At 39.0% G+C, this 62,423-nt stretch overlaps 1 protein-coding gene across 3 annotated transcripts; it reads right to left on the reverse strand.

The window, feature by feature from the left end:
• Positions 1-14,127: 14,127 nt before the first annotated feature.
• ACTN2 (actinin, alpha 2) lies at positions 14,128-58,650 on the reverse strand. 3 transcript variants are annotated; one of them, XM_009575091.1, is made up of 21 exons: positions 58,542-58,650; positions 57,122-57,241; positions 50,946-51,032; positions 49,769-49,856; positions 47,614-47,692; positions 43,932-44,013; positions 41,684-41,769; positions 38,371-38,463; positions 37,118-37,348; positions 35,800-35,947; positions 34,095-34,245; positions 28,310-28,418; positions 27,335-27,475; positions 26,759-26,941; positions 25,467-25,601; positions 24,800-24,979; positions 24,288-24,434; positions 18,117-18,194; positions 16,911-16,976; positions 15,869-16,027; positions 14,128-14,521 (listed from the first exon to the last, which is right to left on the reverse strand). In XM_009575091.1, the coding sequence occupies exons 1-21, from the start codon at positions 58,564-58,566 to the stop codon at positions 14,363-14,365; spliced, it is 2,547 nt and encodes an 848-aa protein (XP_009573386.1). In that variant the 5' UTR covers positions 58,567-58,650; the 3' UTR covers positions 14,128-14,362. The 3 variants fall into 3 exon arrangements, with proteins under 3 accessions (XP_009573386.1, XP_009573388.1, XP_009573387.1); XM_009575093.1 differs by lacking the exon at positions 18,117-18,194; XM_009575092.1 differs by lacking the exon at positions 16,911-16,976.
• Between the last annotated feature and the right edge of the window lie 3,773 nt (positions 58,651-62,423).

A 62,423-nucleotide genomic window follows, 5' to 3' on the forward strand; every position in this document is an offset into this window, starting at 1 on the left:
GCCGGTTTGCTTTTCTTTTGCGGCCTGAGGACGGCAGCTCTTAAACTTACGGTCGGATGGGGAAAGCAAAGCCTGGTCTAACTAACTCCCCTAACGTTAAATGCCGATAGCTTTAGATGCCCTTGTAGTTACTGGGGGGTAGTTTTGCTGCCAGGCAGGGCTAAACAAAATGAGTTGTCCCCTCATTGGGGGAAGACGAGGGGGAAAGTAAGTCTTTCAAATGCCAAAAACACTTGTATTGCAATTAAAGACTAACTTAGTGTTGAGAGGAAACATATGCAAATAACGCCTTACATAAACTGGAAATTAGACTTGCCAGTGATGTATGGATCCATGTTACTGGCATGTAAACCTGGAAACAAGTTTATACTAAAGGAATCAAGCAAATTAAGGCAGAGTTTGCTTGACAGTCAAACAAAACAAATAAAATGTGTCTTATTTTGACACAAGAGTTTCACTTCTCTTCCATGGTCCACGATGATGCATCCTTTCAACTTAGCTAAGGACTCACATTTTAAAAGAAAGAAATACCTGCCTGTTACAGCTGCAGAGCAGCCTCGCAAACATTACTCCGTGTGTAGCAAATGCTTGCTTGCCAAGAGTCAGGATAGCTCAAGGGAATGATGTCTGCACTCTGAAGTGTTGGTAATTCAAATGCCAGTAACAAACATGAACAGCATTGTCATTTAAACTAGTTCAGTGTTCAAAATACGAAAAGAAGAAGGAACTCTGTAAAATGGATTACGGACCAGCCTTTCCTGTTTTCCATGGCTGGTTCAATATAAGCAAAGCAAATACTGCAGGTGAAGATGCAGAGGCTGCTGGTTCTGTGTTACGGGAATGAACTGTGTTTGCTCCCCTCCTTCAGGCACCTGGGCCTCAGCTCTATGCAGCAACGGTGAACCCTTTTGTCAGCTAAGAGTATGTGTTGCTACATGTACTGTACTTAATAACGGCTTCTGCATTTTCCCTGGAGAATTTTTAGGAGACTCAAAATGAGTTAAAAGCCATTAGTGTAGATGATTCCTGGAGGCTAAATGTTTACTCTTGAATTTTGTTTTGAGACACAAAACCAGTTGGTTGCAAACCCTTTGAGTCTAAGGCAACCTAGGAACTTTTATAATCAACTGTCATTTCAGTCAGTGGTGATGCAAGTACATATAAAAAATGTAGCTTTATGTTCAAATAATACATATGTCTAATTCAGCTTCAGAAGAAATACAGGCAGCTTACAAATCAACTAGATAGTAGTCCAACTTCCGCTATAGAGGCGATGCCAGGAGACATGGCTGGAGAGCGGACCTTGCCTCTCAGCAAACCATTCCAGTGGTCAGCCCAAGCTCCCACTGCAAAAATGTGTCCCAAAATTCCAGTGTAAGATGCGACGGTCTGGAAACCCATAAACTTTAGAAGTTCTGCCTAACAACAGAAGTGGAATACACTAAACAGAAGCAAAAGTCAGTTACTCCTAGAGACTGCTTAATTTTATCACTTTTACACATAATTTGCATATATTATAGAGATGGGCAATGCTTTGAGAACCGTTCACCTCTTTCTCATGCCACATAACACTATAAAAGTTTTCTCTGTCAGCAATTCAGGTTAAAAAGCTCACTGAATTCAGGTTAAAAAGCTCACTGTCTCCACAGTTGCTTTGTGGCGACAGATCTCAGTACCACAGCTCAGCATGTCCTTCTGTGTGCTGGTGCAGCTGTTTGTGTAACTGCTGCAAAGTAGGTCAGTGGAAAAAAAAACCAAACTGAAAATTTGAAGGTGCTTTTGAAAAGGATCTTTTCATGTATCCCATTTACTCTGCAGTTTCACAACCAGTTTGAGCCAGTTTGACTGTGTGGTGCTGTGAAAAAGCAGTCCCAAATTCCCAAATTCCACCCTACCCCATCCTCGTATTTCCACAGTGTTCCTAGTGTGGGTGCTAGCCCTTGAACACAGTTCCTCCTTAAAGGTCAATTTTCAGTGAGAACAGCTCTCTGATCCAATTCGTCTGCAGCTGAACGGTCTCCAGAGCTGACGCCAGAGCAGCAGCCGCCCAGCCTCAGACTGTGTTTAACCTGCTCACAAAACTGGAGTTGTACAGACAACTGAATGAGCACAGCTGAGGCAAGATACACTCCAGAGGGTGCAGGGAAGAGGAACGAGTGTTTAAGGGTAGCGATTATCAAACCAGATCGTTCAACAAAGGAGTATCAACACAGAACTTCAGCCCTAATATGTTTTGCAACGTTAGAGGGTCTCAGGTCCCTTTTCTTGGTTTGGTTTCACTGATGACAGTACTGCACAGTGCTTAGAGTCCAGGTGCGTGTCCCTGTCCCGAGGCTGCCACACACCTGCAGTTACCAAGATTTTTGAACTATTTCTTTGAGAAGCTCTAGTACATGGTGTGTTTGCAGGAAACTTCCAAGGATTTGGAGTAAGCATGCCCTTAAGCTTGCAAAGTGCTTTTTCCTTGTCTTTCGGAGTGTTGTTCTTATTTTACTAAATTAGACTGTTCCGTTTCATGCATTTAGAGTAACACCAGAGCAGCTTAGAGTTGCTGGAGCAATGGAATAAAGGAAGGGAGAACACAAAGGTGCCGTCGTTCCAACATCTGAGAAACCTGACCTTAACACTGTTGGGAATTAGACCTACTTAAACATCAGTTTAAACATCATTTCATTCATGCAAACATCTATCATCATGCTGAGAATCCTGGTTTCTGAAGGTGGTTATAAGTGGTGCCTCAGCGAAGCTAACATCTTCCTAACTGCAACAGGAATAAACAAAAAATACAAATTAATATCCTTAGCAAAAAAAAAATTATTTAAGTCAGATCAAGTTCTGGTATTTCAAGTACATTTGAAGGTATTTTCAAACTACTGCTTTCCCCAGCCCCTCCCCGACACAGCTAAACTCTCACAGATCTTTTGAAACCAGGTAATGTTTGAAGCAAACAAAGCCATCTTTGTATTTTGGTTTTTTTTTTTCCCCAGTGCCAAGGATATGGTTCACCAGTTTGTTACTCTGCTTGCACACCCGTGTATTCAAATGACATACTCACCTTATGTGTGTGTAAGATCAAACACAGGGGTTTAGCACACTCTTTTAGCTTCTACGTATGTGTTTTAGATACCTCCATAATATTCATCACAAAAGTATGCCTTTCATTCCCATATTATCTGCCTTTATTCCTGAGGATGCAGTTCCAATGGGCTATTCACGTAAGTAATCCTTACTCGAACAAGAACAGTGGGATTATTCATGTTACTAAAGAACAGTCGTATTTCAGAGGATTATATCCGAGTGAAGCATTCAAAGCACCACGCAGAAATCTGAAAGAGAAAACAGATTAATCTGATTTCAGAGCACAGCTCTCGGCACTCTGTTCTGTAAGGTTACTTACCACTTGTGCTATTTTGCTGCAGCTGGATTCTTGCTCTATTTCAGATAACTAAGTTACGCTACTTGGTTTTTATTTTCAGAATTCCCTCTGTGCTTAAGAATTACAATTTCTATTTAACAATTACTTTTCTAGCCCCATAACTTAGAGGGTGATTTTTTTGTGATCCAAATACAAATTATTTGTTCCATTGAAGTCAAATTATGATGTTAACATTTCTATTCCAGGATCAAAATATTACCAGAAACCAAAAGAAAGCTGATTGTTTCAAGATCAATTCCAAGCACGCTCCAATTGCCAAAATAGCCCATTAAATGTACACAGCTTAGAGGAATATCAACAAATTTATTCTACTTACCACAGAACAGATTTTGAACTTCACTACTTTAAAAAAAGCCCAAAGTCTCCATCACAGTGAAAACAAACACACTAAAGTGACCTAAATATAACCTTTTGCATCTCTTTAGAGAATCTGTGTTGATCGAAAAGTGTGTAAATGCCCAGAGGGCCTGAAACGCAGGCATGAAGAGGAGTGGGAATTCAATAGGGGGCGTAGTCTTACAGTTTATTTGTACCGCAAACTCTCTCATCTGCTTTCAATTTACTACAGGCTTCATACAATTACGAAATTTTGCAGCATTTTTAAAACCTTCGGTATGCACCTTTCAGGCATCCACATCAAATTCATAGATAAGAGAGGAAGAACCACTGCAGGCTTGCCAGCTGCCCCTTGACAGCATGGGAAATGGGGAAAAAAGGCCAGGTCACATGCACTAAATGTGTGCACCGAAGAAAACCTGCTCAACATTGAGCTCAGAGAGTTAGAAAACATTTTGCCATGGATGTGCATGAGATTCTCAGCTTCTTAGCACAGCCGAGTGAAGTCTGAGCTGCACTGCCCCTGCCCAGGGCTGGACAACATCTGCCCTGGATCAGTCGGGACTGGTTATGGAAACGGGTTTCTGAAGGTACCTTCTGGTCTCTTACTTGCTGGCAGAGCTTCTTGCCCTTGTTGCCAGATGTCCACAAGCTGAGGGGCTACAGCAAGACATTTATGAAGTTCTCCATTCAACAGACAGTACCTCAAAAATCAGTTGAGGCTGCAGGGCTCACCCTGTGAAGGAGAACTGGAAGGTCTCCTTCAGGGAGACAGCGCGAAGGTGACAGCATGGCAGGCAGGAGCAGTAACCTCACAGGCAAGGAGGCAGTCCCGCAGTACCCAAACAAGAAGAGCAGGTCCGGTGATGCTACTAGGTTCAGCCCACAGCCCAGTGATCACTAGACAACCCATAGCCATGAGACAGGGCCAAGGTCAAGCCAGGAAGTCTCGTAGACTAGGCAAGACATAGTATACATACAGCGTAGCTCAAGCAAGGAGCAAGGATGAGGGCCTGAGTTAAATGCATCTGCGTGGCTAATGGGTGGGAGGTGCAGGGGTGGAGGTCTGGTATGTAGCTGTTCAGGGCAATTGGAGCCTGCTGGTGTTCTTAGGGCCTTACCAGTAGATAGACTAGCTCGGAGATACAGACACAAGAAGTTGAGGGGGACTATCAGAGCACAAGCCCTTGGCATACTTTTGCTGCCTGCACACCATAAATGGGATCACACTCCACCTGGCAAGTACATCAGTTTCTGTTCAACACAGCTTGAGATCTATGAAAATGTGTCTAATAAGGAGGATTGTAGAAAGGTTTGGCCAACTTGGAAAGGTGGACAACATGAGACGTACAGACATAGCCAAGTAATGCAGCCATCTGCATCCTGGTAGTGCAGACGTAGCACAACGGGGCAGAGAAGAGGGACATGCGCAGGTCATACAACGTGTGAGTGGCATTGGAGAGCTTCAAGCAATGCTCCCAGCTGTCAGTCATGACTCCATTCCAGGGAGTAAACAGCCTCTATTAATATAGCTTTCTTTCATTGAACAGCGAACCTTTTAAGATTTTCTGCGAGGGCAGAGGGAATCCTTTTGTGTAATACACCTTGAAAGACCAGCGCCCTACTTGGCTTTCTCTGACTTACACATACAAACAATCCCGTATGTTATTAACTATCTGTTAGAAAAGCATGTTTTATAGACAATTCTCTTTCTTTTAAAGGACTTTGAAACTGCACGGTTCATTTAATTTGTTTTAAAGTCTAACCCGCTAGGTTTCAACCCTTTGTGAAAACTGCTTATGATCGCAGACATAGCAGTGACATTTTCTCTACCCTTTCTACAGGCAGTCACAACCTCCTCTTTCTTCGAAGTGGTTTGAGCAACGCTATCCCCTGTCATGTGCTCAATTCATTCTAGGTAGAAGAGCAGAAACAGACAGGGGAGAAGGAAGCTGATGAGGTCAGGAGCAAGGAGGCAGGGGACAAGGATTTGAGTCCCAGACATGAGCTAGAAAACAAATATAAGGAACCATTTCCAGAAATATGAACTCTTCTAGAGAACTGCTTTTGCTGGAAATATTAACTGTGAATAAAGAAAACAGTTTTCAAATCAAAATATTAAATGAAAGAAATACACAAGTGGTGTAACGATATAAACTTACCAGACAGAAAAGAACCTTAATGCTGAAAGTCTTGTATGTCTTAAGATATGAAGAAATTCACAGGTGGTTTTCATTCTAAATCTTGCCCAAGCTTCAGAAATTAAATTGTGAGGAAGAAGCAGCCTCTTGCATCTGCAAGCAGTAACCACAGCATGGACAAGAGACATTGACAGGGAACACGGCTCTAGGGCAGAGCCCTTCTTTTGTTATCAGTAATACAAATTTACATTAAAACAAACATGCCTAGAGTGTCCTTTGTCACCCTAAAGGCCTAATATTTCCACCCTGTGGTTACTTGCACCTGTCAGGTCTTATTCTTTGGCTAGTTTTCAACATGGAAGTGAAAAGTTTTTTCTGTAGCACATAGTCTACAATAATTCCCTTTGCTTTGTTTTTTTCTTAACATCTCTGTCTTGTCAAACTAAAAGACTTACTTTGGGGCCTTAACACTTGTAAAGCCTAAAATGTATTGAGCAGTCTAAGATCTGCTGACAAGTCCTCAGAAGTCTCTATTAGCGTTACTATATGCCATCTAGCATTTTCTGAGTACATTTCCCAACTGTTCCTGTGGTTAGGGGCCATCTTTATACACTGTACAGCCCCTCGTCTAACAGAGTCTCTGTCAATGACTTAAGCTCCTGGGTACCATTGGAGGGCTGCAAGAGAAAGTAGATCTGAGAGTGCCCATAGCCTCCATGTATATTCTGCCACATGAAAATACTCTGTATTCCCCTCAGCTTTCCTTTTCTCCTATCTGCACTTCTATGTGCAGGCAGGGCAGGTACCTTGGGAGCTGGCAAAGCTACCAGGAGGGTATGAAGAGGGTACGAGCTGGGGGGTAGGTTAAACAGGCTTAACTCTCCTCTCCCCTCTTTGCTCTGTAGAGCTAAACTCACTGCAGGCACATGGATTTTGATGCCAGAAAGTGCTGGTGAAATAATCTGTGGTTTATATCTTCATTTTCCATGTAGTTTACCAATGTCTTTCCATATACAGCTGGCGGCTGGAGAGGCATACTATCATTCCTGTCTATCGAAAGTCTTGAAGGGTCTAATAAGTACTCTAGGAGTAGCAGGTAAAGCTAAATATGTTAAATAAAAACAAAGGGAATAATACTTTTTTTATTGCCTTAGTACAAATCAAGAATAATTGCATTCTGATCAAGTAGAAATAAAGTGTTTCCCTTCAAAATCCGATTCAAGGGAGCCTTGAGATCATTAAACTAGATTTAAGTTAACATCTCCAGTCAGGAACATTTAAGCTCTGAAAGACAGCTGTTAGGAGTGGGAAAAGGGCAGTCACAGAAAGAGGTTGGTGACTGTGTTGAAGGGAAAGTGGTCTGAAAAGAGACAGTAATGCTTGCAGGAAGGGAGATGCCTCCTCGGAAAAGGCAATTAAGTCGCCACTGCTAAAGACAATCCTGTCTGCAGAGTAACACTTCAGTTAAATGCCACCATTGTAAAAAGGGTAATGACTCTGAGCTAGGTGTTGCCATAAGGAGCTATTCCAAAAGGACTTTGGCAGAATATTTTTTCCCCTATAGCTATTCCAGTCAATTGTCCTCCGCAAATAAGGCCAACTGGGCCTCTGTGTTCTTGGTGTGGTTTGAACAAGCAATGGGTCTCACAAGAAATCTGCCCAAGCTCCCAGAAGAGGGAGAGTGGCAGGGCGGTCAGCGGGTGTCAATCATAAATGAATGTTTTTGGGTTTTCTTGCTGAAATAAAATGAAAAAGCCAGTTACTCATTTTTGATGGAAGGAAGGGTTTTGCACACGCATAATCAAAATATTTAATTTTGATTGTGTATTGGGGCCAGTCTTCTTAAGTGGCTGATGGAAATGTATTGGTTGTTAAGAAGAAGGAAAAGTATTAAAAAATATGTTGTCTTTTTTTTAAAAAAGTTTACATTTGTGTTTTTGCCACAAGCATCATTTCAGCTTCTTGCACGTGCATATGCAACTATATTGAAATGAAAAATGGGAAAAAATGAAATAGAATACAATGGCTGAAGAATGTAATGATACTTGTACATTTTTATTTACATAGCAAAATATTAACATTTCAGCCCCTTTTTCCACAAGTCACTTCAGATAATGACAGTTATTATTTCTGAGTGGCAGAAGTGTTTGCTGGACAGCACGGTTGCTTGCCAGCTTGCTGTGGCAAATCAGGCTTTGTCACCTTCGCTTAGCAAATAACAAAGCTAAAAGTTAGAAGTGTCATGGAGTGTTGTCCCTAGATGATGCACAGGTAACAGCAAGACTGTTATTGAACGTGCTGCACAATATTAAATTCCATGTCGTTGGTTTAATCGCAACGTCAGTAGATAGGACCTCAAGGGATGTAGTGTCCGACAGTGTTATATCTGCCATACATATTCATCATGCTCACCCAGGCATCCACCAAACATTACTGGGTGTCTGATTTTCATTTGAATAATCAGGTTTGCTAAAGAGTTAGAACTGTGGCTGGGTTTTTTTGTTTTTTATCTCCCAGGAGGTAGGATTTCCTTGGATTGCCTGCATTTTGCAAGCATCCTTCAGAAAGCTGGGATCATGCCCATATAAGGAAAATAGGATTATAAATTCAGGAAGGTTAAGTGTAAACAAATAATAAGGGGAAACCAAAAAGACCTTGAGGAACAGTTTGCAAAAGATAAAAGAACAAACAGCAGATCTTTTTTTCAAGCATATCCAATAGCGTGCTGGAGAATTTATAGGAACAGTAGGTCCCACTGAGAGGAATACAAAAAGAGCTCCCAGAGAAGATATTGCTTTATCAGAAAAACAGACTAAATTTCTGGCATTGGTGCGCAGTGTTCCATAAGTTCCTAACCCACAAATTACTGGCGGCTCGGAGACTCTTCTGGGCACACACGACCATATGCTGCCTCGCTTTTACACTTTCCCATTGTGCCTGCTATTGGTAACTCTCAGAGCCAGGATGCAAGTCTGAACAAGATGTTAGATACAGCCATTCTATGTTCTTCTGTGGTCGTTTTTTTTTTTAAATTATATTAATTTGGTGTGCCTATATTGACAGTTGAGCCCCAATCAAGGCATGACTTGCCATCAATTTATGCAAACATTTCTGTTCCTTCTCTCTTGACAGCAGACTAGCTAAGCCTGAAACAGGACACTGTGCTTGTGGTCTGCCACTAGAGCTCTTCTGTATCTGAGCTTCTCACACAAGTAGCTGGAAGGCTCCAGCTCAGGAGAGCACATGTCATAACCACTCCTCCTGAGGACCGCGCTCGAGGGCATTTTTCACTTAAAGCATTAACAGGTATCTTGAAGGGAAGAAAGTTTTCATGAATTGGGGCCAAATAAACCAGCCAGGTTTTGAAACAGAACAGCAAGGAGCAAGTAGATCAGGGATGAGTGGGTGTTATAATAGCCTCAGGACATTTATCCCCTCAGGACATTGATCCAATATATTTGTTTTCCAAGTAATTAAAGCAATATGCTGATAATCAAATTTGTGCAATGCAGTATTTATGCAATGCTAATGAAACCTAGCAAATGGGCAGAGGAATTTCTTTTGAAGCTTAGAATATGAAATCCTAGTCAAGCTCACACACGGAAAAGACTGGGCTTGTCATTTAGTGTAGCGCTCTTCCTTTATGAGGGAAATAAGTGGTATTCCTAGTACTAGCTTGAGGTTTGTTGTCTACACAGAAATGTTCTTTTGTTGTGAATAATAAAGGACTTCTAGTGAAAGCGCGTGGTTGGGTCCCTAATTCCACAGCTATGCAATCCCTTTAAGGTAATGGAAATACAGGCTGCTGTTGGAGGGGATAATCTACCATTCTTAGTACCCTGGATATGTATTTCCAGCCAGCATGGTAACCAGACCAGGGAACTGTTCTATTTATAAATAAACGGGATTATGGAAAAAGTAGAGATAGACTTGTCCTTTGTGGTGGCAGCCCACACCTTGGCTTAAAATTAGAAAGGAATCACAGATTTCAAGAAGAAACTAATACAAAATAAAATCCAGTTTAGAACAGTCAGTTTTCCTATATAAAAATGTTTGGTCTGAAACAAGTAGAATCCCAGCAGAACATATTAAGAGCTGTCTGTAGCGCAGGCTTTACCCTGGTGAAGCAGCTCCTTAGATAAAACACCCTCTAAACACAACCAGAAGGTAGACTGATGCACAAGCAAATAAGCGCACAGGTTGTTAACCATAAAACTTGGGAAAGAGGGACATGGGGAATGAACAGGTATTTCAGTTATTCAGAAACCTTGTTAATATTTACCAAGAGAGAAAAACCTTAGTGACCAGTGAGGTTGAAGCAACACTAGCAATTGTCACACTGTATATTATAGCAGGTATTGCATATTTGATATCTGAGCATTTTTGGCATCTCAGTGGATGTTGGGATGTTTCTCTGATTCTGAAAAGAGCGTTTGGGGTGCTTTTTGTGTAATGCAGTCAAATGTTCCCGCCACAACAGCACCACCTCCTCTAGTGCTCTGTCTCCAGAAGTAGGGAAGATTTTTCAGATGTAAATCCTGACATAATACAATAATTCAAAGACCACTGAGCAGTTTTCCCTGGTAAGAAATAAGCTAGTCAGGAATCCAAAGCATGGGTATATTGTGCTAAACTTTCACTGTGCTGAAAGCTGCTTTCATGTCATTTTCTAGTGTAACACAAGCGGAGAGCCAGATCTAATAATTTTTACTTTGTGCATAAGATACGGAAATGATGCGCATGCTTTCTTGTTTGACTGAGCTGATCCTTCTTTATAAGTAATTTTCATCAGATTATTCCTTGCTTTCTTTGTTTATCTCAGACTTTCACTGACTTTGTTCCTATTTCTGTTGAAGAATGACCTCAGGCTTGATCCTCTCTTAAAAGTCCAGAACACCAAGAGGCACAGTCCCACTGAAGAAGATGAGGACCAAGGACTTGGATTTGGCAAAATTAAGTGATGAACTTTCCTCAAAGAAGTGTCACCTCTTATCTAAGTATTATCTTCTCATCTAAATATTACTGGAACTGTTTGTAAAAGCACACCAAAAAATACTGACACCATTGCCAATGCTGGAGGCATGCTCCTAAGGGCCTGTTCATACACTAGCAACGATCAAACAATTACTTCCTTACAGAATTACTCTCAACCACAAGCCATTTAAATCAAAAAAGGAAACTGCTAACCCTCCAAATCCAGCTGCTAACAGGAACTATTCTCCTCCTTCATTGAAACCACTTGTGTCTGGGATAACCTCTACAGACACCAGGAACTACCTGAATAAAAGAACATGGTCTCCTCTAATAAGAGGGCAAACTGAACAACAGGATGTTCTGATGAAAATACAAGCTGCTAGGTGCAACTCTGATCCAAGCCTTTTGTGGCCAGTAGGTAAGAAAAGGGCTGGAAACTCTATGTATCAAGAAAGGAGATATGAAGGTGGCACAGAGCTGACAACACCGTTTACTACCTGCATCAGCACCTTTCTGAAGATCAGTGACTGAAAATAATTACTACAAAATTAAGATTATCTTGGCAGGAGGTTTTTCAAAGAATTGTTGTATCCATGTACAGTCACAGAAGACACCTGCGTTACTTAAAACCTTACTGACTTTTTTGAATTTTAATTTATTCTATAACCTTCATTCACATGATCATCAAAATAATGCTGTGCCTTCACCTGTTGAACCTTGATTTGGCCCCTGTGATTGGTACATTCATTACCTTGGGCTCAGTTACTGTGCTTTTTTAATGGTAAAACTAGTTTGCTGCCAGAATTGCTGAGATAGAAAATGCCACTGAAGCCACCGATTCCCAGTGTGAACAGAGTGATTCTACAGAAAAATACAAATGCCACCTACTAAAAATGGAGCCTTAGAGGAAAAGAAAATCTCTCTGTTAAACCCATTGCCCTTGAACTTGACCACAGAATGTTTTAAAAACCTTGAATTTTACCTACTTCAGAGTAAAATAACACAGCTTGCTTCTTTAAGTGCTGGGAGAAATAACTTTATGATACATCTGGTTTTTTACGTAAGACATATTGAAAGACATAAATACAGTATAACATTTTTAGGCAAGTATGGATGGGTAATTAATCCCTGCAGCTCTCTGCCACTGATTCTGTTCACTCTGCTTTAGAAATTAGAAACCTGATATGGGAACGAAAAAATTGCTTGGCAAAAGGCTTTTTCTCTTGCTGCTGATAACGTTATCTCTCACATGCTTTGATCAACAAAACACTTGGCTAAAGGAGGAGTTTAGAAGTCTCTTCCATACATTAAAAATAGGAAGAATAACACAATATAAAAATTAGCAGGTAGAGAACATGAATGACACCCAATAGAAAGTGTCAGATATAAACTGTCTCTGTGCCAATTTTTAGCATAATCCTGCCTGTGGCTCTGAGATTTTTTTTTGTGCCATGTTTGGAAGCTCAATGTTTTATTCTTCCAGCTGCATTAAACTGTGACAATGAGAGATATACAGATTTATTTTTTAATAGGATTCAGCCTGGCCAGCAGTCATTTAGCTGGAAATGCCATTGCTGTAAGGCAGAGCTTCCCGACTTAGTTTGTACGGGCACTGTCATCACAAAAAGAGATGGCACTGCACCACGTCTGTATCAGCAGTGGCAGTAGCAGCTACTGGCTGTGTGCAAGGCGGCACATGCACTGTAGGAGATGCGATTCTAGCCCTAGTATTTCTCTAAGTCCTCTGCCGGCCTTTGTACACAAGGTGGAGGAGGAAGAGCTATTCGGTCATTGCCTATCTCCTCTGGGATCGTTTTGAAATTGCTCCCACCACATGCACCTTACCTGCAGGGTGCCTGCTTTGGGATTGAATTTGAATCATTCATAGATTTCAAAGCAAAGGCCAGTGAAAGCATCATTACATACTTAACATCTGCACATGAGGAAAAAGAGATACAGAAAAGTTAAGGCCAACATCTTCAAAAGCATTAGTGCCTAAGTCTCATTGAAATCAATTTAAGCGAGGAGTCTAACAAGCTATGGACATCTGTGCTCAGGTGACTTAAATGGAAACTCTGTCCCTCTCATTCTGAGCTCTACCTCACTTCATGAGGCCATACCTGTCCCCCCAGCACGTAGCAACCGTTGTTCATGCAAATACAGTGTATAGACATGCATGACATACTTTTTGAACTTTTACTTTTAGCAGATTGAAACCTCCTTTAATGTTCAGAAATATTTCCAGTTCTTAGAGAGAACCACTAGATGATTGCCAATGACAGCAGTCTCATAAGGTTTTGAAAAGCAGACTTTATTTAATAGGCACGTCATTGCTTTAATAGCACTGGGCTGCACAGCTCACTTCACCATTTGTAAATGGTTTTGTTTGATTACATTGCATCTCCTCAGTGTCGGTAGGATTCAAGTAAAAAAGTTACTGCTTTTATTTCTCTATCATTTCTCAAGATGGAAAAAAACAGTACAACAACTAGCACATAGGAGCATAATACAGACAGAACTGCCTGTGATCCAGTAGAAGTCAAGACAAACTCTCATTTGAGCACTGAACAGTTAAAGCTGCAAGACAACCACACTACATTTGCTCAGATAGGGTTTTGCATTATGCAGGATAGAGATGAATGTTGCCCACTAATACAACAAGCGACTGGCTTTCTTATACTGAGAAACAAAGACTGTCCAACACAGACAAGAATGAGGGTTTCAAAACAAAACAGCTCACATGAAATTAGCTTCCTTATTATTTCTGATTATAAAAGCTGTACTCCCTCAGCTGTAAAAGTTAAAGGCTTAAAAGAAAAGTACTGCTTACAGAACTCTAAACCTGCAATTTAATCAGCATTTCAGCTTCCCCCCCCTATATTACAACTCTTTGTGATAAGAGAAAACTGTCTTTAAGAGACAAAAACAGCATTCTGGATTATTTTTGTAGTTAAGTAGTTTACTTGGTTGATATATTTCTTCCCTGAAAAACTGCATTTTAATATTTTATTAAATTCCACCAGTAGAAGCATACAAAATCAGAAATCATTAGAGGAGAATAATATTGCTCTATGAAAGAAAAAAGCATGACTTCTAATATAGTTTTATGAACATCGTAAAAGAAGCACATATGGCATTGAAACATTTTGAAAATGGAGAAATATTTTGTGAGTTTCAATGTTCTTAGGTTTTACATTCTATTTTCTGAATGGAGAAAGTTAATATCTTTCAGGTTTTTTTATATATTTTCTAGCATTGTATAGGACAGACAACCTAAAACCAACAATGCAGAAATCTAGCGTGCCACACACTTTAATATACACTAGTTACTTTAGTTACTAGCACTTTACACTGACTGTACCTACTGTATTTGTAAAACTCATTTTAAAATCAGCTTGTCAAAGCTTTTGAGAAGCAATCTGGGCAATAAGGTGGGTATTTTTAGTGTCTACCATGAATACGGCCAATTACAGAATCAGAGGTCGCTCTCTCCGTACAGTGCTGACGAAAAAGAGGTGTAATCCAGAGCCCCAGGAACAGAACCTGGGCCGGTGTACGGAGGCATTCTCTTGATGCAGTACTGAGCCTGCTCAGGAGGCAGCTCTCGACGTAACTCATCTGCCAGGATATAAGGCTGGGAGGGGGGAAAGGATTGACAAATTCAGTATGTATTCTTCAAAGACACAAAATATGATTATTTTCTGTAGCTGTGACTAATAACCTGCCTATTTTCCTGAGACCAAATCTTTTCCTCAGTGAATTCCGTCCCTAATGATGAGTTGAATCAACAAACTGATTAGGTCAAAATCCGATCTCAGGATATGTGACTGTGTATGTTAGCTGCCGAGCACTGTGCAGCCATGGGTAGACTGCTACTGATACAGCTCATCTATGGATAGGTAGTCAGTATCTCTAAAGTGCCCCACTGCCCCTTCTGCAGTGACAGGACAGACATGTTTTCAGTCAGATCCTGTTAGTTTCAAGGTCCTAACATATTTGTAATGAAAGATGCATTATTGCTCTTAATGCTTTGCATTTATGATATGAAGGATACCCTCTGCTAACAGACTTGACATTATTTAAAATAGCAACGTAATGAAAACCATTTTTTTCCTGAGACCTTGGCTTTCATCTTCCACATGAATTCCTACTGAGAACATGTCTGGAATTCAAAATGTGGTCCACAGTAACTGAGATCACAAAATCAATACAAACAGCCAGAATGAGAAAATCAATAGAGCAAGCTTGGGCAAATAGACCTGTACTGCTGTGATCTCTCTTTCTCCATAGCGTAGGACTGGTTTCCTGGCAGCACTGTTTATGCCCCTGACTCCTCCAGAAGCTCTTGTGTTGCCATTATCCTCCCTTTCATCTTCATACACCACTCACTTGCCAGTGTATCTGGCTGTGGGGAGGAAAGTATGCCAAATTCAGGAGCTTCCTCCACGTACCCAGTAACTAGAGGAGGCCTCCTCCTCCAACTCTTCCTAGGATAGGGGTACACCGCATTGCATCGCCCTGTTGAATGAGCTGTCAGGTCACAACATGGCTCACAATTAGGTATAGTCTTGTGCAACTGACCCAAGCAAGTTTGGCAAGAGGGCCAAATTCTGCATTGAAACATCCAGACAACAGCATGAAAGGCAGAATGAGTTCCCCTCTAATCAAGGCTGTTGTGTGGAAATAACCTGATGTACAATATACCCATTATAAAGACAAACTGTCTAAGTCTTGTCTAAGATGTCTAATTTTATGTTGGCTCTTTGTAATATAAGGGTATACAGACCAAGCCTTGAATTCTGCACCCATTTCAGCTAAGTCTTGGTTCCAAACCAGAAGAAAGGGCAAGCGCTTTCTCTGAAGTCTTACAAACTGAAAACAAAGCTTCACTATTACTAAAAGGCTTGTGTAAGACTTTCAGCAAAGAAGGGCTAAATAGGAGAGCTATTGAATCCTTAGAGCCAGCAACATGATGACTGACCTTATCTGAAGCCAGGATTCTGAAGGAAGCTATCACTTGCTCAGCCGTGTCTGTGTCTGCCGTTTCTCTGGTCATGAAGTCAATGAAGGACTGGAAAGTGACAGTTCCTTGCCCATTGGGGTCAACCAGAGACATGATTCGGGCAAACTCAGCTTCACCCTTTCATAGAATCCAAAAGAAAAAAAAAAAAAATGGTCACCGTAATATCAATCGCCAACAGCCCGTGGCTCTCATGAGCCAGCAGGGACCAGTGGTTACAGAGTCTTTAAAGCATCTTCCTGACTTAGGAACATAAATGTCAGAGTCAGTGAAATCTGGGATCTTAAATGCCCATCCCTCTTTTGTAAAACGGACTCGGCACTTTTGAAAAATGTATTCTTTGTCCTAAATACATAGTATGTACCTTTCCATTAACTTTCTGCAACTTCTTTCCCCTCCGACCCTCCCTCAGTGCCTGTTTAACTTGTTTTAACGTAACACTTCATTTTCCACCCCATCCTAAAACCACTGTAATTCAGGGAGGTGAAACAATAGCCCAAGAAGCAGTGTACTTGCAGACCCACTAAACTAAGAAGTAAGGGAAACAATTCTGACAATTTCATACCAAATATAGGACAGTTCAACTAAGGCTAAAAAGGGTGAATCTGGGGGGAAAATTTTAGAATAAAGGAAAGCAAATGCAACCCCCAAAGCTAGTTTACGAGAATTAAACAGCATCAAACTCATTCTTCCTCATGCAGATAAAAAGGGAGAAAGAAAAACAAATTCATTTAATAACTGTTAATTTCAACTTTTAAAGCTTCCTTAATTCAAAAAGCAATGCAGCAGACCATAGAATATGGTTTTCAAGTGTCTAGTTTTACTTTTAACTTCCTTTTTAACCATTTGAAAATAGAGAAAAAGCAAAGAAACAAGAAACTAGTATCTCTAGTGTAAATTATATTATTAGTATTCTGTCAATTTAAATAAGCTTTAGTGTTGCTGTGGTTAATGTTATAAACTGTAAGCAGAATCAGTTGCCGTTGTTTCTTAAAATTCATACCAAATCATAACCCATTGAAATTAAGCAAGCTCTGAAATCATCATGGTCCATCAATCCATTCTTCCTCTATTGACCAAAACAACATAAGGAATATAGAAGGGAAGGTTTGAAGAATCCAAGGTAATTTCCAGAGAGATGACGAGTTTAGACCATTGGCATATTGGATCCAGTGTATGAACAGTATTCATTGATATTGCCCAAGCAGGTCACCAGAATCATCATCAGTTTTAAAGGAGGAAGAAGTAACTAACATATTACACACAGGAAATGGACATTTTCACCACAAGAAGTGACATAAGGAAAGGTCAGGGGAGAGATAAGGGAGAAGAGGAGGTGAATGAGACAAGAATACAGAGAACACAACCAGAGAAGACAAAGAGAAGGGGAAGGAGAAAAGTTTGTTACAAAACTAGTCAAACTCAGGAGATGTTCAAACTGCCTCCCTGACATCAAATGTCTTTGAAAGGTTCTGCATGGGATGCTGTAGTAACTAAAAGTACAGTTAAAAACAGTCTGAAAATAGTGTATCACTGACTATTTCAAATACTCCACTCCAAGGCTAAGGTAGGTACACTATGAGAGCTGTCTGCTGACATATGGGAAATAAGTACAGGGATTTTCCTTCTGACTGCAGGCTATCAAGACCTGGACTACAGCAGAGAGATGCGCATACTGGCTTAAAGGATGAGACTTGCAAGACTTAGAAGGAGGTCAGCTGAAGACCTTGTATAAAAGGAGGTTGCTCATTTTCCAGGCAATAACCTATCTGTGGTGTTCCTGGCTCAGGGCTGAGTAAACATTAAATGGCATGATAGTAAGAAGGTAAATAAACATTTCCTCTGTGTTGTGATACAATGTAGCAGTTTGGAGAGAATTTTGTCATCCTAAATCAGGAGAGAGCAGTAGAGATTGTGTTGAGTCTGAGGAAAGGAAAATTAGCTAAAGTCTGAGTGCAAGAAGCTTAGGAGCTCCCCACAGTTATCTAGTAGAGTCCAAATAAAACATCTCAAACCACGTAGAAGCAACAACCTGACAAATTTTTGAAATATGCATAGAAAAATATGGCTCCAAGTGATGCTGATAGTCCATCTAATCCAGTTATCTTTTCAAAGCATATGACCAATACATTGGAGTTTAAACCCACAATCTCTTTGCATATTATTATATTGGTCTATCTGAAAATAGAACAATATCAGTTTCCTCTACCTGCAGGTCATTTCCAACCTGTCCTAGACTGATGAGGCAGGCTTTAAATTCATCAGAATGTAGATTGTCAGATTCATCCTAAATCCCATCACAGGTCATGCATTTGGGAAGGTGAAAGGAAAGAAAGAAAAATCACAGATCAGGTTAGTTGATTAGTAAAGAACATTCTACTCCTGTATTAATAATGATGTTTTTACAGAACTTCATGGAAACATATTGTCAACATAATGCAATGAATTACCTAAAAAGTGTACAACTTCTGCAGTTTCATGCTTTAGGTTTTTTCTTAGTGGAAGACGGTCCTTCAACCACAGAGTTAAAACCGTGCTTCCTCTACAGGTGCTTTTTTAACATTTTTGCTGATAAGGCAGTTTTTATTCTATTGAACTGCCATTTGCTTCCTTCATTTTCTATTGTCATACATTGTATGTGAGATGCAGTAAAAAGATCACTGAACCTGGGCAAAACATTTTTCCCCACTGAATTACTGTTACTTCACTCTTGATATTACTTAACAACTGAATATCCATATCTCAAAAGAGAGTAGAAGTACAAACCAATTGATTTCTTGTCTAGATCCAAAATAAATTTATAACTGACATAACTTATTTTCAGTTATCTGTCTTCTTTAATAATCTATACAGTAAGGCTTTGCTTTGAAAACTGACTTTAAAAAAGCCCCATTGAATTCCAGGTTAAATGGCTCCCAGTAACACCACATCAGACTGGATCATTGTTTTGAACCAATATTTTCTTCCATTTTGCAGGTCGAGAAATTCACTTCTTAAAAACAGATTGGCTTATCTTTTTCTTCCTGTTCATCAGAGGTGTACTTCAGATTGAGTTAACATGTAGGCAATTAAAGAGATGTTCTAAGAAGAAAAATTACTACCCTTATCGATTTTCCAGACTGACAGTTTGGAGAAGATCCAAGGTTTTCTGTCTGCTACATATTTGCCTGCTGGATGAATAATTTATTTTTGAAAATTTCTATATAGCTCTGCGTAACTAAAATTATAGGAGTTTTAAGAAATGCACTAAGTTTATATAATATACTAATAGGATGAAGTGGTGCCTTATTAAGTTCATAAGACCATGCATTTTTGACATATCATACTGTTATTATATTGACTCCCTCTGCATCAACCTCCACCAGCTCCATAAAGGGAAGATGAAAAATAACAGTGGGAAGTCAATGACAAGAGACAAAGCAAAGCTGCAAATCTGGAGCAGCATTTAGTTAAAAGCCATAATCACAGTGAAGTTTTTATTTCCTTTAACATTTCTATTTTATAGGATAATTTCTGCTATAAAGCATTCAAAATGGTTTATTTTATCATTCTGAAAATGTTAATCTAGGCTGGCGTGAAACTCTCCAAAACCATCCTGGAGACAGGCTACGGCAGGTCACACCAGGAGTAAAGTCAGCTCATTTTACCTTATTTCTAAAGCCAAAGGTATTACTGTTTGACTGCGAACAAAATGATACAAAAATGGGAGCTAAAAGCCAAATCCTGTTGTTCCTCCTCCTCTACCAGGTGTTGGCAGAGGACTATTAGCTATTTGACTACACCAGGAGGGTGTGTGGTCAGTATGTGCCTGAGCTCCTAACCAGCCACACACGGCAGTGGTAGTCACGCAACAGATAGCAAAGGGCAGACGGGAGTGAGAGAGGCCAGCACATCTACCAAGAAACCATTTTCTTTAGGAGAGGAGCACAATGGTTGTGCTAGAACTCACAACCAGCATCTGGTTAAGTGGGACTCCCCAGTGAGGGTCCAAGTAGTTGTGCCATGTGCTATAGCAGGTTCTCACATTCTGGTAGTGAATTTTTTTAATCTGCATCATATATGGCCTAAAAAGGCATCTTTGCCTTTGCAGTATATCAGAGTTTCATGGGATACAATGGTATTTTGCAATTAATGGATAGATCAAGCCCATGCAAGGGCTTGCTCATTGGGAAATGGTTCTTTGTGTTTATTTGTATTGTTTGCAGACCAACATTAAGCGCTGAAATTAGTTTTTTACAGCATATAAATAACTTTGCCTTGTTCATCTTTTCCTGCCAATACAAAGTAAAACACCGAAATCCCCCTCCATGTTTCATTATTAGTCTCCAGAAATCTCTTCCTTCCCCTTTGTCTTTTATATGTGGCCTTATAAAACAAATGAGTTTCTGAGTCATAGTAATACATTCTTAAATATGTCTTTCCCATTTCCTGAATGCTAATTGACCTGCATAAGCCTGATCATGTGGTTCCTTTAATAGGGAGCTGTTGTTTTTCTGTTAGTAAAATATAGGGTGGCATGATGCTGTTGTTCTGTATGCAGAGCTCCTACTTAAAATCTGTAGTTTGCACAAGAATCGATAGTAGAATATGTTAACAGCTGTTAGGATATTACATGCAGAGCAGCTCCAGATATTTTATCACATACTTCACAATCTTATTTAGAATTTACTAAATATACTGAACCAGAAACAGTAATGCCTGCATAAAAAGACTTCAAAACCAGTGACTGACAACACATCTGTGTGGGTGTCCCAATTTGTCTGCATACCGTGATCCAGCTAGGCACCATTTTGAATGCTTCTAAACTGCTTCTGTGATTCAGACACTGTGTCCCACTTTCTCTTTTTTTTTTTCCTCTCTATGCAGTCACATTAAGGAAGGAAATATACCAGCGTTGCTGAAGATTTATATTTATACCTACAACTAGAATATGCCTTCAGGCACAGCCTCCAGCAAGGAGTAGTGGGTAAGCAAGAAGCATCCTCAGGAATAACCTCTGGGGTACCAGCATGTGTACGTGTCTGTTGGAAACAGAAGAGCTGCCTCCTTGCCCCAAGGGAGATAGCATATTTACCACTTGCCTTTAACAAGGATGACTTGTAACGCTTTCTGTGCTAGCACATCTCTGCTGGTGGATGCACTGAAAGAAACACAACTCTTCCTGCCCTTGTAATTCTTATATGCATGGTGCCCACTTACTCAGTGCAGTTTGAGAATCAGGGGCATGTGGCCCCCCAAAAAAACCTTGTAAAATACCGCATAGTTTTCTTTCAAATATTCAAGATGAAGAAGCCATTTAAAACAATTCACCCAATTATTTAACTCACTTTCAAAGGATTAACCACTGCAGAGTTAAGCCCCATAATGGATTATAAACTGTAAGATTTTTACTTTTCCATATATTCTTACTGGGGAGGAAGATAGAGGTTCCTTCCTCAGATTTATAACCAAAGGAAGTTGTTTCTAGAAGCACTCTATAAAAAGTTTTTAGGTTTAGGTGTACCAAAATACATCCTTTAAAATGGAGAAGGGAGCTATTCTGCATATTAGTACTTTGCTGACATCCTCAACACACACTAAGAGTCAAACATTAAGATATGTCTTAAATTGGAGAAACGCCACAGAAGTCAGAGCTATTGCATGCATAAATGATTATGTTGTGCTTAGGTATTTAAAGCCTACTCGTCAGGGACAGTATTAATTTTTGGGATCTTTTCTGGCTATTCATCACTGTGAATTGCAATCCAATTTTTTCAGTGTATTTTTTAAACTATGTCAGGCATTCAGAAATGTTGCTAAGCGCAACAAAATTTTTACATACACTGCTAATTCCATCTGACATGGAGAACCCAGTATTTTTCATGTTAGTGCTTATGTTCAGATGATGCAGTTTCATCTTCATTTCTATTTAAGGTAATCAAGACCATAAAAAAATCCTTTACTGCCCTCTCTATCTAAACTCCACGTTTAGAATCTTTGTGTACCCTGAAGCAACTCTGAAGCACCTGGGTTTCCGTTTTTCACCAACACTAAGTATTTGAGTGTGCGAGGACATAGGAAGGATATAAAAATGAAAAACAAACCTGCCTCTCAAACATGTTTGTTCAATGTCTTCTTCTAGCCTGTGTAGATTGAGTCTCATCTGCCCATTAAATTACAGTGTAATTTAATCAGTATCAGTTTCTCTTTTATCAGTGTTTCTACTATCTGTCCCCTGCAGAAAGCCTGGCTTGATGGCTGAGTGGTTTTAGATCTTACCGTCTTCCTTTCTTTAGCTTGCATTATACTACTAAGAACATAATTGCCACCGTGTCAGTGCAAAAGTACTTCTAGGCCAATTTCCCATGTCCGATGCTAAGGGAAGGGGTATGCTAAAGGGGGCATATGCAAAATGGTCTTTCCCTTAACATGATCCTTCCAGACCTCTTTTTTAAGGCCTTTGGATTATTTCTGTCATGGGGGAAGGTAAGGTCCACAGCTAAACTTGCAGTCCAGGACCAGGTTGTTGAGGCCATAGAAACTGATGAAGCATCTATCTCCTTCCGCTTCTGACATGGCCACTCAGGCTTCCTGCAAGAGAAGCAAGGGCAGAAGGGACACTGTCTGAAGCCATGACTCATTGTAGCCTGAAGAAAGGAGACAGCCAGGGATAGGATCTAGGAGTGGGGAAGCACTTCTGTGTTGCACATTATTGTCATAGCCCATCTCCAGCCTGCCTGCAGTTATGTGACATGAGCGCCCTCTTCCAGGCCAAACAGCTTTTCCTAAGGCCTTGCTCCATTGTATCCTTTGGTATCTCAAAGTCTTAATGTATCTGCAAAGCCTGAAGATCCATAACAATAGGGCTGGTTGGTGTACGAGTTAGCTTCTCCATTCAAGACCTTCTGAGGCACCAAGAGATGCCCGTAATATCTCCTCAGCCACTGAACCAGCCTTGCTGCGAGCACGGCAGAGAACTCATCTATGAACTACAAAGATACAGGGATGCTAGAAATGGCCATCTAGTGTAAGATATATTAGGATTCAGTCACCTTGCTTCCTTATCTTTAGAGAGCTGTCAAATCTTTGTGAAAACTCCCTGGTTTCCCTTAATAGAGTCTCTCAAATACTGGTGTATAATTTATCCAGGCCTGGTACTCTGTCTTGTATTAACAGCTCTAATTGCTCAGTTATCTGCTCCAGTGCATTGGAAAAGCCGTTTAGTATGCTACTTCCTTCCACCCCCAGGAAATTTATCTCTGCTTCTGTGATGTTATCTTCTGCTTCCTTAAAAAATACAAAAATCACGTTAAGATTTTAGAATAGAATAAATAGAATCACGTTAAGATTTTCCATAAAATCGGAATTATGCTGCACTAGAATCACGTTAAGATTTTCCATAAAATCTGTTCCTGGTTCCTGTGTAGCTAACCTTTCCTATGCTTGTGTGTTTCTTCAAAAAGCAGAGGTTTGGCAATTCTGCTTTTCTTTCTAAACAATTAAGGATATTCTAAAGAATATTTAGCAAACTATGACTGCCAGCATCCAATACACATCAAGTATAAGTCCAGATATGGGTAACCATTTTGGGTAGAGCTGGACAAACAGGATGTCAGTGAAAAGAAAGTGGCATTTTGCTATAACCTGAAATGATTTGAAGGAGCTGACTCGTGATAACAGAACGTAAGTCGGGGGTTAAACACAGTCTGCTAACTACAGGAATCTGTACTGGGAAAAAGACAACAGCCTGGTGCTGCATTATGGTAATCTTTTTTCAGTATTTGAAATATGAACTTGGTTTTGAAGGTGGGTTCATGCGAGAGACGTGTTTTCATTCCTACTTTTTTATTCATCCATGACCAGATAAGTGAAAAAACCAGCCTCTTATTTCCCACATACAGCCAGAAAAAGAAAGGATTTTCCTTGACAGCTATGAGTGCCCCAACTATATTTCCCGCAAATCTATTTCTAGGGGAACAAGTTGCAATTCAAAGGAAAAAAAAAAACTGTAATCCAGATTACAGCTAAATTTAATGAGATGGAAGCCGCCAGCAAGTACATAGAACATGCTACACTGCCTTAAAATAAAGGGGCACGTTATTTTCCAAAACACAGATTTATCCAGTTCTACCTGTTATTTGAACAAATACTCAACCATGTTAGCAGAACTATAATTTTGCATTATATTTAAAGAGTACAAATTAATCTTTAACATATCTGTACAATGCTATGATTTCATAAGGCTATGAATTCTTTGTTAACTGATCTTTTTTTCTGTTTTAAAAAGAGCCCATTGCTACTGCGTTTGCAGCTTTTTAAAAGGCTTACATTTGGAATGGAAAGAAACTTGCTTTTGGGAACAATAAATGTTGCTAGTTGAGAAAAAGCAGGAGTACTGTACCCTGTCAAAATGATTGAATGATGCTCTGAAGTCATTCATTTGTTCCTGGGTGATACCTTTGGCATCTCTTGTAAGGATCTGAGTCTCAACCTCATTGATAGTTCGAGCAATGGTGGTAAGTAGGAGCTCCCATCCAACACGGATGTGCTATGAGAGAGAAAATACTGATTTATTAAAGAATCAAATATGTTCTTCTAAGAGTATAAAAAGTAGAGTAAGCAAAAAATCAGCTCTAAATATTTATGTGATACCTTTTCCATACCACTAACTCTATATTATGACCAAGGATCATTACAAATAAAAATGGCCTTCAGAAAATATGGAACTGGTTTCTAAATGGGTACTTCTTCACTGAAAGTAAAAATAAGTGAAAATAAAACAAGTCTTATGAGATTATCAGAAAGTCTGCCAAATTCTATCCTCTGTTGCAGTCTCTTCAAATGAGGGAAGGTAGTTATATGGCAGAAGAGGGCAGAATAAACTAACAAGTACAAAAGGGAGTAAATGGCTACCTCCATAGTATAGTTGGTGTGCTTGTTGTCAAACACCAGGGCTTCTTGTATAAGCTGATGATCTCCTTCCAGTTTGTCAATGTTGTGTTTATAGTTAATGATATTATGCTCATATTGCTTCAGCTGATTCATCTGGTCCTCCAAAGGCCCTGTCATTTCAATAGAGCTGCGGGCAATTTCCTGTCAAAAGAAACAAAGACACATCCCCGCCCCGCAAAATTTAAGCTTCAGATTTGCTAATTTGACCAACATTCACATAAATATGTAATATTTTCATACTAAGAAGCAATAGTAATAAAACCTTCATAGAGCAGAGACAATAAATTTTACTGTAGAAAACACATTTCAAAAGAAACGTGGCACATTTATTTCTAAAATCAGTATTGAGATCCCAGTGATCCCAGTATCTTTCCTTTACAGAAAGCAGAAGCTAAATAGTAATTGTTTAGTGATTGATTTTTCAAAGCTACATCTCCTGCTCACCATCAAGGTACCACTTGTACAAGCTTCCACAATTTTAAAAATCATCTTATCAGGTGCTAAATACTTCAGGATCAAACAGCTCGTGAACTATCATGGAGACTGCTGTTGACCTGTATATAAAGCAGAGATAAAAAATTATAAAACACTTTGTTTGTCAGCTTCTGCATGAGAGTCTGACACTCACCTCCATCTTGGTCTGGATCCATGGCCCAATGACATTGGCCTGAGCAGCAAACTGGCGACGCAGGCGCTCGTTGGCATGCTGGCGTGCTAGTTCCTCCTGCAAGGATTGATCCCTCTGAGGCACCAGCTGCTTCACCTGTTACAGTGGTAAAGCACTAAGTGTGAGTAGTCACAATTGAATAGTTTAAAAACAAATGGAACAAATAAGCCTACAGTTACTAATTTTTCTTATTGGTCTGAAGGTTGATATCAGAAGGACAAGCCAAAAACATGATCACTATTTTATTTACCAGTTCTATGCTAACATAAGAAATTGCTAACATGGTCTTGGGCAGCCTGACCAGAGAGACTGACATGGAGAGAGACGAAATTCTCACCTCTGACTGGATTCAAGTTCAAGACAATTATTTAACTTGAACTGTTATTAGAGCAGTTACTTTATTTTTCTTTTGAAACACAGATGATTTTTCAATCTCCAAGAAATTGTTCTAAGAATAGTCGGTGCAAAACATTTTATTTGAGTACAGCCATTACAATAGGATAACATGAGACACATTCCATCCATCATGTATATCTGAAGATCTCTAATACATTGCAAATGCTTTTTTTGGCTTACCCTTCTGGATTGCCCTGGGAGATTCTGAATTTATTGCTTGGTTTTTATAACCCATTGAGGGTGTGTTCTTGTCCGTGTAAGTTTATGTATTTGGTAAATTCATGCATTCTACACAATAATTTACTTTCAGCATATTATCTGTCTTGGTACCTAATGAAATAAAATTTGTGTGATCGCTCTAAGAGCCTCTCTTTAATACCTCCCCAGTAATTTTTTAAGGTAATTGCCAATTTCTGTCTAATTGGACAGAACATTAACGGTCCCAAAGATGCTAATTTTTTATAACATTTGTGAAAAGCAGCAGCTGGGTAGAAGAGAAACACAAACTACTGTTTACACTGAGAGAAAGAATACAATCATTTTCTGTTCTTTTGACAGCACCCCCTGACCCATCCACCGGCCAGCCACCAGCTCTGCACTAGTCCCAACACGTGCTTCTCTTGCCCCACCAAAAAGCCAAAATGGACATAGGTAACACTGAGTGATGGGAGCAAGGGACATTGTGAAACAAGCCTAGCAAACATAAGGGAGAGCATAAAATACTTTAGAAAGTTCATTCTGGCATCTGATGTTTTGGAATAATTTGCAGATTTATGGTAAAGTTCTCTGAATATTCTCAGTATTCCTAAACTAGAATATTATCTTACAATGTCCTTTATGTATTTAGCATACGTTACCTTTTCCCACTTGGTACGAATCTCTTCCACAGTAACAGTGCTGTAAGGATTGCTTGCACTTATTCTCATGCTGTAACTCTGAATAACTTTTTCAACTTCGTTCTGGATTGACAGTATGGCCTGTCTTTCACCATCTGCCTCTGGCAAAGTAGCTTTAAATTGATCATGTGCAGAGATTAAACTCTAAAATCAGAAACAGAGAGGGAAAGCATGAAAACTTTAATGTTCCTTCCAACATCCGGAAGATCTGCTGTAAATAAGCACAGCTCTTCTCTCAGTCTCCCAAACACCCTGTCTACATGTATCTGTAGATACAGGAAATAATACATGTAAATACATTCATGAAACAGCCCTCATTGACTTTATCAGGACCTTCGCTTCTTCCATGATCTCTGGAATATGCTTTCATACAAATGAAGAACCCTATTTATAACAGAGCAGACATTGCCTATCACAAAGAAAATGTCACGACAGAGTACGTTTTTTTTCCTTACACGTGTTCTACTCTCCAAGAAGGAAAAGCTTCCTTTCTTGTCTTCCCTATGACTGTAAGCCAAAAAAGAGACAACCATTTACCTGAATTTCCTCTATGCTATGAACAATAAACATGTCCTGTAGGTCTTCCATAGCACCTTCCATCCAGTTGTTGAAAGGAGCAGCTCTTTTGGCAAACTCCAGGTGAAGCTGATCAATTGTTTCGAGCAATTTCTCTGTCCTCTGTACAGGTTGGGAAAGGTACAATCCTTTGTTACTAGGGCAAGACCTAACTCCACACACATACCCACCCATGCGCAAAGTCATGCCTCATCTTTTCAAAAGCAATTGATTGTATTGTTGACTGATTTCACCACCTGCTTTAAGGATTCTCACTCAAGGCAACAGGACTAATTGCAGTAAAGATACTCTCATATCCAACATGTTAAAAGGGGTGTATACCTTTGAAAGATAACAAGTGAAATGACTTTTTCACTACTGATATTTTAAGTATTTTTGTTATTGTAATCTATCTGCAAATCAATTAAAATCTGCTAATCTTGCTTTAGTAATTTCTTGTAAGTATAAAAAGGAAGAGTTAGACATATGTTTTCCACTTTGGCATGTATGTGTGTGACTCTCTTCTTAAGGAACAAAGTTTTGGAAAGTATCTCAGTGCTTTGGAATACTCACTAACAAAAAAATTAACTGAGTGCTGGCCATTATCCTGTACCTCACCTGATTCAGCTCAGACAAGTATGAAAAGGTAAGCACCTAATGGCTTTTGTTATCCTTGCTGGACATCAAATTCCCAAAAAGTGGTACTATAAACCGCATGCCATTTGTTGCTGCTTTAGGACTGTCCTTGGCAGGTGAGCACAGTCAAGTCTGCTCTGAGCAATTCAATCTATTTGCAAATGAAACCACACCAAAATGAAATGGAGATCTGAGGAAAGGGTTTATTGCTGTTTGGACGCCAAAGTGGATGCTCAATGGCACTGGTTCCAGACCTGGAACAAATGGTTCATTCTCCCGTCCCTGCCTCAGCTGAGCTGCTGATTATTGATCATGGTTTACCTCCAGTGCCTCTCTCCTTTTCTGAGTAAGTGTTCCCAGGCTGTCCCATTGGTCACATATCTTTTGGCATCTATCGTTGACACTTGCAGCATCATGGTAGTCCAGTTCACTAAGAAAGAGTGAAGACAAAAATCTGTGTGACTTTCTGAAAGGCAGGAGCAGTTGCATTGTCCACACTCCTCCACTGGACCTCAGTAATTCTCTCCCTCTTTTTTGCAATATTCCTCCTCCAGGTAAGCAAGTGTTGCAGTATAGACATGTGTGATCTAGGCATTCAGCATTTCAAGAAGCACAGCACAGGAACAGGATCAACCTCCTCTGTTGTGAGAAAGATCAAGTATCCATCTGTGACATCCAGGTATTAAAGACAATTAAGGTGTCTAACCATCTTTGTCTCAGCTATTCCTGTGGCACAAGCAATTTGATCTCCTGAAGACCAGAATGCTTCAGTCTGGGGCTTTATCAAGTTTCTGAAGATTGGTACAGTTTTAAATTAATTGGCCTGAAATATACATTTTGTTTTAAATAATCCAATGATCCTTTCCAGCCTCATATGCTCTGAAATTATTCAGCTGAGACACAGACCTCAGGTTGCATTCAAAGCATAATCTCTCTTTCATAGGCCTGGCAATACTAATAGGGGCTGCTCAGGTCTGGGGCACAGAGAACAATTTTCATCTTCCTCTCCAGGAACTCCTCACAGAGCTACACCCTAGAACTGACTGGTTCAGAAAACAGGAATCTCCAGAGCCACGTATGCCACCAGCATGAATCAGTGCACCCACAAAGGATGTAGCAGTTAGCATTGCTTTTTCACCTGCTTAATAGGCTTATATTATCCTGACAGAAAGCAACTTAGTATTCTGCCTAAGACTGGAATAACTTTTTTAGTCTCTGTTCTGAGATTCTGCACTGAGTCTATCTCAAATTGAATTTTTGATCTGTGGCAGATAATCCCCTTGGTTCTGCTGAAGCCATCATAACCATAATGTGTTTGGCACTTTGGAAGCTCACTTTTATTGCTAATCATCATCCCCTGAATTTAGCTCTTGGCTGCTCCTTGAGGACACTTTGCCCAGTACCAAACATTGCAGAGATTGTGATTATGTGACAGCATGGCGACATGAAGCTAAGATTTACTTTAAGGCTTGAACAAGGCATTAAATGCAGATAGAATTTATTCCTTTCTTTTGAACATTCTTCTTTAGGCAATTGGCAAGAGGAATGTACAGATCACTTCTACCAATAACTTAGGGAATCAGAGAGGACAAAATGAGAACAGAGGTAGCTTTCCTCTGTGAAGCTACACTGTAGGCCAGGGGCAGTGTTCATGTTTCCTCCTCTAATCTCAGTCAGAGCAATCTGTTTCGGGATAAAGTTGAGAAGTATGCGAACCATTCTGTTTAAAAGAGGCTTCAGACGTGCCGCAATCAATCAACTGTTGAAAGTGAAGAATAGTAAAACAAGTAAAAATAAAATGCCATAACAATTTTTAAAAATAACAAAACAACCCAAAATTGTGAAAGTAAAACTGTTATATGTAAGGAGAAAGCTGCCAGCAAATCATACTATACAAGAGCTCCTTAACTCAAAAACTTGATTCCTCCTTCAGAGCAAGCCTTTTTGTTAGCCTTCAAGGGATGCAACAAAAGCCGTCAAGAAATTTTAAGTCAGAAGCATGGAGTTTTCAATGAGATATATTTTGCTGCTATGAGTTTTTGGCTAGAAGTTGGGTTTTTTTAACTACAGCATATTGAGATTATTAGATGATGTTCCTGTGTGAGCTGTGAGCTCACTAAGTGGATGGGATGTGGAGATTTGTATTCTGGTCTCTTTTCGCATACCAAATCTAACACACCAGAATACGGACAGGGTATTTTTTCCATGTACTCCAGTATTTGCAGTACTGCAAATTTTATTTTTCCTTCAATGGATCACTTATCTCCTTTTGTCAGTTAGGATAAGGGCAGGTGTCCTTCCATGAAAGTGAGGGACTGATTGTACCAGCTCTGATCAAAGTCCTGGAAGGTAATGTGCAACGTTCCTCCACCAGCTCTGCCAGGGAGGTTCAGTCATTCCCCATAAGATCTCTGCTATCCTATTTCTTCCAGGGATATGTGCTGTGGACAAATAGGTAGGAGAATAATATTATCAAAACAACTTTTGGAAAGGGCACCCGTGGGTCAAAAATCGTAATTTTAGATCACCAAGTGGCATTAAACAGTGTAGCTCCACTGCCTTTCTGGGCCTGCTGTAGTTTACTTCAAATAAGTGTATTATATGTGTCGAAGAACATTTTTCTGCTCAAAGCAGGAACAGAGGAAGAAATAACAACTCATAGGAGATTATTTACTTGGAAATAAAACACAGGTTTACATTCCTTGTCCTATTAAATTTTGTATCTCTCTCAACATTGAAGCTATGAAGAGACTAGATTTCAGATTTTGTAAAAAGAAGTTTTGCTTATCATGCATACACAAAGTACTGCTGCACATGTGTTACAGAGCTTCCAAGAGAACACTCATTTCTGTTTGTTTGGTTATTTGAAATCTACAGCCTTTAGAATTTAAAAATCATTAAGCTATTCCTATTGATCTTACAAGTACTTCAATCTTATCTGTAAAGAATTAAAAATTTAGTCAAATTTTATCCTGATCCGGAGAAGCACTTAAGTATGAACTCACTATAGGAACAGTGATAGTGTCACAAAAATAACCTGCTGAGCAACATGCTTTAGAACTGCTTCAGAACCAGGCTCATGTTAATCATGCACGTAAGCACAATTTGAGCGCAGGTTTCCAGAAGCAAAAAGACTCTCCAAATCAGAGTTACAGATAGTGGTCGTCTTGGGTGAAAATAAGTTGCTATACTAGAAGTGATGGATATGCAAGAAACTACAATCCAAAAATTTTATCCTGATGATTGAAATGAGCACACAAGACCATAAATGAATATGGCACTTCATAGTACAGCTCACTCAAGTTCTATTTAGCATTTGCTATGTCATAAATGGCAAATCCCATTTTAGAAATGCCTGACTTTTTCCAGCTTTGTATATAGCCCTATCCATGCCTTATCATGCCTTATTGCCAAGGATTTTAAAGTCTATACAGGCTGGAACACAACAATCTTATAGCAGCATCCTGGCTGGAATCACCTGCTTGCACACACACACAAATCCTTTATCAAAACAGCATCAATCAACAAGCTTGTAGCAACTTTAACCTTAAGCACACAGCAGACTGAGCTGCTGCAGCAGAAAATACCAGAACAGGCAGGAAACTGTAACTGGTAGAGTCCAAGGTGACACAGCAATTTTTCTGCTTTGAAATAGCAACATTAGGCAGCCAAGAGATTGACTAAAACAAAACATGGAGGTGTACTGACTTGGAATTTAGACACAGATGATGATGATTTCTATAAGGGCCTGATCCAGTGACAAAAAAAAAAAAAACAACAAGAAAAAAAATACCTACATTGACTTCAACAGGCTTTGGATCAGGTGCCAATGCACATTTCTTAGCATTCAGACATTAGTCAATCCTTCTTTAAAAATATGAATGGAGAAAGAAATTAGCATTTTCCTCCATAATTTCATTCTTTAAGGAATTATGTATAAATAATTAAAATCAGTATTTGAACAGAAGCTGCCCATTTGCTTGCAGCTAATAATAAAACTTGACCTTTATGACCTTTCATTCAGTGATGTCCAAGGGCATTAAGCTTAAGTGAGCTACTAAGTCTCAGTGAAAAATCAGACACTGATAGCCCCATTGTATGGAGAAGCAGAGAAGTTAAAGCAGAGCATCTCTAAAAGCAATGGGTTTTCAGCACCTTTGCAGCTCAGTCCACAAATAACTTGTTTAACTTCACACAGCAAATTACTGAAACAACTGAGAAGAGACAATCCTAAAATAGACAGGATACAGTGTTCACTTGCGTCACCAGAGGTAAAGGACACAGGGTTCAAAACGCTGGTAAGCAGATGCTGTGCTATGTATGCTACATTCCCAAAGTTTCTCATCTCTTGTAAAGCTGAAGCTGAATTAACAATGATCAGGCATTTCAGAAACTTTCTTTAGTATAAAGAGGAACAAATAACTCCACAACAGAGATTAAGGCGTGACAGAAGGTGTTTTGTAAGCTCACGTTCTCAGTGAAATCTCCATCCTCTGTGTTTTTCAGACTTCTTTCACACTAACTAAAAACCAATACTTACTCTGCCCACTGTGCTTTACTTTTCCTTCTTTAAAAGATCTTGAAAAATAGGATTTTTCTTCTAAATCCATTTGAATTATATAATTACTGTAAGTGCTGCTGCTATCAGGTATGAACTACGTTTTTAGAACAACTCTCTGATTTTTAAATTTTTTATGAATGTGGAGCTGTTTATAAGTCATGGTCCTTCACAAAGTGAAAAGAGGGCATGTTTTTAACACTTGATTTTTGAGTAGTAACTGTTTTGCCTATTCAAGAAAGTGAGAAACTGAAGCTTAGAGAGTTGAAGCCAAGGCCAGGAATCTGGGAATTTTGATGGTGGCTCCTGTTTCGATCACTACCGCGCATCTGTTCCTGTTGGCTTTACAGATTTATACTGCGGGTGAGCAATGAATTTAAGTATGTGCCAAATGGCTAAGATCAGGAGCAGCGCCACTGATTTACAGTACAAAACCACTGCAATTAACTGCATAAGACTGTAAAGTCAAATGTGCTTAGCTTGGTGTACACACCAGGCCAACTTTACCAGAATAGGGACATCAGTATATAACAGTACAGTCCTGTCAGTGTGGGCAGAGCTTTGCTGACAAAACTGTGCTTCACACAGGTGAATTAACAACCTCCCCACAAAAAAAAAGCAAGCTCCACTGATAAAGACAGAGTTTAGCCAGAGTAACTGCATCAACACTCAGGACTTCTGCTGCCATAAGGGTGTCTGTCAGTCAGGGGCCTTGACTTTCACATCCCTTACCTATGTAGCTGATGTCAACAATAGAGATGTAGCCTAAATGTGTTGTAGAATTATTCTCAGCTTTGGTTGTGTTTTCTCTGGGCATAGTATGCTGAGTGAGCAAGTGTTGGTCCTGTGGCTAAGTTGATGGAACTGTGGGTGAAAACTCCTGCTCTCCTATAGGAGAGCTTGTGTGCTTGATTACTTGTGTGACCCTGAGCAAGTTATTTAGTTTCCATATGCCCCACTACCCTTTCTGTAAAATGGAGGCAATGGCACTTCCAAATATAATATGAAGAGATTGTGAAAATAAATATATGAGAGACAACTAAATCTTCAGAAAAGTCAGTGCATGACCCACTATTATAGAGATAATTTAGGGATGTGAAGCCTTTTGGAAAGACCAATATACTTGTGAGAAAATACTTGATTTTAAAGTGAAGACGCTTGGTCTGTAATTTGTATAATTGAAATTGTTTTCTAAGTTCAAAAAGTCATAGGTAGTACCTCTCAGCAGACCATATGAACTGAGAAATAAACACCTCCAGCATTCCCATCAACACACAACGGACTCATCAGTAGAGCTAATACTAAAAGTTTACTGTTAAGTCAATTTTAAAATTTTTGTTTTCAAATAATTTTGGTCAGTTGAGTATCTATATTTGGTTGGGGTAAGGGGGAGATGAGGGAAAGGTCTCAGTGACCAGCTCAGATAATATACTTATGAAGCTATCTCCGGAATTCTTACGTTGGTACCTATGACACTATCAAATTCATTGGAAAGAGTTTATCGCAAAGTTAAATGTCAGCAGCTGCAAGCCTTTAAATGGAACATACTTCAGCTCCTGGGCAATGGCAGCGATCTGTTCCACCCTGTCCTGGTGAGCAGCCAAATCGCTCTCAAAAGCTTCATGTTTCCTTAACATGGCGCGGATTTCTGTCAGAGAAGCAGATTCATAATCCTTCTGAAGTAAGATCTGCTCTTTGCCTGAAAGAGAAAATTAAAATATTAGTAATTTTTTACTAATTTTTTTGTTAGAAAATTGCAAATTTAATCAACTTTTTAAACTGAGGCATGGTGAAAATTACATGTATGAGATGAAGTCCCACCCCCACTGAAATCAGTGGCAACTTGTCAGCACAACAGTGTTAAGTAGAAATATATATTTTTAAAGATCTCTCAGTAATTCCTTCATTCTTGCATAGGCTGTTTATACTGGTCTAAAATAGCGAGTATTACATTGCCTGAGAAACTGGCATAAAAATGGTACACTGGCAAAAACTGGGGCTCTAAACTATTGTGGTAAGTCTTTTGTAACATAGACTTATGAAACCAGAAATCACACTGCTGTGCTCAATTTCACTCCTACTAATGATCTGTTATTCTTCTTCATGTTCTGCCTTCAATTCATTATTCATTTCAGCACTTCCAAAAAAAAAAAAAAAAGAAAAAAAAAGAAAAGATTGAGATGTGTGGCTGCCTGTTGTATCAAACACTGAATTTTAAGTGGAAAATGCCAACCTATTTACAAAAGGCTAGAGAAGCAAAGAGGAAATCAGAAACTGAAATGTTACTCCTCAGCAGCTCCTGTGTTGGACAACTGAATCTATACAGACAGCCTCTACAACTGCAGCTCACCACACGGCATTACACAGCTCTGTGAATTCTAGAGCCAGAAGGGACTATTGTTTCACTTGCTACGTACCAGCTTATGTGAAGTTTTCCCTACCTAACAGCCATTAACACGTCATCATGAGTAGTTTACGCTCAGAAAATAGGCTCTCAGGGCTGATAAATGCTGTCGTTTCCCTTCTAGTATCTGCTTGGCAGCCATTTACAGCCTTGTATGCTTCCAGCAACTGTCTTATGGGATGGACTCTGGTTTACTTTCACAGTGTGAAAAGATCCTAGCTGGAAAAAGCCAGAAGCATGGCAGAAGCAGGAAGACTGTTGTCAAGGCAAACAATAGCATCATAGAGCAGATCCATGTTTAATGGTCCCCAGCAAAACTGTATGCTAGTGTATGGTCCTATAGCTGTTACAACTACACGTAAGGTCAGGTTATCCTTAAAAAACAGAACTATAAATGGGGTGTAATCCAGGGTATGGAGCAAAGCAGAAATGAGTCCATTAGCATGTAGTTTATGGGGACTATTCAAAACATCATGATGACCAAATGATAATCAACTCAGAATAACTCTGTTAATAATTTCACACTTAACCAGTGGTGTCACTGTGTTCCTGGTTGGATTGCTGGTGTACAAATACATAGGACTCCATTAGCAGTAATGGCCTCTATTCAAATGCTGAATATTCCCATTAAGTTTGACTCACTACCTCAAGTTACATATCATTAGCAACATGCCTACAAGTTAGGATCATGACTATAGTCAACAAAACCTGCAATTTTATCTATTATTTTAGGTTTCTAAAACTGTCCAAACTACTTATGAGTGAGTTTCTGGCTGGCAAATATTCAGCACTGACAGTTTAACTCTGAACATTAGAACATTAAAAATGTTAAAAGCCATCTTTGCTCACCATATGCCCATTGTTCATGAGTGGAAGCCTTCTGCCTAAATTTCTCAGCCAAGTGTTCAAGTCTTTCCAGTCTTCGTATTTCATTCAGCAGCCACTCTTCATAGCCTTTCTCAGCTTGTTCAAGTCTCTGCCAAGCGCCAGCAATATCCTGTGAAGAGAATACATGGGAGAGAGGGAATGAAACTATAATTTCTTTTTATCCAAATTTGCAGATCTCTGATTCATTCACAATTTTGCTCCAAAAAGAGAAATTTTAATGTCCAGATTTTTTAAATCACAGAATCATAGAAAATGTTGTCAGGCAGCTCAGGAAGTCTTATAGTCCAGACATCTGCTCCTAATAGCGCGTTCTATTCAGGTGGGTTCATGAAAGGAACCCCTATACAAATGGCTTCCAAGCATAGCTACACATTCAGTGTCTTCACGATATATTGCTTTTACCTCCCATTTTACAATGTGCGTATTCTTTTATGATATACCCATCTGTTATCAAAATAAAAGTCCTTTGCTCTCGGAAGTTGACAATAGGAAAATAATTAGTATCAAAAGGATTTGGAGCGTATTTTATCTGGAATACAAATTCATTTCACTTTCTGTGGTGCACAAAGTTTTGTGAGCTTCCTCAGAAACTCAAAGGCATGAGTAGGAAACTGAAGTAACAGGGCCCTTGTTTTCTGTATATGGGGAGTGGACAATGGCCCTTTTCAGATAGTGCAATCGCCTCTTTATCAAATCTGAGCAACCAAAACACAATGATAGAACAGAGTACAGAAACAGGTTTGCTATATTCCACAGGAAATGTTTTGACCCACAGTCAACTCACAGTACTTATCAGCAGATGAGAATTCTTGGTACTGACTATTCTTATCTTCACACAAAGATAAGACACAAAGAAAAAACAAAATTTAATTTTAAAAAGTAGAAAAAAGCAGAAACATATATTGAGCAATGTCTCTTTCTATAAGTCTGGTGACGAAAATGTCAGTGAAACCACTGTGAGTTTTGCTTAAATAAACAATATTTGGCCTCACTGATAGAGAACTATTCATAATACTCCCAAAGGAAGCTCTGTATTGTCTCACGTCTCAAGACAATTTGCTCTTGGAGAAAGCCTTCAAAGAGGCAAGAACATGCTTAAGAGAAAGCCAGAATCTAGAATGAAAGGGAATGTGTAAAAAGAGTCATTTGATATTGATAAAGTGCAACAAACTGAAGTTTCTGAGGATGACTTAAAATGGCATTTCAATCCTTCCCGTTGAAATTTTTGTGAGAACGTTGATAAAAAGGAGAACAGAATATTGGTGCCTCCTTTACTTACTGAAACCATTTTTCCCTCTGATGGCATGAAAGCTGGCCGATTGCTGATTCTCAGTTTTGTCTGCAGGGTGTTGAAATTGATCTCCAGTTGACATTTCTCTTGGACTTTGGGAGGTTTGTGTTTGCGGCGGTAGTCCCGGAAATCCTCTAATTTCTTCTGCATAGCCTGCATTGTTTTTTCTGGGGTCCTGTTTTCCAGCCAAGGAATTGTCCGGCGAATCCATTCTAAAAGCTTTCAAACCAACACAAAAAATTGAAATAAAGGCAATGGAAAAGCAACCATAAAAAGATCATATTGAATGCACAAATCCTAATCAAGTTTGCTCCACTTTAATATTATTGACCAGTTGGTATCAGTGCCTTAATGGCAAGTAAGCACAAGATTTTCAAAGCTGAACAATACTTTTTTAACTAATTTGCCCAGATATTCTAGGTATTTCTAGAAATACCCTGATTTTCAGAAAGATGAACACACGTAAGGTGTCTCTAGCTAATTACTCAAAAACCTGAGCTACCCAAAATCACTTGCCACTTTCAAAAGTATTGGTCTTGATGTCTCAAGTAGTCATAGTTATGAGATCAGGACAGACACCAGCCAAGTAACTCAGGTCATATAAAAATCTTCACTCAGAAGTCCGTTAGTGCCAATGTAGCACTACTGTCTTTGTGTCTATGATCTCAGTATGTTTTTTCAGGTTATGCATTAAAGACAAGGGAGCTGTCACTTGTGTACTACTCATCTGTAGTCCTGACTCAACAAATTTGCCATGTACCAAGAAAGGACAGGAGGAACACAAGGTGCCCCCTTCTTCATTCATTTGCTGCCTGTGTTCACAGGTGCATTGTGAACACCCTGACAGACCCTGTCTGTCACACCCTGCAGTACACAAAGCCAGCAGGCTTGGTTGGAGTGACAGGATCCTGTATGTTCCACATGTGGTCAAGGATGGCTATCTCTGGAGATTACAGAAACAGCAAGCTTGGTCTTGGGGCAGACCAATGACAGTCCTCAAAACACCCTTTCTGGCACATTAATGAGACTGAGTGACTTGCTGGAGGTCACACAGGAAGTCTGTGGCAAAGGCATCACCTGAACCTTGACATCTTGGGCAACTGAGCTTTGTACCCTACCACTGTGAGATTTACCCTCATAGTGTCTTCACTTTGCTGTCTTGCAGAGAGTGCATAAATCTTTCAGCTTTCAGTATTTCATGAACATAATTATCACCACATTACAGATACAGCTGTCTTTACCTCACTTGCTAGTCTCTCATATTCTTCCATCAACCTCTCATTTTCCTGATTCACAGCAAGCACCTTACAGATCCGGTTAGCTGCAGTCTCAGCCTGTCAAACACAGCAAATAAACAGGACATGTTCATAAACACATTCTGAGAAAGGTACAGGCTTGGAGAAAGAAAGAAAATGTGGCTGCTGCAAATAAAAATCACATTGTTTTATAGTTGTTGATTTGTGCTCCTAGGTTACTTAGATATACATTTACCCTCCTTCTGCAGTCACAGATTCCAATGGCCTGAATATGGCACAGACCAGCACAGAAGTCACCTTGTTGTACAATGAAGCCTTATTATACAAGGAAATTCCACACTGCCACTATAGTTGTCTAATAAATCTTCTATTTTCAAAGACATCTTAGGCCATTCTTAGCTATCCTATTAGGTTATTTTTTTAAAATCACACCAAAAAAGTATTAGATTTGTTAGCCACACTGGAAAGACACCTGTCACGGTTTAACCTGGCAGGCAGCCAAATACCATGCAGCCGCTCGCTCACTCCTCCCCACCCCCCCAGTGGGAGGGGGAGAGAATCAGAAGGGTAAGAGTGAGAAAAATTTGTGGGTTGAGATAAAGACACTTTAATAGAACAGAAACGGAAAAATAATAATAATGATAAAATATACAAAATGAGTGATGCACAATGCAATTGCTCACCCGCGCTGACTGATAACCAAGTAGCGATCGCTATTTCCTGGAACACGCCTACCATTCATATACTGAGCATGACGTCACATGGTATGGAATACTCTGTTGGCCAGCTGGGCTAGCTGTCCTGGCTATGCTCCCTCCCAAAGCTTGGTTTTTTGTGTTTGGTTTAGGGGTTTTTGGGGTTTTTTTGTTTGGTTGGTTTGTTAAGCTGAATGTCCTTGACTAGCAGGGTACTTAGCAACAACTGAAAACATCAGTGTGTTATCAACATTCTTCTCATACTAAATCCAAAACACAGCACTAGGAGGAAATTTAACTCTATCCCAGCTGAAACCAGGACAACACCACATGTGATTCAGGAGTCCCAGACCATTCTATATCTGCATATCATATGTACATATACCCTTGAGAATATATGCAGCTCAACCACTGACAGCAAATCTTTTCATGCCTCCTGCCATATTTAAAATTTACATTAGTAGTTTGACATCACAGACCTATACTTCCATACAAATGTGAGTCTGGAGTATATCTAATCAAATAAATACTGTGTAGACTCCTGTGTTACAGAGTATTTGGAATTCCCCTTTTGCATGAATAGTAAAACCTTCATACCCAGAAGCAAGAGGGCACAACAGCATAGCTGTGCTGTGATAAGGTGTAGGGGGCCTACAAGACAGGCAGGGAAATTAAATCCTGAGGATGAAGGAAAAATATCATCAACTACTTTAAGGGTTCTTTTTTTTTTTTTTCCCCACATACATTGGGTTATGTCCATTTGTAGGCTAGAAATGTATGAAGCAGAACAGTGGGAAATACCACATTCTCATGTACCACATGAGAATCCTATCCTATATGCCAGATCTGCTACTGATGTTCTTGCCTTTTATACTAGTACTTTGATCCACAAATAATTCTGTTGGCTTCAGAGGGAACCAGGCACAAATACTGTGTTGGATGTCTTCTGTGCCTTTCTGCATCTTTAGGCATCTTTGAAAATCTAGCCCTAAATTACTACTCAGCATGAGTAAGTCTAGAATAGTCTCAATCTCCAAAAGACAAACATTCTTTTACGCAGCAAATGCATAAGATGATGATGGAGCAACAAAAAACAACTCCATTTCACAGTATCTTCAAATACAGTTTTTCTGAAATAGTCTTTATAATCACCAAATAAAGACCCAAAATTAGAAACAGGAATATCCACTGGAATTAAAGAAGTTCAACTTGCTACACAACATTTCACTAAAACAGGTTCAAGTGTTGGTTAAAAACAAGTATTAGTGCTCAAGTAATACTTGCAATTGTTAATTAAAACCACAAAGTAATAAATTAGGTTTTTTTAATAAACTAGTGGAAATGTGAAACAACCAATCAAAACCACAGCAACCTGAAGGGACAGTTGATTAATACCTGCTCTGCTCCAGCAAAAGCATGGTAGAAGCAGGACACATATGTCATGATAGCTCTCTCATCAGGTTTGGGAGTGTTCACAATATCTACAAGAGGTGGGGAGAAATTAAAAGAAAACAAAACAAAAAAAGGAATCGAGGAGTAGAAAACAGGATGAATAAATAAAAGCACAACATAGTGTCATTCTGATTGTTTTCTTGTCCATAGGTCTGTACTCTAGAAACTCTACAAAGCTGTAATAAATTTAGTGTTAGATTGATGGGTGCTGACAGAATAAAACGTACACTAGAAATTCAACATAAGCTCTTACAAAGAAGTGGAATTTTTTTAATAAGCTTGATCTTGCAGTATTGTCACAGGGAGAGTGACCTTAATTTTACCAGGACTATCTGCTTAAGAACAGGCACGCATATGGTGACTTAGAATATGGGGGTTTTTTGACTAAGACACAGGAAAGACAGACTACATTTTCATCTGGGGAGATGTTCTCTGGAAATTGCATGTGGATTAGTTATAACCTTAGCATTATATATCAGTATTCTTTGTATTACTAATACCTGAAGTATGTCCAACTCTGAACTACCTTGCTTTTTAAAATTTTCCTTCTTTCCATTCTTTCCATGATTCCAGAGCTCTTCTGAGACATCCGTGTATGTTTCTGTGTCTATTTTGCATAGTAGCAATGTTTTATGTTGCTGTTTGTACTTACCATTAAGCACTTAACATTTTAAAAACAATCCTGAAAGCATAAGAGAAGGGTTTATTTTCTGAACATCTGTTATGACGATTTTGACATCTGTAGCAAGAATAATATCCAGCAGGGAGAAAAAAGATGGCATTCTGCTATTGAAATTGTTTTTTCACTACGAGCTTATTTTCATCTTGTATTTTTAAAGGTGCTTCAAATGAATGCACACATGTTCAATTAAAGAGGATAATGACCTCTATCCCATTCAGTAATCAGCTGTCAAAAACCTACTGGATATTATTAGTCGATATACAGAAAGATGAGACAGGAAGGTTTGTTTCTATGGAACAAATGAATAGACTACTACTGGCTCTACCAAGACAGTGGCTGACAGAGAAAATCAGGCAACAGGAAATGAACTCAGCTCTAAGACACTGTCATAGTAACTAGTGAGGAAAAGATCGGAAGAAACAAGACAGAAGGTGAAGGATGAGATCTGATCCATCTTCTACAATCTCACCTTCTGAGCACCAGCAAATGCATGATAGTAACAGGAAACATAAGTCATAATGGCTCTTTCATCAGGTCTGGCAGTGTTTACTACATCTGTGTAGAGAGAAGAGGGTTAACTGCTCAGAAATTCTCACAAGGTACTTCCGTCAGATTATGCTGATGATGCCACCTCAGTGCTGTAAGGATTCAAAATAAATACACCATTATTCAGGTTGCATCTGTTTACTGATATCAGTGCAAAGCTACCTGAGCTTTAGGAATCAGTAAATGGAAAAGATATAACTCTTCCTGAAATTGCAAAACATCTGAAGGCTGAGACTGTACAGAAGGGCATTGCTACCTTCTGTTTTGCGGAAACTTCCAAACAGATGGCATGGCTGGCAGATCTACTGGGTTCAGCTTCACTGTCACTCCAAAGCAACTTCATCTAAATCACTAGAATTATTCCAGAGTTAAACACAGCCACTGACAGTCACAAAATAGGAGTGAGTACAGTGTATATTAGCACAGGGTCCCCGTGACTGACAGGGTATTGACATATACTGGAAACCTGTAGAACTCCGGCAGTCCAGAAATACATTTTGTGCTAAGAAAAGCTTGGAGAGTAACAGTTTTGCAATCCCTGCACCAGTCTGTCTTTTTAGTTAATAGCATAAATCACAGAAGAGTTTGGCTTGGCTGGCTGATAGCTTTGTCCCTATTATGGCAGGAAAGAGTAGAAGTATAGAGAAGGTGCAATCAAGGTATGGGTACATTGGTAAAAATGGACCTTTTCAATACTTAACAGAGAAAGGCAGAAAAAGGTGGTTTTAATTCAATTACGGCTGAGTGATGAATGATGCTAGTGCAAGCTGCAACGATTCCTGCCAATGTAAGGAGTGAAAAGATACTGGTGTGAAAAGACCCAGGAATGAGGTCACAATTTCTAATATTAACAGTGAGATTTCTAAGTTCAGGACCAATGAATTTACTGATTTTGCATCTACTTCACATAGTTGTGAACAAAACTTTGCAAAGTTTCCACTGAGAACACGGTGGAAGTAAAGAGAGTAAAAAGTGATGGTGTATACTTAGAGGGTGTTAGAAGAAGCATGATTTCATTTCCCCCTCCTCTGCCAAGAAGTAGGATAATAAGAAAAGGGCTAGAACGTGCAGAAAATCTGGTGAGGAGAGAAAAAGGTTTCTCATTGTATGTGGAGAGAAAAAATGAGGAAAGGAGAATGATAGTAGGAGGTGTTCAATGGTAAGGAGGTAGCACTTCTGTTTATTCCTTGCACAGTATTTCAGAGTAAAATAATTAAGTGCTGCTTGAAAGGGGAATTGCAGTTCAAAAAATGAAACCAATTAGTTTTGAAGCATGAAGGTAAAACCAAGAAACCTCTTCAATGAAGAGGTTACAACTTGGATTTTCCAAATCATCCTGTATTGGCCTAACTTTCCTACCAAAGACTTCAAGGGGAGCAGATACAGTGAGTTTGAGTGCTCTGGATAATTCCCATGTTATCACTGCTCTCCTGACAAGCCACCAAGGCAGAGTCTGCATACTTGGAAAAGAATGCTTTGAACTTGTGTATGCAAATTCCAGTATTTTGGCACCATTTTTTGCCTGGAGTACAAAAGTTTGGTCATCTTGAAAAAATTCAGAAAACTTTAATAAATATTTCCTTGTTATTTGTCAACCAAATCTAAAGATTATAGGAGAAACCAAACATGAAACTATTTGTTAAAACTATCACTGTAAAAGGTTTACAATTAAAATAAACCAAAAAAATTGCTTCCCTCAACCTTGCTTTCTTTCATAGGAAGCATGTTGTTAGTATATTTTGAAAGTTCTGTACTTCTATTTCTATTTCTGGCCCTCTCACTTAAACATTTTTAAAAGTCAATATGCTTTAAGCTGCTAACAGTTGAATTTCCCTTTATTAGACTTAGATTTTAATTTCTTAAAGGCAAGGATTATCTTTTGATCCTGCATTTCACCTCATTTATCACAGTGGGGCCATGTGCTGAGGTTAGGGCCCAAAGAATTATAATACATACAAACAATAACAAACAATAAGGAATGAAGCAAAAAGTGAGTGAAATCATCCAATACATGGGGAACAAGAGGGAGAACATTGTTTGAAAATAAAGCAGGTTGCTCCATTATGATTCATGTGGAAGGAATGTTGAAAATTTGCTAGATACAAAACAAAAGAAGTTTTACTGTCTCCTGCTTGTGAGTAACACAAACTTCAGTAAGATACAACTCTCACCTTCTGCATCCAACATCTTAGGGATATCCAAATGCTTTTCAGCAATTTCCATGGCAAGGTTGATATTTCCTATGGGGTCATCCTGCATTAAAGAAGAAAATACAATTAGTCAAAGATAGAAGTTTTTCCTTGAAGCAAGACTACAGTAGGTACACTATTCTGTTTTTCCAAACTGTAAACTGGAGTCACAACTTTTGTCCTATCTACTGCTATACTTTCAAAAGAAAACAGTAATAAGCTATTACGTACCACTAGGACTCTGCTGCAAATATATTCTGGAGGGGAACATAGATAACATATGCAGTGTACACTCATAATTCTGAGCTAATTCTGAATTAAGTCCAGCAGTAATACATACAGTTAAGGCCACTGGTCATAGAATCATAGAAGGTTGGAAAATCATTAAGGTTGGAAAAGACCTCTTAAGATCATTGAGTCCAACCTCTAAGATCATCAAGTCCAGTAGGCTATACTAGACTGTTCATCACAAAGTTAGTCCTGCATGTTTTTATACCTACTATACGTTATATTAGAGTGATATGAATTCTACTGAGTTCTCTCTGTTGGTCAGGTGCATGCATAAGAAGCAAGCACAGACGGAAGAACAGTTCTTCAGAAGTAGCAAAACTTCCCAGTTTTGGCTTGGACAGACAAATCTGTAATGCCTCTATAAATTGAATTTTAGAGCTGTGGAAATTCAAGAACTTCCTCAGGTTTTGAGATTTTCATTTTGGGTTTTGAAGGAAAGAGAAAGGAAGCAGTGAGCACAGTTCAGATAAACAGCATACATTTCATGTCTTACACTACAGAGAGCTATTGCTGACAACAGAAGAGCGTGTCAGATTAGGGCTGCTCTTAAGGCAGCCTTCCCATATCAGCCTGGAGAGAAAACACCCTATGTGAAATGGCAGTTCATGCCATTAATGCTATTATTATTTTCATGTATTCACAAACTGCTAAATGATCATAGCCACTCTCAACAATGCCAGTGTCTACAGAGAGAGGTTGGGAAAATAGGACACAGAAGAGCAAAGTTGGAGATGCTGGAGGGCACTGAAAAAAATGTTAACAGGTTCAGCCTGGAGAGAAAACACCCTATGTGAAATGGCAGTTCATGCCATTAATGCTATTATTATTTTCATGTATTCACAAACTGCTAAATGATCATAGCCACTCTCAACAATGCCAGTGTCTACAGAGAGAGGTTGGGAAAATAGGACACAGAAGAGCAAAGTTGGAGATGCTGGAGGGCACTGAAAAAAATGTTAACAGGTTTTGTGTAGGGAACACTTTCTATAAAGGGATCTAGTCTCAAGCATGTAAGTTTCACAGAAGTCTGTTTCTCATGCACATACATATACCAGGTATCATAAGCAGTAATGCCCATGACACGTCTTTCTATAAACATATCATTCTAGATAGCCTTTCCTTAAAAAGCTGCATGTTCAATAAAATGTGTTATGAAGAAGAGTTTATACTTAAACCTAACAATTTGGGTATAATAGAATACAAAGTCTCTAATCATAATTTCTCACTCTATCATCATTTAGCAGCTTTGTGCATCATTGACATTAAGAGGAACTTAAAATGTGAACGATATTTAAAACCCATTAATCTATTTTTGCTATTACACAAGACACCATGTGTAATACAACATTTACTAAATGTATATACAAAAACTCCTACTGAAATTAAATGGGACAAAAATACACTAAATCTAAGTGAGACCTATTGACTAGGTTAAAACACCTTGCTTATGGATGAGTGATAAGCACCTCCTGTTTGTGTGCTTGGTACTAAGTCCATGAGTAGACAGTGCTCCACTGGTAAAGCATGTGTTTAAAATCACAGCAACTTCTGAATAATGGGAGGAGATCTCCATCACCCATCCTTTTAAACAAAACTACAAGCCATAGTAACTAAAAATCTCTGCTACAGCTAAAGAAATACCTCATCTAACTTGTCATAGTCAAGAAGATCAGGCCTGTGTCTATGGATAAGGGCGTTGAAAGCAAGGCCATCTTTCCAGCTACAAGTTCACACAAAACACATTGGTGAGAAAAGGAAAAGACAGCATGCAGGAGATAAGAAACCAAGAAACAAGACACCAAGACAGCTGTTAATGTAACCAAAATGAGCAGTCAATCAAACACAGGCAGGTCAGGAAAGCAAGATCTATTTTGGGATTTTTCTGCATGTGCTTTACGTGCCACAGCTCAGACTCAGTTTGAAACCTGACCTGTTCTTATTTTGGAAACATCTAAGAGCAAAATAGTAATGCCGAAGCAGATCTGCTTGTGTTCTATTCCCTTTTTTCAGCACTCATATATAGGATAGTTGTACTGTGAAGTTTTTTAGTAGTCTACCACTTTTCAAAGCACAAACTCAATCAAACTAACTTCTGTTTGTGCCATGCTTAAGCACATGTACACAGAGACAGGTAGCTTAGTCATTCCAGGAATCTGTTTACCCGCAGGAAAGGTTGTATCTAGAATTAGAGAACAAACTGGTGTGGATGGCTAATATTTTGCCCTTTGGTTCAGATCTGCAGTTGTCTTTACAACTGCCTAAATTAAAGTCTTATGTGTTTAGGAATAAGTTCATTTAATTTTCATCACTGCACACCTTGGGGATCCCAGCATAAACTTAACATATATATAAAGTAGACTAAGTTTTCAAATAATTTCATTTCATTCATTTATCTTTTCCCTCATCAAAGGCTTTCTGATAACAGTTGATTCCACTAGTAAAATCAATTTATAATGGAAGGGATTGGAATGGAAAATATAGTCTATGATTTACTCTCTCATCAATGAAAAGTTGCACTCAACAAATTAAAACCTTGATTAAGTTTTCTGTTTTACTGGTGTTTACGTGAGACGTCAAGATGCATTCATTCCAGAGAGCAGAAAATGGTGCATATGTATTGAGAGCCAACATGAAACGACAATATTCCAGTTTCTAAGTTTTATTCTTCAGTAATGATACCCAGAAATTCTGACATTATCACTTGCTCCTCATTCCTCTCTCTCAAACCAAAGTGGCTCGTATCTTTTAGAAAACATGCATTTTGCCATGAATAGCACACTGTAATAAAATAGTTTTGTAATCCCCATGAGGTACTACGTAAGGCAGTTAAGATATCAGTTTTGTTTCGACTTGTCTGGAAGTATAGGTAGAAGTATAATCTAAGAATTGGTGAATTTTTTCTATGTAAGACTAGTAACTTATTGCGTACTCCTAATTACCACGGGTAGTGTTTGTTCTAAAGAATCTTAGGATTAATCATAATCTTATTATTTACTGCTCTGCAATCTACAGTCATTTACACAGATACAAAACAGGATGGACTGTACAATACTATCAGTGGTGAATGGAGAATTCCAATGTATTTGTTTTATCATCCATATTGGGCAGCATAAAAGACTTCTTCAACTGCCTGGCAGCTGAGGACCAGATTATTTGCAATTAAATGCTAAACGCATTATAATGGGAAGGAAAGAAGGACGCAGGACAGTCACGAGGTCCTTTCCTCCATGTCACTGTTTTTTTGGAGGGAGCTTAGAAAGCCAGTCAGAATTAGTATGCACTCCTCAGCTTGCCTTTTAGAAAACATGCTAAGCAAACCAGAAGTGAGCCAAATCACTGCAGGACAGCATGCTGTACCACCCAGACTGATGACCTTATTTAGCTTGGAGTAGTCAATAAGATCAGGTCGGTGTCTGTGGATAAGTGCACATAATCCAAGGCCATCTTTCCAGCTTTACAACAAAAAATAGAATGGAAAAAAATTAGTTAATAAAGTCATGGCACTTTGCAGTTTGATCCTTGCTCAAGGCTTAAAATCAAGCCGGAACTCTGCTGTCAAATCCTGACACTTACGTTCTGTCAACTCTCATCCCTCTGAGCTTTTCTGTTACTGTACTCTTCTTCCTGTAGTACATATCTTACTCTACAGTCCATACACACTTGAGGACTCCATAATACTTTCTAGGCAATGTACATTACGTGCAATAGTCCCTGATTTCAATCACTTAATTTGTGCAGTGTTCCAGGACAGCTCAGAGTAACATTCATCAATGAAAATGCATAATCTGCTATTACACTTACAGCATGTTTGCAAAAACTAAAAGGAGAGCAAACCTGCAATTACTTGAATTTGCTGAAGCAACTGGCTTTTTCTGTGTCAGTTATTTCAGACAATTTATTTCAGACAGCACCATGTTGTGCTCATAGAAGTAAGAAGTCATAAATCAGCTTAGTTTATTTAAAACATTTCACACATATGACAGCTTCGATCTGAGCTCTTAACTTCAGCGTAACTTCAGGCCCACTACCTTTCAAGGCAAAAATAGGCAATGAATGGAGCTACAAATAACATCTACTTGGAAAGATTATGAAAGGCTCCTTTCAGCCAGAAGCAATTATTCTGAAAGATACGTTATGTAAACACTTTATGCAATGACTGGGACTGTGGGTTTGAGGTCTTATCCTGTGCAGTAATTTCGTGATACTAAACATGTTAACACTGTTAGAATCCCTGTCACTGAGATGTCTGGGTAGATCCTTCAAATAACAGAACCATCTCCACTAAAAATGTAATACAGTTAAGCAGAATACACATACATTGTATAATATAAAATCATCCAGAAGGTAAAACTGAATCAAAATGAGCACCAAACTAACAAAAAGCTTTTTTCCAAAAGGTATAGACTAAAATGGTCTGGACAGCCTATTGTAAAGTAGTTCTATAAGAGCCGATCAACCCAAATATTAATCAAGGTACTTCCATTCAAGATGTTTTCCCCATACCATGTATCAGACTAGCATATGTATGTATACACACTAAGATTCTGATACTGTAACTTACAGTATACCCTGCATCCGTATAAAGCTCTACTGAAATATACCTCTATATATTCAAGGAAAATAACACGTAACAAATTTCAGATCTCTTAAAGGCAATACAGGGATTGTAAATCAAACAAATTCTCTTTATCTGTGGATGCATGTGTGAACCTTAGCTTCTCTATCACCACATGTGCTTTAGGTGCTGCACATTAAGAATGAATTCGAAACACCAAAACACTGTAATGCAGAGCTCTTGTTGTAAGTACTGTAAGGGTTTCATGGAAGGCAAGATCACATGGTTAAACAGTGCAAATGGCAAGTCACGTAGTTTAATGAGGTGGGTCACCAGCAGAGCTACAGGAACTAGCCCAATTCCTGGACAACAAAACTAGGCATATGGCCTGGAACTCCCTTTCTAGCCCTTAATGAAAACACAGAACCACAAGGCTGGAGCTTCACTAAATTTTCCAAATTAGGTAATGATCCTGATTCTGAAAACAGACATGTTTAAAGTGCTGCGGTTGTGTACTGAGTGCATTTTTGGCTCCTGATTTATAGTTACGTTACAAAATAATAAAGACTGATTCATCATAATGAGATATTTGCATGCTCAACACATTGGTATTTTTGCCAAGAACAGTCTATACCTACAGTGGCTTTCATTTGAAAGCAGTCATTTGCCAAGTCACTATGCTGCGGTACTCAGATACTCCCATACACCAAGGACCTCTAATAATGTAATATGGTCATTCTGTATGTAGTAGGGATTTTTTTCCTTTTAAATAGTAACTATGGAAGCCATGGTAAATAATGCCAAAGGCTAACCAAAATACGACTCTGAAGATAGAGCATGAAAATTTGAAAAAAGTCTAGTTAACAGTGAAGAGTGAAATTCTCCTGTCAAATATATACCTACAGAACTATGGCAAAAATCTCACCTAAAATATTTTAGACTGCTTCTAGCCCTTGAAATAATGGAAGTTTACCTAAGATGGAAGTTCTGAATGTTCACATTTCTGTAAGGGGCAGTTTTTCTTTGACACCACAGCAGCAGCCCTTCTTTGGCAGAGGTCTCTGAAAAAGACACCAGGGAATAAAAAAAGGAAAAATGTAAAAAGTGCTCAAGTAATTAATTTCTTGTCATCTAAAATGTGGTCAGCCACTTGAAACTGGTTGGCATAAGACAACATTTAATCCTAAAAGACACTCATACAAATGGACTAATGGGGCTCCATTAGGACACAGAGGTCAGCTCAACGGGAACAAATCAGACTAGGGTCTCAGCCTGCACAATAATTCTTCGATATTAGAAGTTTAAGAAATTATATTGGTTGGATAGCAGAATTATATATGGAGAAAAACACACAATACAAATATAATAGAACTAGACATAAAAGATCGTGTTGGTGCCTACATGAAATACGCTTGTAGCCTCAGTCCATTTGCTTACAGGGAGGTGTAAGTGCTGAAGAAACACCTTCATTGTCTGAACCCTATGGGCATCTGAATGCATAAGTAAAGGACAGAAAAGATTCAAATAGACCATTAGGTCCACATTTAATGTCCCACAAATTATGGGCAGGACAGCATACAGAGCTTGAATTGACTTTACTTCTGTTGAAAATTGAGATTAGTTTCTAGAATTCTAGACTTTTCATAGCATAGACTTGATTTAAAGAGTATTGTAACTACAACACACTTTCTGGAGCCAGTTACCAAGTGAAAGTTACGAAAAAAAATTCTGAAGCACTGGGGGGAGAAAAAGCGATAGAAAGAAGAGGGATATAATCAGATAATATTTGCAAAGAATGTGAGAAATGGAGAGGACTAAAAAAAGTATGTTGGAAATAGGACTACCATGCAGGGTACAGCATAGTTTCAGGCCACTGAAGCTCAGAAACACAGGCATGTTTCTATCCCTGTAACTAAGGGACACGCCCAGAACTTCTGCATTTAGAAAGTTGGCTTTCTCTGTCAGGATAAGGAGAGTAATTACTTTTTCTCTCCAGAATTTTTTTTTTTCACCAGGTAGGGAACTTGCAGTATCATTTTCTGCGAAAAAATAATTCATTTTTAGAACACTCATCTCACTTGTGCACAATTCATATAAAAATGTCTTTAAACAAATTTCCTAATTATTTAACATAGTTGCATTACTATTACCTTCCACTGAAATATCCTGAATAGCAAAGCGAAGGATGATAGTCCAGATCATACCCAGTGTCATTTTCACATTGCCGTCAACAATTTCTAAGGTGAAAAAAGAGATAGTAGTAGTATTTAGAATGTGTTTTCCATTTTCTCTTATTTTAATCATATATTTCTATAAATAATATATTGTATCTAATAAATTTGTTATATTTCTACCATAATTCTTTATCAACACAGAGTTCTCCTGGGTTCATTTTTCAACAAACTCATGCTTGTGCTACCCTGGTAGTAGGACTGAAGATTACTGAGGTTAAGGTCACTTCAACCCTTCCATGCTAAAAGGTTTCACTCCAGGTAGTTGTAACTGCCTCAGATCTTTATCTTTTAGGCTGACTTTTTCAGAGAACAGCCTGAGGGGAAATACTTATTTAAAGTTTGAAATTTAAAGTTTGAACAATATCAGCCTTTCTGTTTTAAAATACAAAGAACTGAAAAAAACATGGTCTTACCCCAAATTTTTAAGAAGCCACAGGACATGAACAATATTATTTTTTAATAAAATGGTACTCAGAAATTTCCCTATACTATTTAGACCTTTTTGAGAATTTTACCTGTAGTGCCAGCACAGACTAGATACGAAGAACAGCTCAAGAGACACAGCACCTCCTGAGACTAAGCTACATAGCTTCCTGCTAAGCAGTTCAGAAACATGGCCACGAGGTTGTAATGTCTTACAGCTCTGATGCCTATGCACATTTATGTATCTTTAATATAAAATGGGATTTTTTACCTTTGGGCTCTCAATTTGTTTCAAGACTGCTTGAGTCTACCTACAACACAGGGCATTAGGAAGGTGCTTTCTCCAACCCTTCTCACACATACATGGGAGTCCCTTCCACAAGCCAAGTCAGAATCCAGTCCTCCTACATTGTAATATGAACAGTGATACCACTTAAATTTCTCAACACCAAAAAATGTACTGCCAGACCACTTAAGTGTGGTGATAATGTTAAATCAATCTGAAAAGTATGGCAAGAGACTCAGAAGAACATAGTGAGACTATAAGGAGGGTCCAGCACTGGAAGGGGAGGAGGTGGGACAATGAGAGAAGGGAACTGCAGACTGCCTTTCCAGTCACCTCACACCAAAAGAGCAGTGGAGCAGGGAAGGCACCAGCTGCTCCCCTACTTGAAAGTCACCTCCAGCCATCCTCAAAAAGTGGAGCAGCTGTAGCTGCCTGGGGGCCCACTGGTATTCTGGGGAAGGAGCAGGAGGAATTTCCTCAATTTAACGTCAAATGCCAATAGAGGTGCCAGCAGAAAATGCAGTCGCTCTGCTACTTAAAAGTTGCCTAAATCCAGGGGCAACTTTTACAGAACAAAGCAGCTGCTAGCTCCAAGACTTGAGATACATGTTAAATTGCAGCAGTATGTGACACAAGCTGTCATCTGAACCTATCAAAGTAACAAATGTGGTAGGAGATATGTCACCCATCACTAGTCTATACTTACTTTGCTAGTGTAATAATCCAAGTTTATATATGAATGGCTATTTTTCCGCTTTCCCCTTTGGGTCCTACACTAATTTTCCAGAATTCTTACCTCATTTTGTCTGCCTTCCATGCATTATTACTATCTTATTGGCCCTGAAAGAGCTCAAGTGTCTTCAAATCTCAAAACTAAACTCTTTCAGCCAAAAAAGACCAAATGGCAATTAGGGCATGTAGCTACTTCTCTCTCCTCCCTCCTCCTCAGTCAAATATTTCATTGTATTTTGATCAGATGTCTGATATGTATATACAGTAAAGATGAATTTCTTCAAATGTAAAATAAATGAATTTAAATACTCAGGAGGCATTGCGAATTGTCAGGCCATCAATTCATGGATTTGCATAATCACTAAATTGTTGTTTTGATTTACATATCCGTATGTACACACAGACAGAATGAAAGAGCAAGAGAGGGAATTTTCTATGTTGTGCCTCAGGAGAATTTTCAAGCTATTTGCCAGCTTTGGTTTCTCATTATCTACTGCTAGCATAAAACACAAAAAAGACATGTATAAAAGACAAGGAAAAATATCTAAACAAAAGGAAAACAAAGTCGCTAAATGTTGAAAAGTATCAGTGACGAAAAAATACTGATTCATTCCTATCATTTTCCTCTACAGGTCAATAGAAGACTTCATTATTTTCTTCACACTGCCTGCTTGCTCTGGGAGGAATATAGTTCCTACACCTCACATATGTAAAGCTACAGCTTTCTGGGGAAAAAGGTCTTGCTGACCTATAAGGACAGGAAAGGAGAGAAGGGAAAGGGAAGGGGAAACAATAAAAACTGCCTAGGGAAAAAGCTAAGCAAAGCAGTGTGGCAAGTTCTCAAAGGCATTAGTTTCAGTTTTTTATTCTGCTTTGGCTTTATTAATTTTTTTTTATTCTAACCTTCTTGTAGCAGATTCACAGATCATTTGGTCTTTAATATTTCTTCCGCTCCCCAGAAAAGCAATACAGACGTGTTTCCTATTAACAGGATACTTCTTTTTTGTGGTTCTCCATATCTCAGTTCATTTCATTCAGGATCCAATTACCTTGCAAATGGAGTTATTGCACTTTTTTAAAACTTAAGGGAAAACTTCTAACTCCTGGACTGTGAATGGCTGATAAGGACTACTTGCACAGCTTTTGCTTTAGCTTCTTGACTCTCTAGTCTCATTTCATCACCAATGGAGAGAAAGACTCTTCCACAAGACAGATCAGAGTACCTAAATTGGACTTCTGCTCAGCATCACAGTTAAAAGTGATCACCTCTCTCTTTCCACTCCACAGACAGCCCAAGGAAGTCAGCCGCAGAACAGTAATGGTGGCTTTAAAGAATACCCCTGGCTCCTTAAAAATACTAAATTGAACTTTGTACAGATGTCCCACAGGAATTGCAGTTTAATCTTTTTTTTGAGGCCCCATTTTAAATGCCAGTTGGTCCCCTTGGGCCTACACGCTCTTCACCACTCAGCATGTCAGATAATAAAACATGATCCTCAGCAGATTTAGATACAAAATTTTCATGCTTTGGAAATTAAAAAGCATTCCAACCATCCATGTAACTCAGAGAATGCCGAAACAGATGGGTGCAGACAAGCCCATATGCCCCATGCTCACACATAGGGGCAGTGAGTTAAGGGGTTAAGGACTTTGATAACAATACAAGCTTAAGGAGCCTGTGCTCTGCCTCCTTGCTAGCATTCATTCCATCTTCATACTATAATGACTGCCCAGTCAACAATGCTGAAAAATGCAACAAAAGAAAAAAAAGAGAGGTGAAGTGTGTTTTGAAACCAGATCAGATTGCTGATCCAGTCTCCAGCATAGCTACAGAAACAGTTGTCAGCCCAAGTGATAGGGTAGGGCTGTGAAGTGTGGGAGCAAGTATGCAGGACAAGGGGGCACAGGGACTCTTTAAACACTGGTGCTAGAGGTCCCAACACTGTGAAACTGTATCCAGTCAGATGTGATACTGCATTGCTGCATCAGCACAGCACTGTCCTTTAGATAACAAATTTAGTATAGAGGGGATGTGCCTTAACAGGGCACTAAGCACACCTGGGCCAGAGCTGGCTTTGTGTTCAGCCTGTTTAGAGTAGGAGTGGAAGGCACACGAATCTATCTGCTCCTGCCCACATGGATGTAATCTAATGTGTGTTAGTAGCCATACTTGACATAGTGCGATGTCTTACAATGACAGGTTCCTCTCTGCATCTAAGCTATGACAGTAGCAGTGGATTTTTCTCCTGTGCTTCCATCCAAGAATTTAAAACTTTTTTTTAATGCTAATGAATGAATTTTTGCTTCTAATCCCTCAATTTTACAGATCAAGAATTCCAGAAACAGGCAGTAAAAGCCTGCAGCACAGCCAAGAACATCACCTTAACCTCCTGGCTTACTAACTATGGCCGGCTGTTACATGCAGGAAGAAATACTGAGTGCAGCAACTGGCTGAGAAGCTGGAAGAGGTTACTGCCTCTTGTTCCCGCTTCCCTCCCAGAGGGAATTACCTATTATCACAGAGCATCTAAGCTCATGCCAGTTGCTGCCAAGGAGAACAGCAGGGTTAGGTTAAATGGTTTTAATGGCTGATCTGATGCTTTGCCTTCAGGTGATATAGAAAGTGCTCAAGGGCTGCTCCATAGACTGAGCACCAATAAGCAGGGCAAAATGAGGGAGATGGGAGTGCAGAGGGCCGGCCTGCTCCTTTCAGGAGCAGATATGAGCTGATGTATCTCGGTTTAAATACTCCAGCCTTGCTTGAAGAACCTAGGTGTGAAAACACTAGTACATTGTGCAAACTGCAATCAGAGAGAACCACCACTCTGTCCCACAAGATACTCCTTTTGCTACACTCTTGTTTTCAGTCAGGAAGCCTCAGAGTCCCAGCACAACATGACAGAAACTACCATTCATTTGCTCCACACTCTGTACTCTCCGTATTTCTGCACCAGCTAGCAAACAGGCTTCTGTATTCTTAATTTTCATTTCCACACATTAATTGTCTCTTCAGTACCCTCTGCTGTCCGTTCAATGCCATGTCGCTCTCAGAATAACCATAACTGCAGAGGTTTAGGGTAGTGGCATATTTTTCCATCCCACTTCATTTAATTGAGCAAAGGGCCCAGCTGCCCCTGACTGCCTGTACAACTGATGCAGGGAGCCAGGCACCTCTGAAATGCAGTAGAGTTCCTCTGAGATCTGAAGTGCCTTTGGGAATTGCCGGTTTCTCCCCACTGATGATATATTCCCCAAAAAAGCTCTCTGTTATGTGGCTAAAGATAGATGGTATGGATTTGGACTCAGATGGCCCACCCAGTTCAGTCTCAAACGAATAAAGGGTGAGTTCAAACAAATGCTCTGCCCAGAGAACACGCATTTCTTGGAATTTTGGAGTTCTAGATCTAGAAACTGAACACATTTGGTGAACGATACTGGAGGAACCAACCGGGCTAGGTCAAACCGGAATCAATGAATGCTGATAGATCTCTCCATTACTTGTACAGATGCCCCTATCCCACCTAATGAATCTTCCTGCTCCAGCCACAATTACAGAAAGCTCCCTGAGATAAAGATTTGGAAGCCAGAATAAGGACATATATAAAAGCCTGGAGAAATCAGAAAACAGGAAGAGAAGGCTCATAAATCGATCTAAAAAGGCCTAGCAATGTGAATATAATATGGCTAGTGTTTCTCACCGTGATACTGAGGCTACAGCCAGAGTTTTTCTCTAAGGACGTGTTAGAGGATGCCCCCAGAATGGACAGCACAACATTGAGGCTATGGAATCAAAAGTAGTTGGATATCATGCTAGCCACATCACTCCTTTGTATGGTAATGGCTATGCAAAGCATTATGCAAATATCTCCATGGAGCAGCTAGTCCCAGACAGACCTTTGTGCTTTTTAAACAATTGAATCTCATAGGAGGCATAGGTTCATTTGTAGTGAAAGCCTGCCTTCTTTTGCTCAGAGTTTACATCTATCAGCATTTAGCTAGCCAACTGCATGTTTTTATTTATTACCTGAACAACAGAACAATAACAAAGTAATAACTTTAGTAAATAACATCCCGTCCCACTTTCTTCATATGTTCAGTCTCTCCCCAGCTACCATAATTTCTTTTGATCACTCCCTTAACTCTACATCTGAATTCTAGAAACACAGCTGCCATCCACAGCCAATCTCATAATAAAATGGGAGTAGGTCCCAGCCACCTGGTAGTGATGTCAGCCTTTGTCTCGTCTGAATAATATCTCCTAAAGATAAAAAAAGATCCCAGACTGGATAAAGCACACCCTAGAATCCAACCTGATTTCTAAAGGAGTTCCTCATTTTTAATAATGTATAGGAAAAACGTAATGCTCTGAAAGAAGAAATCATTATCTGAACATCCACTGAAACACAGACAATTCAATTTAACCTTGGAGAAAAACTAATCTTAGAGCCCATTTATACCCCATCCCTCTCCAGGTGTCCACAAATTTCCACCTCTCGTCTTTTCACAGATATAGGTCAGCAATCAATGTTAAGGGATTTTTGAGGCACCCATATGTAGAGAACAGCCTGCGCAATTTGGCCAAGGGTCTCTGTCAGACTTCTTTGCAATGTGAATACCTAAATAAGGTGCATTGTCAAGCTCTGTCACATACCTTCTGCACCAATTGACACAAGTTTCACTCCTTTGCTGGCGATATAATCCAGAGCTTTGTTGACATTAGCAATTTTATGGAAGCGCATCTTCCCTCTGTCTGGTTTCGGTAGTCTTTCCCCTGCAGAATAACAAATTTAATGTGTTTACTGTTACATACACCTGGCTACAGACACCCAAGTGATTAGAACTCAAGAGTGAAAGTGCCCTGAACACTGTCTAAAAGTTAGCAGTTATTTTAACAGGTATTTTTCTGAAAGAATGTCAAATGGCTTTGAACAAAACCCTGAAGAGAAAATTCAAATGCTGAAACATCTGACTTAGATCTTTCTGATATAGCAGTAAAACCAGAGTAAAATTTTTACGTTTGCCCTAAACATCTGGAAGATATGTGAGTGCTTCCTGCTACTCAACTTCTGGTTCATTGCTACTGTGTTAGAGTAGCTGAATATTAAGAAAGCAGGATGTTCTCAGAGCTCATCACCCTTAACTGTCTGACTGTAAAGAGAGGCTGGACTCTATCCAGTAGATTAGCCATAGCATCCTTCCACATCTGACCAAGAACAATGGCTTTTAACAACCAGTACAGCAGAGCAGCTAATTTCAGAACATAGGCTCATGTGTTTGAATGAACTTATCTTTTCAAATTATCACAAAGAAGAATAATTTCTGAAAATATGACTCTCCATTTCATGACGAGTGATCATTTGAAGATCTTCTTTCTGCACTGAAATCTCCAGCAAAAATGTAAACTGTCTCTTCCACAAAGACATCTTAAAAATCTTCTTGCCTTTTTTCACTTTCATTGTGTGTCTGTAACTTGAGCTATTCCCTTCCCATTCAGGGGCATTCTGAGTGTACCTTGAGGACTGCCCCTCTGAATAACACATAAACACGGGTTACATAGTGTGTTTACATCAGTTAGTCAAAAGGAGTTCTTGGATGTTCCACCCTTCTGAAAAATGAGACCTTTTATTTGTGACTAAATATTGATCTAGTTTTACTTTAGGCACTCATGTTTGAAAGCATTGGTCCATCCAATAAAGTCATTAAAAGCAAAGCAAAACTTCTATACTAAAAGTGGAATAAAATGAACTTGTAACCTAAGTGTAAAGGCTTTTTAATTGTTAGGGGCTAAGACCAGGTCTTCAATGTTTGTGGTTTGTCCAACAACACTGTGATGTCAGTGATACCCTGATACACACTGATATCCTGGAATACAAGCACAAAACAGAAGATTTTGGAGATAAGGAAAAAGCAGAGCTTTTTTAACTCCATTTTGTTTTACAGTGTGTTTCATCTCTCACTTTTCAGCCTACTTAGAGTTTGTGTTCACTGTTTTGAATGGTTAACAATTTTTGTCCTTTTAAGTGTTTCAGTTAGCATGCTGTAAATACATAGCAAATTTTATTTTAGCCAACCTGAGATAACTTCCAAGAGCAGCATCAGTTTGAGGCCGTTTCTGAAGTCCTCCTCAATGTTCTCAATCTGTGTGCCTGCTTTTCTGAGGTGGGAATTGCACCAGGCTGTAAACGTCTGTAATAGTAAGTAAAAAACAATACTTATCAACACGGCATTTTCCAAAACAACTGCTAAGCCATCTGAGTAAACACTGCATCTGAGAGTTTCACTGCTGCCTTACAAATTTGCATGTCCAACTCCATTCATTTCACATGTGTTGCTGAGTTCAAAATTCTTATCCTAGATGTTCATGAAGATGCAAAGAATTGCTTGATAAGAAGCAATATTGTGCTAGATTCTGCTCATAAATGCGTCCCAAAAAAAGATCTATGCATAAAGGCAAAATTTGTCTACTATTTATTACTACACTTAACATTTTATGAGCACATAATTTTATGTTGGGGCTTATCTGTTACACATGCTTCCTGAAAAGAAAGATTGATATAGTATAAAGGAAGCTGTGTGACAGTAAAATGTAGGCAATACCAAGCACAGAAGCAAAAACTTTTACTACTTGAATTCATGCCATGATAAACATTTCTTATACAGACTATCTATGCCAGGGACAAGTAACATGCATTTCTCACAGGCAGGAAGTTGTGAGAACACTCTTCAGGATGAAGTAGCTGAAGAGAGACTTTATACAGCAAGGATACCAGCAAAATTGCATCTGCTCCTACTTGTAACTACAGCAAGAAACAGAATGCCTTTTGAAAACACGGACAATTAGAATGGATTTTGAAAGTTTACAACAATTCAAGCGCAGAAGTTTCATATTCAGACCCTGCAGATATGGCCTGCCTTACCAAGGGTTTTATTTTTAAACTGTATTATATAATTTTCAGAAAACTACCACAACTTCATGAAACACACAAATGCAGACGCTTAGGTTTGCAAGGCAAAAATGGTCACAAAAGCAACCATGAGCATTTCTCTCTCCATGGAGAATAACCAAGTCTGCTTTTACTTGCAGAGATGAAAAGCAGAACTAACTCCATTGATCTACAGAGGTCATATACACATTACCTTTTGCATGAATGAAATCAAAACATGGGCTACTATAAAATTTAGTAGTTAAAATTAGGCTGTTTTCAAATATCCATTACTTCTCAGCCTTCTGACAAATTCTCCTTGCTTTTCAGTGTCTGTTAAGATATATAAAGCAAGTTTGTATTTATTGGGTATTTCACCAGGTATTTAACTCTAGGTATATAATAAGGCCATACATTTTGGTAAGTTAGACTTCAGCTACTTAAAATTGTCAGATATCTGGAATTCCCCTTCTTTTGCTATTTCAAATTACCATAGTTTTAAAAACATTTAATGTAAATAATTTGAAAAATAAAATACATCCTAAATCCCCATTGTCAATATGAAATTTCCTTTGGCCTTCTTTTTTCTTGCCTGTTTCTTTAGACTATTTAATTTGTGATCTCTCAGAAACAGAATAAGAAAGGCCAGTAGATGAAGGCAAAAACTTGCCCTGGAACTGAGTCTTGTAAATTCTAGACAGATTTCATACCTTAAGACGATATGGATTGAATTTTCAAAAACGGTCTTTTCTTAAAAATGCAAATTTCTCTTAAAGAATAACATTTTGATTGTTGGGTTTGGCTCAATTTATGTGAAGAATTTATGTGCAGCTTGTTGGGCTCTTTTCTCAGAGCTCCTACAGTGACAAGGAACAGCTTGCTAAACTTTAGTTTTGTCGACTTCTCCTTTCTAATTGAAAGGAAGAAGCAAGAAGTGCTATGGATATGGGGAGCTCTGCAGTGAAATCCCTAATTCTAGATATCCAGAGAAAGGAGAGAGAAGACAGTATTGGAAGTGGTTCTGGGCAGGGATCCTGTTGGCCTGCAGAGGATGAGTTGCAGGTAGAGGCATAAGAAAGTCATTCTGTGTGCAGATGAAGATAAGTATGGCTGCAGCTGAAGCATCTCTGCAAATACATCTATTTTAATAAAGGGATGTTAGCTTGAAAAGCAGACATTCAGGAAGGTAAAACTTTCCTCATTTTAAGGTAACTAGCTTTACTGAGCTCATGGGAGACCTGAAACCAGAGTGTATCAAGCATCACAACAGAGATACTAGGCACCTCTACCCTCAGGGCTCAACATGATGGAATCTTAGGATGGTATTTGGTTTGGATCATTATACGGTTAGGATCTAGTTTATAAGACTAATTTGTCTGCCTCAAGCAGTATCTTGTTCTAGTGATATGTATCTAAAAAGGCTTAGCACCACATTAAGTCACTTGCAAAATACTAAAAATTAAAACAAGCATCTTCGGAAAGAACAATGTCATGGTAATACAGGAAAAACAGCTGAAAGCACTCAAGGGTAAATGCACATGGCATTTGGTAATAAATATTAGAAAGCTGAATCAGTAAATGAATGAGCCTTTCATGATTTAAGCTTCAGTGATGGACATGTGCTTATCCGCAGATGCTACTGCAGTTTGTAGAATTGTTCCAAGCTAAACTCAAAGAGGAATTTGAAGAAAAACCTCAGCCATTTCCATCTCTTCTTTTAGACATTTATGGTGAACGTTCTGACCTGGTACCATTGAAGTAAACGAGTTTTCCCCATTTTTCATTTAATTAAGAGTTTAATAGCAACAACCCCATCAGTCGAGCAGTCTTAAAATAGAAATCTGATTCCTATTGTGAAGAAAGCTACTTCTCAGTTTCTTAAGAAGAAATGGAACCTGGCACTGCTTAGCTCATATATGCATATATACATATATATATATATAAAAAAGCAAATTAGAATTTTGTCCACCTCTAATCTCACTGTGGTCCTCTACTTCGCCTCTACAACAGCTGATTCAAGTCACTGGATGCCGCACTGATAGACACAAAACATAAGTTTTATCCAAAGTTCCCAAAGTTTTCAAATAATTTAAATAGTTTATCTTGAAAACTGACATTTTTACGGCACTGAATTTGCTGAGAGACAAACTCTCTTCTCAATCTTGTTCATTTTATGAAGACACTTCAGCAGCCAATGTTGCTATGACATAAACAAGGAAAAGGTGCTACCACTGCTGAGTCAAGATGTTTTCAATAAATAGTTTGATGACAGTCACTGGTTTTATGGGCTGCCTTTTTATATCTGTAGGTTATTTAAGATTCTTTCCAGTAGTATTGGGGTTTGTCATTGACATTGTAGCATTCTGAAGGATAAACTTGGAATTACCTACAAAGCCTCCATTCATGAGATAGCAAGTTCTGCTGAAGCACTCTACTGTGCATGGATTCTTTATTTAGACTATCTGTATCTAGATAGTTTAGATTATCTTCTATATCTAGAATAAGAGGTTTAGATCTTTTATCTAAACTGCAGTTTCTCAGAGCTTTCTGTTTCACCCGTGCACCAGGTCATGAAATGGTGCTATCCCCTTATGCCAGTTGTCTTGTGCCTCATGGAAAGTGTTGCTGCAGTACATTGCAGCCGTCTCTCAACATGTAGCTTCATAGCCTGGTGCCTTCCAAACCAGCTTATTTTCCTAGGACTAAACATGGTTACAGGAATGCTACTTAAGGAAGTGATGCAATCCGTAAGTGACTGTATTAAAGCTACTGAAAAACTTAACTTGCAAATTTTAATAGTTTCCACAATCCACATTTTATTTAACCCTCATCCATCTTTTCTTATTGTGATACCACTTGTTCTCACTGCTTTGGCTTTAACTAACAGTTCTATTCATAGTTATTAAGAAGCAATTCAAAGCACGTTTAAGTCCTGGAGATCGAGATACAGCCAGCATATTGTACCCTGCAAATTTGTAATCCACTGGGATTTAAAAGCTATTAAATGACTTAGACAAAGCAAATTCCTTT

The sequence above is a fragment of the Fulmarus glacialis genome, unplaced genomic scaffold (genome assembly GCF_000690835.1).
Source record: "Fulmarus glacialis isolate BGI_N327 unplaced genomic scaffold, ASM69083v1 scaffold5173, whole genome shotgun sequence".
Lineage (NCBI taxonomy): Eukaryota > Metazoa > Chordata > Aves > Procellariiformes > Procellariidae > Fulmarus > Fulmarus glacialis.

Coding starts and splice junctions, on each gene's coding strand:
- ACTN2 (XM_009575091.1), bottom strand. CDS start 58,566: ATGCTGCTCTTGGAAGTTATCTCAG. Junction 49,857..50,945: donor TCAGGATATTTCAGTGGAAG/GTAATAGTAATG, acceptor TGTCTTTTTCAG/AGACCTCTGCCAAAGAAGGG. Junction 27,476..28,309: donor AAAGGAGAGAGGCACTGGAG/GTAAACCATGAT, acceptor CAACCTGTACAG/AGGACAGAGAAATTGCTCGA.